The 72,089-nt window shown below is 35.2% G+C and overlaps 1 protein-coding gene and 1 long non-coding RNA gene across 2 annotated transcripts; both read right to left on the reverse strand.

Annotated features, from left to right (window-relative positions):
• Window positions 1-11,084: 11,084 nt before the first annotated feature.
• LOC143636616 (uncharacterized) lies at window positions 11,085-45,326 on the reverse strand. Its single transcript, XM_077104171.1, has 6 exons — window positions 45,207-45,326; window positions 44,373-44,505; window positions 44,204-44,275; window positions 12,516-12,659; window positions 12,298-12,369; window positions 11,085-12,197 (listed from the first exon to the last, which is right to left on the reverse strand). Exons 2-6 carry the CDS (start codon window positions 44,453-44,455, stop codon window positions 12,071-12,073), a joined length of 498 nt encoding a protein of 165 aa, XP_076960286.1. The 5' UTR covers window positions 44,456-44,505; window positions 45,207-45,326; the 3' UTR covers window positions 11,085-12,070.
• A 22,902-nt stretch (window positions 45,327-68,228) lies between these two features.
• Window positions 68,229-69,616, reverse strand: LOC143636626 (uncharacterized). The gene is made up of 3 exons (XR_013154273.1): window positions 69,241-69,616; window positions 68,407-68,539; window positions 68,229-68,309 (listed from the first exon to the last, which is right to left on the reverse strand). It is a non-coding gene; the product is annotated as an uncharacterized LOC143636626 (long non-coding RNA).
• Between the last annotated feature and the right edge of the window lie 2,473 nt (window positions 69,617-72,089).

The raw sequence follows: 72,089 nt of genomic DNA on the forward strand, positions 1-72,089 counted from the left end.
ATTATTATTAAAATTATTTATTTATTTTATTATTATTACTAATAAAAATATTAATAATAATAATAAAATGATTAATCATTCCATTATTACATGGTAACCAAACATGACAATGGAATGGTAATGATCTATTTCATTTTATATAACAATTATATTGTAAGATGATTAATAGTTTGAATTGCCACTCTCATGCCCTAGTTCATAAGTAGTTCTCACTTGTATATATTGATTATGAAAGTCGCATGATCAATATCACATTACACATTACAATTTACAACATACTGAATTCCAACTTGTAGAATGATGAGGGGGGACATACAAAGCAGTTTCTCGTTAATCATCTTGAATTAAATCCCAATGCATCTAACTCACAAAAGTTAGAACAATGATACTCTTTTGTTTATTTGATGATCCAATACCGGTCAAGACGGATATATGAGATAACAGTTATCGTGTAGTGGGATATTAGTAATAAATATATTAAACTTATCGTTTAAGTCATCAAATATCATTATTGTTTTTGTACGACCCGAACATGCTACTGATCATCTTTTTTTTCGGTTCTTTACCTAATGAAAGCACACAACACACATCTAATCATTAGCATAAGCTAAGTAAGTTAACCACCTACAACAATATTTAAAACTCTAAACCAATCAGAAAAACTGTCATCAACATATTAGTCACGCTTAAGGTAGTGTCAACCAACTAACTGGTCGACGTAGGGTATGCCATAACTGGCGTAGTGTATACCGGTCTCAGGTCTGCACCCCATTTATTTTATGTTAATTTATCTTTTTGACTTGCTCGTTCTATAGGGACTTTGATGCTTGATGCTAATCAACATACCCAATACATATAAGATTAAACCCATAATACACATCACAATTCAACTTATTAGTAGTTTAGGACTTTAAACTACTATAATTTGTGACTAATCATCAATGATCCAAATAAGCCATACAAGCAGGTCATTTATCAACCAACAATTACAACTAACCTATAATCTTATTACCTTAAGTAATACCAACAAACAACCACCATGTTTCTTTAATATTATATCATTTGGTTTATCATCACAAATCAGTAACATCGTCTAGGTACAATATCAATATTATACAACCTAACTATTTGTTCCATATCTACTAACCAACATGCATATTACTTTATGCATCATTATATACGGGTCAACAACTTCGTGCAACTACTACATTAAGTGAGACCTTTTGTAACACTGGCAACAAGCGCTAAAGATATGCTCCAACAATTCAAGTATAGTACTACCTTACTTGTCTAAATGGCATTTACAAGTAAAAGACCAAAATACAACTTGTATATGCATGAGGTGTAAGATTTACTTACCTTTGCCCGTAGGAACTTGATTACTTCGTCACCAACTTCTCTCGTTAAATTCCAGGCTTGAGCTTGCCTACCTTCTTTGAAAATCAACAAGTAATTAGGGGTGTGCAGGACACCAAAAAAACCGATTCGAAAACAAAAAAAAACGAAAAAATCAAACCAACAAAAACCGACGGGTTGGTTTTCATGTAATAAAAACCGAACCGAACCGAATTCCTAGAATTTTTTTTTTTATTTTATGTTAAGTAATTTACAAGAATCTAATAAATATGTAGCTCAAATATTTTTGGCAAAATGTATAATAGTCACATAGTTAATAGTCAACAAAATTATTCATGCATATATTCATTATTTCAAAGTTTTTTTCGACTTAAAATTTTCAAACTCAAATGGCAAAAACAGAATCTGAACTGAAGCCAAAACAATAACCAAAAAGCCGAAACCAAAAAAGACAAAACCAAATGGTTTCAAAACTCCAAAAGCCGAAGTTTTGGCCTTCGGTTTGGTTTTAGCACAAAACCGCACCGAACCGTAGCATGCGCACCCGTACAAGTAATCATTAGGATACATAATATGCAGCTTATGAAATCCAACCTTAGTATCCTATTAAAAACAAGTTCATAAGTTTGACCCATTTGTACAAACTTGTATAAGCTCATATTTCAATAATTTTAATACTCGAACAAACTTCACTAGGTACCATGGACCATTATAAACCATTAATCCAAACGTATACAAACATTTGACGTTAATAAATATTTTATAAAACTTTATTTTTGTGTAGCTATATTCTGCGCAGCTGCTGTAAACAACCATATTTGTCTTTGTTTAAAATTTCAGAGAGACTAGACTCATCAAGGTTTCCAACGCAAAAGGAATCAGCTTAATCGGATACTCGGTTGAGTTTAGCAAAACAGCCTAAAATCTGAGCAGAAGCTGCGAAAATTGAAGTTGATGTTCTTCCCCAATTCGACCCAACCCTTCCTTAATTTGCAGCCCCATTTGTTTGGTAAAAACCAAATTTAAAATGTTAAAAACATGAAACTTATTTATTAACTATGAACCAAAAGATATTAAAAATCCTTCAAAGAATCATCTAATCACATGCTGGAGCCCCAATTTATGATGAACCCTAATTCTCTAATTTACCAAGGTTTATGCGACATATTTACTAACATGCATAAGTGAATAGTCATCATTCAAAGTTTAATTCCTATGATTATCAATCTAAGCTCATACAACCAACCAACCAACCGTATATGAAGAGATGTTACTTACCAATGATGTCACAAATCAACTGCAGTGATAATATGGATGATCAAGAGTCCAATTTTCTCTTATTAAACAAGTCTCAACATCCACTACCCTTGCTTCTTCTTCTTCTTGTTTTCCGTTTTCCGTTTTCCTCTATTCTATTTTGGTGAAACCATGTGAGCACACCCAACATTTACATGACTCACTACAACGCTTTCTTTGATGTAGAAACTATTTAGTTCCTTCATAAATTTATACTTAACCTACTAAAATAAAGTTCCTTCTTTTTTTGTTTGTTATTATTGCTACAACTTTACAAAACGATTACGTAAATAACTTCATAAATTTGTTACATCCATTACGTAAAATAGATTACTATATTTTACTTTTATCATTCGTTTTATTTAAACAACATATATACAAGTTTATACCTTTATTCTCAAAATTTCTTTTAATAATTATTCAAATTTGGGATGTTACAAATTAAGAATATACTAACAATGTGAAAATATACAAATTCTCACAAATATATTCATCTCAACTACGTTTTTTGGTAACGTAAAAACATGAATAATCATTGGGGACTAGAAAAATAGAGGAAATATAAGCAGAGTGATTATTCATCTTTAAAAATGTGATTTTTAAATTTGGATGTATATGTTAATTAACGATGTGTGAGGTTGAGTTAGAGTTACAAAAACTCTGAATTCTTTTAACTTTATTAATGTATTAGAGCATTCTCAGCAGCTCCTTTAAAAGTTTTGTGAGAGAAATCTTTAAAATATTCTAGAGAATGGTAAGTGTTTATGAGTAGAGGAGCGAGAAAATTTAAAGAGATGGATAAATTTTAAGTAAATTTGGAGAAAATGATAATGAAAAATAATGATAAATATGTAATTGTATATGAGAGAAAATGTAAGTTTTTTAGTGTAATTATACATATGTTAATTAATAACTTCTATTTTTAGTCGATAACATAACAAATGTGAACAGCCAATTTCAAATTAACTTTCGTACTTCATTCTCCTTTTTTAAAGAAAATGTGATTTCTTAGTTATGATTTGAGTATTTGTGGGTCTTAATTTTTTTAAAATTAAAGCTTCTAATTTCAATTTTTTTAATATAATTTCATACAATCAGATTCACATTTACGGTTTGTATTTGACATTGAAATAGTTTTTTTTTCCCTTCCAAATAACACTATTTGAGTTGCAGAAATTAAAGGGTAAACTAGCAAATTGAGATGAATTACTCTAAAACACTAACAATAGCAAATAAAAAACTAGCAGATTAAAACTGTAGCAAGTTATTCAGATTTGGAGACGTCACTAATAGTAGCAAATTAATAACACTAACAGTAGCAAATTAGGTTGAAATAAAGTATAACAAAGGAAGCTGTAGGTCAACTAAAGAGTAAAAGATGAAGTTGAATCTATAAGAAAATCGTTAGATAATTTTAATAACACCAACCTGGTCCGGTTCTATTCAAACTAGTAATGACCCGCATGCTTCGATGCGCATTAAAAAAGCAAAAATCATTGAGGTATGTATGTTGTTTTTTTTCTATTTTCACAAAGCTAAATAAGTAAATAGGTTGAGTTAGCTACAAAGCAATCTATCTACCTATTTTAATAAAAGAAAATAATTGAGACCTGACATTACTTCTAAGGCTTAAAATCCCAGCTAAATTTTTCCTATTATCATTGATAAAAACTCATGATGCAGATCCGCATCCGAACCTGTTTAAAGTTAAAAACTCTGTGATTAGATCCTAGGGTTTACTATCGTCGTTCTCTGCTCCTATGTTTGATGTTCCTCTCTGTGATGATTAAAGGATTTTGAACAGCAAATGTATATTATTCAATTGGAACTTATGTTATACCCATCTTCTGTATAAATTTTATATGTGTTTTGCAAAGAGCACAAGATTCTAAATCCCTAACCCAATCTTGAAGATACCTTGTCTAATCACGACTTCGGTTATTCTTGACGTTCTTGCAAGTACTAAAACAATTTTGTTTCTGCAAATCATACACAATTATGGTGTTGCAAATCGTTCATCGCTTAGGGACAATTTTTTTTTTTTTTTTTTTTTTTGTAACAGATGAACATCAAATTTATCAGGGCTTCTAAAAATACAATTTTAGAATGATTACTCATTACTTTGTAAATGTGTTATGTATGCTGTTGTTGTTTCATATATAATCCACTATTGTTTATTTGTTCAAGTATAATAATGTTATATATGTTAATGGCATTGTTAATCAATAGGAGTAATATGTAGGCAAACAGAGGATTTGGACTTACAGCACCTGTCATTGACCATTCCAAGTTGATTATTGAGTTTACTGAAAGCACCTGGGTATATCTCTTATTTAATCTAATTATCTGTATATTTATTTATGAATTTCTCTCTATGATATATTCGGAAATTGACCACTGATCTGATGGGCACTTGCAGTTGAACCCACATTTTAATACTTATGAGCCATTGGAGTACAGATATGGTGTTTGTGAAGCAGTTCTTTTCTGTTTGTATGGCCTTTTTCTTTGTTTGATGCAGTACCGTAACATTTTTCTTCTCAATGATGGTTGTCTAAACGGTTTAGTATGTTATACCATTTTTCAAATTTGTCTTTTATAACTCGAACCATTTTGACCGGTTAGTAGAAGCTATCAGATGTTCTTGGTAAAAATCTTAACAACTTTGTTGTACGTCTTTTAGAGACCATGTAAGCACCATCTCTATTCCTATGGAGTAGAGGTAAGGTTGTCTATATCTTACCCTTCTTAGACCCTACCATAGCTCTGCTATTAATTGGATTTACTGAGTACGATGATGATGATGATCTGATTTGTTGCACAGTTTTTTATTTTGTTATGATGTGCTCTTGTCATTATATGCAACAAAGTTTATGTTCTTTCATTTGGTGCATCTTACTCATATTTTTTTATTGTTGTATTAGTGAGAGTTCCGTCGGATCCATTATCAAGTTCGTCGAATCCGACGGTTCTTTCACGAGTTCCGTCGGATCCATTAATACGTTGACATGTGGCGAGATTTTTATAGGTCAACGAGTTTCGTCGGTTGACAGTCTTAAACCGTGCGGCGGATGAAGAACGGTCGGATCCGACGGTTTAGGTGGCTATTTTGGGTATTTCTAGAAACAAGTGGCTATTATTGGAATTTGGGTGGTCAAAATGATTATTTTGGAGATTTTCCCTTTATTTTCTAACACATGGTTATATTCAACAAGAATCAAAATACTTCATTCTAAATGGAATTGATGTAAGTGATTCAAGATGAACTCTAATTCTTGTATTTTGTTGTAATTTTGTCATTTTAATTTTATGAATATTCAACTTGCTCTTCAGATTTCACAAAATTATTCAGCCATATCGAGTTGTGTTAATACCACTAGAAATTGAATAAAACTGAGAGCAAATTTGTTAGAATAGTTATGTTGATTAATTGATTATAAGCCCACAAAGTACAAGATTTGACTTTAAAAGGTCAAACTTAGTTCATTTTATTGTGTTAATGTCAAAAGTGCAGCTAGCATAGTCATGTTAATAATACATCAATGAAGCACTGGATTTAACTTTACAAATATGTCAACCTTTCAAATTATTGTAATCATTCTAATGCATGTTTTATTGTTTTTAGTCTGATACAATATACAGTTAGGAAATCCAGTTTTGGTGCATGCTACTGGTTTAAACTCAAGAGCCTATATATAATGCACCACCCGGGCAAATTAAGACACTTAATTTTAAGTAATTTACAATTTTTCAAACACATGATACAACTTAAAATAGGGTTATATTAGTCATTCTAACACTAAATATAACTTTTCTTTCATATTTCTTCAAATTATTTACAACATTGCCCCCTCAACTTTAATCAACATTTGTAAATTTAGAGAATAGTTACAACTTTGATCTTCCATCTTTTAACTATATATTATTTATAATTTCACTTTTAACCCAAATTCCTCCACAATTTTTAACCGGTCATAACTTTTTCATATGTTAATATTTTTTTTAAAAATTGCACCATAAAAACGAGCATTTAATTCTCTTTAATTTGAGTATGATATTGTCATAGTTTGTTTTCAGTTAAAAAAATATCTTACGAATTGGCGTTTATGGTTCGGTTTTGATGGTTTTAAACTAAGCCGTGAGCCAAGCCGTTTTTTTTCATCGAAAACTGAAACCAAACTGTTGAAAATTAAAACCCAACAAAAACAAACCATTAACAATGGTTAGATTTCGGTTTCATTTGTACTTCGCTACTAAATTGAGTTTAAAATAAGAATTCTTAATCCACGGTTTCAAATGGAACGACGAGCACCCAAAAATCTCTTACGTGATTATTAAGGCCTGTATATCCCGCTGCATCGCGCGGGCACTCGTCTAGTATATATATATATATATATATAGGTTTAAGTTCATGAGAGAAATGAGATGAGTAAATCAGAAACTAATATTTTGAAGTCAATTTGTTGTAGTTATTCTTGAATAGGTTTGGTTTCGGTTCAGGTTTTTGGTAATAAAAAAAAAACAAGCACGAATAAGTTGCAATTTGTATACGGGTCAATTTAGGTTTGCTTGCAACAAGTCACAAACGAGTCAAGTTTGCGTTATAAATTTGTTTCCAGGTCTAAATTCTACAGTTTGGCTACCAGTTACTCATACATGTGGATTAGTAAAAGTGGATACAAAAGTCAATTGCAAGAGGCAGTATCAAAATTTTATAATTTTGGTTACGTTTAATGTTTCGAGCTCATCTGAGATTTTTCAGGTTATTTGAGAGTTGGATACGGGTCATTAAGGGCATTTCTGGAATATTATCTTATCTGATTGTCAAATGATGTTTGAATTTTGATAATACATTTTTAGTAGCATGATGAATTTTGATGATATTTTCTTATAAATTTTTTTTTTGAATATTGTAGAGATTTTATTAACATTTTCTTTTCATTTTACATCTATACTCTAAAACTGAACAACCCGGCTCAAGCTAAAGCGAACCTGAATATCCCAAAGCTTTAAACGGGTCAGTTATTGGGTCACTTTTTCCCAATCCAAAATCCAAATAACCCAACCCGAAAAACCTAGGACCCAAATAAAACACCGAGAACATTCCTATTTTGTTTCTACTTTTGTCATCTAAAGGTCTGGTTTCGGCATTTAAAAGTGTTTTGAAAATGCATTTTATCTTTGTTCTAAAAGCACTCTTTGTTTGGTGGTGCAATTGCAAAAGTTTTAAATTACATTGGTACGAGTAAGCAAATATTATTTAATTTAGTTTAATTTTTTGATGTTTCTAATTTTCTATTACTTTTTTCATTATCATCTTGAAGATGTGAAAAGAAATTGATTTTGAGGAGTTATCAATTTATGATGATATTGTTTAAATTCAAGTGGTGCTTTGTGAGTAGAAAAGAAATGAAGTAGAGAAAAAGAAAAGGTGAGAATTTTACAATACTAATAAGCCCTTGACAAGGATGATGAAACTATCCAAAAGAAAATATTACATATGATTGGATTAGATTTTGATAAGGTATAAGACACAATTTTAAAATCAAATGTATCAGTTTGATTATTAGAAAACATAAAAACAAAGGCATGAGAACACTGATTGACTTTCTTGAGCTGCAATTGATTTGTAAAGAGCAACAAACTGTTAAAGTTATGACCAAACTCCCCCTTGAACCCACCCAATTAAACAAAACTGCAGTCAAGTGAAGTGAAACATGATCCGTAGGCAAGGGGTAAACACAAGACACTCGTTATCAAAACAACTCAGTCACATGAATACCTGAAATAACTTAATTCATTGTTAAGTGGATAGATAGTGAAATACGAACCAATTTTTTTTTTTTTAACGACCAACTAAGTAACACCGGGTACTCTGTACGCGGCCCCCATTGGCTAAAGGTAGCCCGAGCCGGCCACTAGTCCGGACGGACGAAGCCCCTAGCGGTCCACCTATTGAGGGATTCACCGGATATAACCCGACCCCCACGCCCGCCAAATGGCATGACAACGAGGAGCCGGTAAAACCGGGTGAGATTAGTACTCAAACCATGGTCATCCCTCATATCTCCCATATAAATTGGTGGGTAGTAAGGTTTGAAACCCCTACCTTTCACTAGTAAATTGAGTGCTCTACCATTGAGCCACAACCAATTTATTAAATACGAACCAATTCATTGGTTGCGTGAAATATAACTGGTTTTCTTGTTTAAATAGATTGGCCCCACTAACCCGAAGCTCACATTGCTGATAAAATTGTAACTAAACACAAATTTCATAACAATAATTGGAGACCAAAGGTAACGGGAGACCTAGAATACATCATGACACGTCAATACAATCTTAGTCATTCTAAAGGCTGTATTATGAAAGAGGAAATAATATTGGAGTTCAAAGAGGTAAAACACAACATATATGCTTATGCACACATACATGACGTGTTGAAATGATAACATATTTATTAAACGGATGAACAAACTAGTCTTAAAGGTATAAACACCTAAAATACTAAGCTAAACACATTCTAAGGCAAACATAGAATAGCAGAGGTAAGTATGTCGGATATCATTTACGCGTGCATGGTGTACATTGAAACTAAGTTATCTATCATTATGTAATCTAAGGAAATACAAAGAAAAGACTAAATTAAATAAGATTAAGAAAAGGAAGTAAACAGAGATTATTTTTAACTAGAAACAAATGACAAAGAATAACTATTCATAATTTGATCATCTAAAACAAGCTAACACGAATGAATGATAATGTATGTGGGGAACCGCCTAGATAATACTAGCGCATGAACTGCTAGATGATTCATAGCCCTACCAGGTTAATCCCACCAGATTAGGTTTAGAAGCTATAGACACACCTCTTTGATATATCCTAATAAAGCTAGTCTCTTGATACAATCATATGACACGAGGCCTCTTAAGTGGGTTCTTATAGAATCAATGTCTTGCAAATTACAACCTTTATAGATCAGTTCAAAGAAAACACTAACTAGTTTCTGAATCCTTTACTTCAGAATCTTCCCACAGGTAGAACACACTTTTTACCAGTTGATTAACAAGTTGTTTATTACCCGCTGATGATTTAATTAAGCTTTGAGTTAATGGGTATCAATATAATCCAGAAATAAAACAAAACAAATATATCTGCATAACTTCTATAAAAAGATGATTTGAACCACACAACTCAACAAAACAATCAACAAATCAGGGGCAGACCCATATTAAGTGGGTCGGGGCCAATGTTTTTTAAATTTTCTTAAAGACGGTATGTAATTTTTAACGGAACACATAAAATTTAATGAATGGAACTCAGAACTCTGATATTATAGGTTGAAGTTTCTATCTTGTCTAAATGTCATTTTCCCCCTTTTTATCCTTTTTTGAACACAATTCTACTTGATAACAACACGTCACATGTTCATTGTAGTCATTGTTTACGATCCCACATTTTGTTAGACGCATGTTGCCTTTTAGTTATTTCCTTTTAATTTTTTACTTAATTGTTAGTGGATGTCAGGTTGGCCCAATAGTACCTTTTTGTTTTTTATGCCTTTAAAAAGGCTTTGTTTTTATGAATTAAGCAAGCATAATATTTCAACACGGTGTGTTGGATATGCATATACAAACAACCGCTTTAATAAGGTAACCATCGAATTACTTACATGTATTGGTAGCTTGAGCCCGAACGATAATTTTAGTGCAAATGGCCAAATGATATTAATGTTGGTTGAGTTGTATTCGTGTGATTTTAGTTATGATAAAAGAGATCTTATTTTGTGTGTTTTCCAATGAGTAATGATCATGTTTTGTCTGTTTTTTTAGTGAGTAACGATCATATATATATATATATATATATATATATATATATATATATTTCTGTTATGCTCCTCGCCCCGCCCCGACCCGTACGACGAATGACCCGGAAAATTTGAACACCTAGAAAATGGGACTCAATTGGTAAAAAACCCGGGTCCTCCACTATCAACAATCACATGCAAGTATACATTATAAGATTCTTATAACTCATCATCATCATACTCAGTATATCCCACCAATAGCAAAGCTATGGTAGGGTCTGAGGAGGGTAAAATGTAGACAACCTTACCTCTACCCCATAGGGATAGAGAGGCTGCTTCCGGTGAGACTCCCGGCTCGATAGTAGTTTTGCATCAAGCCTTGGACATAAGACACATAACACTCAACCATCGGGACACCGACCGATTGGTGCATGCACCCTTGTCTTTCGGCTATCAACGCCACCACATGATGCCTGATTAACCTTCCGCCACTTTTAACGTTATTTTCACGAGATTAGTAAAATAACGTCAAAATTAGTGCAATTTCACTTTTGCCCACCCGAGGGTTCACACATATATACATTATATGCGTGCGCCGCAAGCAGGGCGTCAAGATTATTATAACTAAACTGCTAAAATCATACTCATAGACATATCAAGCATTCAATAATATCAACAAAGTCTATATTCATCGCATCCAAATGGTTTTAAAGGTTTAATGAACAAAACACAAAAAAACAAAGAAAGAATTATGTTTACATGAACTAGAAATATAAAAAGAGCAAGATAGAACCCGAATGATCTGTGTTGATGGAATCCTGGTCCGCATCTATATTAAAAACACATAGATTGATATGAAAATTTTGAATCAACTAGAAGTACCTTCTGGGTATTATGAGAGAGTTCAGTGGAGCTGGCGCAGGAGCTTGGGCAACAGGAACATCCCCAGGATATATCAGCTTTGGATTGTTCGCAAAACTGAAACGATAGAAAATTTCATCAGTAATGGAGATCACATTAGTAGGAGTATAGGCAGATATGTCTCCAATTTGTGTTTCAATGACGGGTAAGGCGGTCAAGCTATCTACGCCTGTCTGGTCCGATCGTTTAGCAGATTTTGCAATTAATAGCATGAAGGGGTGACATTATAATACTAAAGGTGTAAATTTACTTAAGAATGCATGAGATCGGGCTATTTATGTTTTTATCCATAACGTTTCAAATGGGTGAAAAGTGTTCAAAGTATGTATTAAAGGGGTACGTAAAGCTTGTTAAACATTACTCTTCACCAAATTATTTGTAGACTGATATGAAGGTTTGTAGCAAAGTTGTTCTAGTCATTGAGGCTTCTAGTGAGCAAGTTTAGAGGATGTTTGAGTCAGCACTCATAGAATATCACCCCTCAAAGAATGATTCTTCAAAGAATGATGTTTTAGAAATAATACATTTTTTGCACATAGTATCTCACAAAGTTTTTATTTAGAAAAAAAAAAGATAAATTGAATTTAAAACAAAGTTGTTTTGGGTTAACTCAACCACTCCTATTCAATCCGTGTAATAATACCCATTTGATCCTAACTCATTTTTACCCGGTACCCAATCTACTTATCTCTACCATCTTTTCACCTGATCTATAATTTCATAAATCATATAACAAACAACAAATCTGATAGGTGTGAACATGGAAAAGGAGCCGTTGCGAGGAACATAACCGCTCAATCGGTTAATTGAAAGATCACTACAATAAAGAACAACCACATATATATAAATTAATCCATCCTTTTTGCAATAGTTACGTGAAAGTGTTTTAAAGATAACTGGCCAAATTTGATACTCACATAACATGTAGTGTAGTTATGGTAGTTAAAGAGTATGGAATTGTTCCGGTCGAAGAGTTGCTGTTGAGACGACTATTCTTGCACAAAAGACATCGAAAAAGTAACTATTTACTAATATGTGATCATTAATAAATATATAGCAAACAGCCATAAAAATTAAGGCGAAAGATAATAAAATTTTCTTCAAGAAAAATAGAATGAATGATGTGAGATCATACAAGTTGTGAAGTTTCTGAAGGTTGCCCAATGCCGTTGGGATGTGACCATGTATTCGATTCAAGAAAAGATCCAGGCTAACCAAGTTGGTTAAGTTTCCAATCTCCTTAGGAATTGTTCCGGTGATGTTATTACTAAACATCTCCCTGCCACACATAGAGTTTGAAACATTTTCATGAACTCAAATCAAGAATTTATTGTGGTATACTATTTGAAATACATGATGTTAGTGATTTTAGTGTTATCACCATCTTCTTAGTATAACTGAATTAAGTTGATGTCTAAGGGAGATAAGAATCAAAGTACAAGAAAACTAAGCAACAATGACTAGCTAGGAAAACCGTTGCAAAATTAGCAACTAAAATCAAAATAGTTTCAAAAATAAGGGTCTAAGTTATTCTACAAAGGGGAACAAAAATGAGAAGGATGATAATGATTTATAACCACACAAAAAAACCCTCTAAAAAAGTTAATAAAAAAATCATAACTCAAAATTTAATTAAACAACGAGAAAAAGTAAAAACACAAAAATGTTTTCAGCGTCTTTCTCGTTCTAAAAAAACACAATGGTGAGTGAAAAAGCCGTTGTTTCTTTTTGTTTATCATTGTGTTTTGTGTTTATTTTCGTCATTGATTATGTCTTTTTTCTTTATTTTGTGTTATATTACTTAACATTGTGTTATATTTTGTTCGACATTGTGTTATATTTTGCCATCTTTTGTGTCTTTTTTTAGTTATAATTGTGTCTTTTGTTCATTTTCGTCATTGTTTCTTTTCGTCAATTTTTATATTTTTATATTCTGTATTCTTTTTTTGAATGGGAATGATGGCGGAAACATTTTAGTTTTTTAAAATTTTTCGCTTTTTATTTATATTTTGATTTACGATTTTTTTATTATTTTTTCTGAATTTATTTGTATGGGTTTTTTGTGTGGTCACAAATACTTCTCACACTTCTCATTTTTGTCTCCCTTTGTATTTTAACTTTACCCTGTCGGGCCAAAATAAAGTACTTTTTGGTATTGTAAGCTATACCGGTGTCGATACCATGACGACACAGTGATGAACTGAACCAACTCTGACTAAACAACATCAATGCCACTATCGGTATTTTTGGAACCGGTAATATTATTCATTTTTACAGCGTTGGGTCAATCTAAAACACATGCTGATTGCCATAGCACGATATTATGGGTATTTTTGTCGGTTACTATAGTGAGTGTCGGTACCTTAACAAAATAAAATGATACCGACCGAACTCATGCATATCACACATGTTACATTTTGCTAGTTTTTGAACAAAATGTGTTTTAAGGTTACTCCAAACTTAATTCAACCAATACAAAAGTTAACACTTACAAGTATTGTAGATTAGCAAGTTGACCAAGCTACGGAACTAGTTCACCGCTCAAGTTTGCGTTTCCAAGATCACTGCATTTAACAAATCCCATAACATAGTATTCTTTATGAGACTACGCTATAAAAAGAAGTGCTACTTCAAGATCTCAAAAATAGCGAAGAAGCTTACATTCGAGTAACACTGTTTTCACCGTTGCAAGTAACATGAAACCAAAGACATGGATTCACCATAGTTGGATCCCAACTTTGCATAACATTGTTAGGATCGCTTAGGTGCGTCTTTAATGCATACAATGAGTCAACTGTTCTACACCAAGGTTAGGGTTATAAGCTTATCATAAGTTGTTAAATTAATGAAGTTTTACTATAGGTGACAAATTCCGACACAGACACCTTGGGTTCTCACATCTAGACTGTTTAAAAATTTGGTCGTGTTTGGATTGACTTGCTTAGTTAAACAAGTCGAAGAACCAACCCAATTAAAACGTTTACAACTTGTTAGAAATCAGGCCTCAATAATCAAACACGAGAAGACAATTTTGATCAACTCGTTCAATTTTTTGCTTTATTGAAAAAAAATTGAAAAACTTAACCAAACATAAATTATCAACCATACTAATCTATTTATACTAAATTCAAACCTAAACCAACTATAACCCGAACTCTTATAAACTTATCCTCATAAAAAGATAATTATAATTACCTTAAACATTTCAATAAATTTAAATAAGTGACTCAAACTCTAATAATTTAAATAGTTATCAAGATTAATGCTTCGCAACTTAATAGTTATTCAACAACCCTTAAGTCATCTAGATAGATGAATTATATGGTCAAGTTCTGATTACACTATATTAAATGTGTGCTGGTTAAATTAAGTTGATGTTTTTTCAGACATATAAAAATATTGTTATTGGGTTCTACAAATTCAACCCACAAACCCGACACACACTCCTATGAACATAATACATTTCTAAAAAATCGGCATCAAGAAACCACGTACCTTCAGAATTTCCATAAACACTCGATATTTTATATAATACCAAAATAAACAAGAGCAGAGCAGAAGATGAAAACAAAACCGGAATCCGATCCATTTCACATAAATATATATTGTTAGGATCGGGCCTAACAATTACTAACCCAAATGATTGGAACTCGAAACACCAACTTGTAACTTTAAAAACAGCTTCAACGTTCAAACTGACACCTAACTTATTATATAGCATCCATAAATAACAATTGTATAATTATTTTAAGGAAGTGTACAAGCAAGAAAATTTCATATTAATTATTGTGGATTTTATTTGGTCAAAAGAGAAAAAAAAGAGGAAAAAAGAAAAAGAAAAGAGTTGACTCGACCTTCGGTTTGGCCAAGGCGTTGTAGAAAGCTTCTAGCATTATTTCAAGTAATTATTGTGGGATTCAAAGCTTCGAGTATCATTTCTTTTTGTTATTTATGTTTAAAAAAACAAAGTGGTTGTAGACTTGTAGGAAAAGTTAGGAGTGAGACCTGATAGGCACTAGTAAAGTAGGACAACAACTTGAATTTAACATTTTTTTATTATTAATGTTAAATATTTATAATTCACGCGTGAAAAGGTGGATAAAAGATATGAAATTAGGCTGATGTGGAATTGGATGTTCAACTAATCCAATTTCGAATATTCAATTATTAGAATTGAATTATTTGAATTTTGAACCTAGATTTGAATTTGAAATAGATTTGACAAATTTGATTTGCTTCGAATTCAAAATAGCTAATTTGAAATTCGATTCAAATTCAGTTCAGAAAATCTATTTTAATTTCAATTTCAAAACGGCTACAAATTTACGTTTTTATAACAAAAAAGTACAATTATATAATACAAATAAAACATTTAAATTTATAACATCTAAAATATTTAAAGTGGTAACATCCAGTTACATGGATTAATAATAAAAATGACAAAATTTCAATTTTTATTCTTCAGACTTTATAAAATTTCTATAATTTATCTTTTAACAAAGATGTATATCTATTATAATAATAATAATAATAATAACATCAACAACAACAATAATAAAATCTATAAATTGGATTCGAATTTATAATCATAAATTCCTCCCTGATTCAAAATTCAATTACTAAATATTCGAATTCGAGCCAAATCGAATTTGAATAATTGAAAATTGAATTCAAACCTTGAACTTTGAATGTGAGTCGAATCGAATTCCAAGTTCCTCGAGTTCGATTTGAATACTGAACACCCCTAGTTGTGAAGAATTGTTATTTAATAAAATATTTACGTTAAAAAAATTTGAAATTCATGCCGTAGTTTGTTGTGAAGGGTTGTAGTGTTGTTTGAGGTGGTGTAAAAGCATGATGCGAAAAACTGCGCTGCATGCACAAGACCATAGGCATGTAGGGTCTACGTGGAGAATTCATCAGTGTGATGGTTGGTTGGCAGCAATAATATTAGGGAAAATTCCTAAAATAGGCATTTATGAAAACGTTTTTCAGGTTTTAGGTATTATTTGCAAGAAATTCCCAAACTATGTATTATAAACTTGATGTGGTGTGAGATATATATATTTTTATTAAAGATTTATCACACTTTGTCGGGTTTTAAAAATGGTTTTCACCTAGACTTAACCACACACACAAAAGGCAAGTGTACCCATCGTGTGGTAATATAGTAACGGCGAGAACCAGGTATCAATCCATGGACATGTAAATTTTAATATCAAACCATTGCAAATATAATAACTGTGAGAAATGAGCTTAATTGATTTGTTTTAAGATTAATTTTTTAGAAAAACTCGTAACAATAAATTAAAGCAAGTAACACGATAATGGAGATAAACAAGAATTAAGAAGCTATCACCTTAACTTAGAATCCACTTGACTTATAATGATGGTAAACTTAAATATATGATAAATTCACTATTTTGTTTTAAAAAGAATAGTTTCTAGTTATAGATAACCATCCAAATAAATTTTTGGAAGACTTAGTACGAATTATATACAAACTAATCAACTCAAATCATACTATAATGTAAGTGAACCTTTATGTTGAAATTTAAAGATATAGATTATCATTAAATTACGAAACTCAATCTAACAACCGGTCGGAAAGATTACATGAACAACACATAATCCACCTATGGTTGATTAAATTAGACTAAGTTCAAGTATTCATTTGATTTATGAATTTTCAACCCAAGTGTAATATTAAAATAGTTGTGTTAACAAATTATTTATAATATTACTTAACAAGAATATCAATTCATAACAAATGTTCAATCTAGGATATGTGTTTAACCAATTTTCATGTAGCATACAATAATTATTTTAACTATTTATAGATTAAAAGTTATAAAGTTGTATGAACAACATTTATAAATAAATGATAAAATCAAGAGTCTTTCAACATAACAAGATGTACCATTTATAATTCTTGTATGTTACTTTCAATTGTTTAAACACAATATTTCATCAAAAGATAACCAAGAACTAGTCATTATTTTAACATAAAATTATCGTATATTAATTCCAACCATCAAAAGTTGTCAAGTTTCATCATGGGTTAAGGTGATCTAAAGAGTTTTAGCTCATAATAATTATAAAAGATACACCAAAATAGAAGAATATAGCATTCATGTTTAATATTAAGATAATCTAACCAAGCTAGATAATTATGATGATGCTAAGACTTCTTCTTGATGTTGTATGAAGGATTCAAGAGCTTCTCATTCTTTAATTCTATGGATTATGAGAGTGGAAATGAGAGTGTTTTTCTCGAAAATTGTTCACTCCAAATGAGCAACATGCATGGTCTTTATATAGGCTAAATGTGCACAAGGCATGACCCATGCTTAGTAGGGCATGACCCATGTTGGTCCCCATGTAGTACACCACGTGCTCCCTGGTTGTACTCTATGGAATATAGCTAGGCACGGGGCATGTTTGGTCTAGGCATGGGCTGTGCTGGTCCCCCAAGCATTAAATGCGCATGCTACTGATTGTACTTTCTTGGCAGACTTGATTGGCATGGGGCATGTCTGGCTGAGGCATGACCCTGTGTGTCTTCAAAAAGGGGGACAATGTACAGTGTACTTTATTTTGTCATCTTCGAAGGAGGCGTGGGGCGTGTCTGCCTGAGGCACAGCCTCATGCTTAGCTGATGTGTCTTCAGATGGAAATGGGGCATGCCTGGCTGAGGCTTGGCCCATGCTTAGCTGACAGATTATCATTTTTCTTGATTTTTTCTTTATTTTTCTTCATGTTTGGTTTTCTAAGCTCATTTTTCCTACAAAAACAAATAGAGGCTTATTAGAAGTGATTCTCAATAATATTATCATGATAATAACATGAATCGAGTATAAAATGATGCAATAAAGATGTATAAATAATTATACATCAAAACTAGTCGTGGCGAGTAGTTTATGATTACACACGAGTAGTTTGTAGATCCGGTTAAAACTTGCCACGTGCCCTTAAACTAACCGTAACTAGCAGATTCACTAATCATTTGCTCGTCACGACTAAATAAGTTTCATACCTCGTAATCAACGCACACGAGTAATTCATAAGTCATTTCTTCGCGACGACTAGTTTACATGGTTTACATTCCCCACACGAGTAGTTTATTAATAGTTAACTCGCCGCAACTAGTTTAACCTTACAATCTACTCGTCACGACTAAAGAACATATGAATTATTCGTGGGCGTTGATTACGAGGCATAAAACTTATTTAGTCGTGACGAGTTAATGGTTAGTAAATTTGCTCATTATGGTTGGTTTAAAGACACGTGTCCAGTTTTAATTGGTTATACAAACTACTCGTCACGACTAGATTATAATACATATTTTAAGAATTTCTTGCAAATGACACCTAAAACCTGAAAAACGTTTTCATAAACATTTATTTTGGGAATTTTCTCATAATATTATTAAGGATGATAAAATGTTATTGGTTACCGGTACCAAACATGTATTGTCGTCCCAGTACCGGTACCAAGTTTTAAAGAAAATCGGAATCGATGCCGGTAATTGAATTTTTGCCTACAGTAATGGTACCCAACCAAGTATTTTCAGTGAAGGTGCCATGTTTTTAGGAAATTTAAGATCAGAGAATTTGAGATCGATACCGAGCTCATCCCTAAATATTAAGAAATTTGTCCATGTATTATGCACAATGAGTTGTCTTCTTCTAAGAAATTTGTCGAGTAATATGCATAAGAAAGGTTGGAAATTTTCTAATTCTTTTTGTTGTTTATTTGTATTTAAAAATTAATTATCATATGGTTCTTCGATTGTGTGAACATGACGACACGGAATGTTAAGCTCCATTCGTTTCTTCTTGTCTTTTACGGATTACAAAACCCACTTTCAAAAACACACGTTTTCAACTTGGATAAGCCGGTCCAGTTATGCCTCTTTAAACTTTCTCCAAGAAAATAAGGAAATTACCGGCCGGGCTGATGAACCAGACCGAACTTCAATTATAGATTATTTTTTTCTTTAAAATCTTTAATGCCCTCAAACATTTATTAACCATTAACGATCCTTTCTTTTCTTCCATTACCAGAATTGAGCCCTAATTTCTTCCCCAATTTTGACACCATTCCGTCGATCAAAAAGGCCCGACTACCATGTCTCATTCATTGTAACATCCCGAAATTTCTAAGAATAAATAATTAATACATTATTTATTTAAGATGGAATAGTTTACTTAAGTTAGTAGAGAAATAAAATAATAAAGATGGAATGATAAGTAGGCTAATTAGATGGAATTAATTATGGACCAAAAAAGAAAGATGGGCCTAAGTTCTATGGGCTTAAGGGAGTATAAATACCCTTAAAACCCTAATCCTTTCCATTTTCATACATCTCCACACCATAGCCTACACCATCAAAACACACACTTAACCCAATTCCCGTTTTTGAGAAAACCACCCACAAAGACACAACGTTCTCGGAGATCTAGCCGTCGGATCGGTCTCAAATTTTAACCGAGTACTTCTGACATATAATTGAAGTTTTCCACCGAAAAGATCTTCGATCAGAGGTCGGGAGTCCGGTTTTTATCAGTAAAACCACAACGGCTCAAAAGTGAAGATTCCGACGACTGTTCAGCTATTCCGGCGACTGTAGCGACGGTTTCCGGAGAAGGTGACTGATGGTTTTGTAGATCGGGACCAGACGGTTCCGTGGCCGCTTGAATCACTCAAATGGGAGTTCGTTTGATATGGTTTTGAGCATCTCGAATGATTTCAAACAAAAATCTCAAAGGTACGTTTTTGTTAAAAAGGTTTACTTTTAATGAACGGATTTACATGAAAATTTGTAGGATGATAGATCGGGTCTAGACGAATCGTAAAGTTGCAAACTTGAAGATTAAAATGGACTTAACGAACTCATGGTTATGAACGGCTCGTTTAAATAAACCATAGATCTAGTTTTGAACGTTTTAGCCATAAAGGTTCAAGCTTTATGCTAGAAAAGGGTTGAGTCTTGATGATGGGTTGATAACAAATTTGAAACGGTGAAAACGGTGGAGAAACAAGCGAGATCTCGCTTTTCCGGTGAGATCCCGTTATTCCGGCAATGGCGGCGCCGGAGAATGTGGTACGAGGTTTAGATATTTTCAGGGAATTTTCTGACCTAACCCTAGTTCGTTAGCGGGAACGTAACGAACCAACCTTAGTTCGTGAACGGAGACATAACGAATTAGCAAGTAATTCGTTATGACCTTTCGTTTAGCTGAAATAACAAACTAGAGACAATTCGTTAAATTGATTCGTTAACAAAAGCTTAACGAACTAATCTCAATTCGTTATGTTAATTTTTTAAGGAAGAAATGATGAACTAAACCCAGTTCATTAAGGGTTCAGTTCGTTAAAGACCAGTTCGTTACAAGGTCCAATTCGTGCAAGGACCAGTTTGTTATAACAGTCAGTTCGTTATAATGAATGAGTTCATTCGTTAAGAACCCCATTCGTTAAGGGCTGGATAACGAACAAGAAGATTGACAGAATTACAGAAGTGGTCCCTTGACTTAGAAAAGAATGATATAAATACATAATAGCCCTTGAACTTTGATAAATGGTGAAAGATACCTTTAAAGGTTAGCAAGTAACGATTAACTAACCGGTGATGATTCAATGAAGTAAAACCGGCTTAGACGTATAAGATTAACTAAGTAGCAATGAGTATGGCTAGAGCAGCGTTTAACATCTCAACTATTAAACAGATAATCGCGCACAACTCAAGAGAGGAATAACCATTAGCAGAATAAGTAACCGAGTTCAGGTGAGTTTCTAGCCCCACTTCCTTGTTATGTTTTCGGGGCTGTGTGCATACTCGATGTGAATGTTAATACACTTATCCTAAGTGATAAGTGTATGCCCTAGGTGATATATGTGGACGGTATGAATGATTGCTTGTCGGTACGTGAACGATCTTCGGATATTGCACGTACTGTCAAGTTATAGTTATGAATATGAATGTTATGTATAATGTATGAATGATTGCTTGTCAGTACGTGAACGATCTTCGGATATTGCATGTACTGTCAAGTTATAGTTATGAATATGAATGCTATGTATAATGTATGAATTAATGCTTGATGATGCGTGAACGATCTTCTGATATTGCATGCATCGTCAAGGGATAGTTGAAAGTTATGATTGATATATATATATAATATATAAACGGTGTATGTATGTATGAAAGTTATAATTATGATTATATAGAAAAATATGGTATGGTTGTATGGAAGAGAGGGTGACCGGACCCTAATAATATCCGAGGATGGAAGGTGACCGGACCCTAATAATATCCGAGGATGGAGGGTGACCGGACCCTGATAATATCCGAGGATGGAGGGTGACCGGACCCTGATAATATCCGAGGATGGAGGGTGACCGGACCCTGATAATATCCGAGGATGGAGGGTGACCGGACCCTAATAATATCCGAGGATGGAGGGTGACCGGTCCCTAATAATATCCGAGGATGGAGGGTGACCGGACCCTAATAATATCCGAGGATGGAGGGTATCGGACCCTAACAATATCCGAGGTATGTAGGGCGAAATGCTCTTTATAATGTAAGGTTAGTTACGTGTGTATTGTGTATGTTAAAGAAAGAAGGCACGAAAGAATGAAAGAATGAAAGAATGTGTATGGCAGCACGATGAACATGTTAAGTATGTAATACGTGTCTTTGGATACATATATAAGTAAGCATGTGAATGTATTGAATGTTGTCTGATTAACTAGAACTCACTCAGCGTAGCTGATTTTTAGTATGCACGCAGGTATATACGTTTATTGAGCTGGCATGAGGATGGCACATGACATGAATTGAACGGCTGGCATCTGAAGATGGAAGAAATGATGTTTTGAACATGATGTTCTATGTTATGGTTTTAAGGAAATGATTAAATATTTTATAACGAATGATCGAAGTTAACGTTTCCGCGAATGTTTTAAATAACTCTGATAATTAGAACTATGTTTATGAGTAAATCCAACGTCCAAATGTGAGGCACCGGTAACGGGGCCTTACATTCATCGTCTTCTTTGTCAAAATTATTTAATGCTTTATGCCCTATATATTATTTAGTTAATTGTAGGTTCCACCCTTGCTGTCAGCATGGTTTGCAGGTTGCAATCCCTGTCTGTGATTTTTGGCATCCGATACCCTAACATTTGCAGGGTATGGCAAATTGAACCCTTCATCAAGTCAACTGTCCATTGACTGTTTAAAAAAGGACAATTACTATAATACCCTCATACATTTATTAACCATTAACGATCCTTTCTTTTCTTCCATTACCCGAATTGAGCCCTAATTTCTTCCCCAATTTCGACACCATTCCGTTGATCAAAAAGGCCCGACTACCATGTCTCATTCTTCGTCTTGTTTGTCAAAATTATTTAATGCTTTATGCCCTATATATTATTTAGTTAATTGCAGGTTGCACCCTTGTTGTCAGTACGGTTTTGCAGGTTGCAATCATTGTCTTCGATTTTTGGCATCCGACACCCTAACATTTGCAGGGTGTGGCAAATTGAACCCTCCACCAAGTTAATTGTTCGTTGACTGTTTAAAAAAGGGGGTAATTACTATAATACCCTCAAACATTTATTAACCATTAACGATCTTTTCTTTTCTACCATTACCAGAATTGATCCCTAATTTCTTCCCCAATTTCGACACCATTCCGTCGATCAAAAAGGCCCGACTACCATGTCTCATTCTTCGTCTTGTTTGTCAAAATAAAACATCAAATTTGATGTGGCAGATGTGATATGCTCGTGTGGTGCATGCAACAACTTGCTATCAAACTTCGAAGACCAAAGCAAACCCTAGTCGGCGTTTCTTATGTCGTGTAAGGGCCTGTTTGTTAGTATCTGAATGGAACCATTCAGATGGAAACATCTGAATAGTTATAATTAGGTCTGAATCAGTCAGACTCATGTTGTTGTTGAATAAAACATATCTGAATGAACCAAATAACCCCTAAGTCTTCAAAAACATGCAATTTTATTGGTTAATTAGGTTTATTTGGTTAAATGTGTAATTTATTTTAGTTTGTTGTGGGTGATTTCACAAAGTTTGTGAATGTTTCAATTTGGCTGATGTGTTTCATGTGTTATACATGTTTTAGGCATGAATATACATTGTCATTGCAGAAGGGCTGTTGTGGTTTCGTCATTGATTATGGATCCTCTTATGTATGTACTTTGACTTTCACATGAATCAAACAAGCATTTGATATGCATATTTAGCACATTACAACATCCCAAATATGAATTCAGTCTTGGCATAAACATAATAGTCAGGCATTGTCCTAAACATAACAAACAAGAGACAAACACATGTCTCTAGAATAAAACAAACATTATAACCACTCACAAATTCATGAAACAAACATTGTCTCGATTCCCACATCTTGACTTGGCATCGGCGCACCTTGTATTGCAGCTTGTGAAGATGCTTCCCCACCTTAACCCTAGCATGTTGACTAGTTGTATCCATTGTTTCCACATTTGCTACATATAATGGTGCCACCCTTCCTTCTCATTTTACCCTCTTATCAAATTGAGTCTCAACCTCTTGTAATGACCTCTGCCTTTTATCGAGTCTTCCAATCTATTCAGTTCATGTACAAATTTGCATTAAAAAGTGATGCCTTACTATCCTTGTACTAAATAATTCTTAGAGTTACAACGTTTGTGTTTTTCCTTATAGAATACAGATGTATGGTGCAAAGAGAGTTGTCATCCAGGGAGGTCGCACAGGACGTCATGGTAGGCCACATTGTAACCCGTTACCCTCTACTGAAATGGTGAGCAACACAAGAGGAGTATAAGAATGTGTTTGCACGAGACCAGAGTAACAACAAGGGTATCAACTTGATACTTGTATTCAAGCTGCCATTGCTCACGTTGTAGCTATTGCAATAATGAATATGCATCCAGAAAAGTTTGCCGGATGTCATGTTAGAACCACTGATAATGTAACGATTCTGACAAAACCCGGTATACCCTAACCGGTAGACAATAGTTACGTCATATTTAATGTCGGGTACATGAATTACCATAGTAATTATAAGAGAATACATGATTCACTGTATTGATTGTACGTGAATATATAATTCATAGTATTGAATATGCAATTAATCGATCGATAGTTATTGAAACCCGAACGAATCGAGGGTTCAATTATAGACGATATCTATAATATTTAGTGATTTTACGAAGCATTAATGCTTCGGGATAAGTAAAGTATGGCACAGAAAAAGAATTTCGATTTAATGGTACGTCGGTACATTAAACGAAACTTTCAATACCAAACCGAGCAAGAGATGATCGATCAAGCCGAAAAAGATGCGCCATAATTAATAATATAATGTTTTAAGTTAATAAATGTCATGGTTTAAGTTTTTAAAGTTTTTAAATCGGTTTTATATAAATTTCATTTTTAAGCCGAAAAACGACCGTTTTAGCCTCGTTTTAAGCCGAATTAAACATTTAACCAAAAAACGAACTGAACCAGATTATCCAAAACATTATCCGGATATCCGAAATCCAATCATGTGGCCTAGAATGGAGAGGTGGGTCCCACCCCACCCCCTAACTAAACCGATCGGAACTCAAGGGTTCCATACCCTTATCATTTTCTTTTTTTCTAAACTCACATTCAACAATCCATCAATTCTTTCAAGATCATGATCCAAAACCGAGAGTTTTTAGCAAGAAGACAAGGTAAAGAATCGAGTTAATCGCGTTTCCATCTTCGTTTCTTGAGTTTATTTGCAAGAAAATGAGGTTTCAAAGATGAAAACCGATTCTTGCATGATCAAGTGATGTATACGGGTTATACAAGGGATCTTGGTCCAAGAAAGGAGTTAAACGAACCAAGAACGAATTTTTACGGTTTAAATCTTTGTTTTTGAATCATAACCGAAACTATAGTGTAAGAGGCTTGATCGTGAGTGTAACTTGCTTGGTATTGTGGTATGTTGGTTTAGGTTATGTGTTTAGTGGTAGATAAGGCGGAAAGACGAGTTTGTAGCTTGTAGTGGCGGAAAACGAAAGGTATATTCGGTTATGTTCGGTGTATGTGTTTTGGGACAGATTGTTGACGGTTTAGAGTTGGGTCATGAAATTTTACAGGGATGTTCTACACATGAAAATATGAGTTCTGTGAATTTTTGGTAATTTTTGGACAAAGGATGAATATTTGGTGAATTTAATGCTCGGTTTTGGCCAAAAATGGTGAAAAATAGTTAAATATCATGAAAAATTCTGGAAAATTGCAGATAAGTTTTCTATATCATGTATAAGTCACACACAAAATTTGAGGTCCGTTGGAGAAGTTTAAGTAGACTTTTCGGTTAAACGAGTTCTAGGGTTTTCTAGCTCGGTTTTAGTGAAAATGGCATGTAAAGGAAGATTTTGGTTCTGGAAAAATTACAGGGGACTATGTGGATGGCAGGGGACATCCAGGAAAAATTTGGGATTTTTCTAAGATCGTTTGGTATTTAAGACATATTTAGTGTTTAAATTGTGTTTAAAAATAGATAAACAAATTTTAAATATAGAAATTAATTCTGAAAATATTTTTATAAAATTCCCCACTGTCAAAAAGTGATTTGTGCAAAATTTCAAGATCCGAGAGTAAACGGATAATTATTTGTGCTAAAAAGGAAATAAAAACAAACTTTTAAAGCTTAAAACGCGTAAACCAGTAAAGTTCGCCTAAGCGAGCTGACTGGTGTATAAAAACCCTAAAAATGAACTATTTTCATATAATTGAGTTAAACAAGTAAAAATAAATCATCCGAAAATAATTCGGATGATTTGAGTAATTTTTGTCCGATTTAACAATTTCCGGTACGCTAAAGACGGAAACGGGTCCCGCGGCCAATCGGGGCGTCTAAACCGAACTTTAATTTCACAACATTAATTAAATTATCAGTCAACCACCCTTTTCGGGTCGTGTGTGACCAAACTCATTTTTGAAACGTAAAAACGGATAACCGTGCTAGGCACGCAAAACGAGAAAAACGACTAATAGTAATTGTGACCCTGGAACTCTAAACGACATCACAATCTGAGTCCGGAGAAGTGTTCTGGGTTAACATTGCCCCCGGAATGGGTACAGTACTGGGTTAACAGTGTCCCCAGATGTACCGGTTGATACGGTTAAAGTTATATTAATAATGAGTGTATAGTAACGATCGTAGGAATCATATTACAGATTGGACGTGTTAACTGATAATGATTGTTGTTACCTGCTTGCATGTGCTAAGGTGAGTTTCACGAGCCCCTTTTTCTGAATTGTTTTTAAATAGTTTCTCGGGGCGGAAGCATGTTATTACTGAAATGTTTAAATACATACTGAACGCATGGATTTGCGTGGATTTACATATATTTTATTGTACGGGAATCGTACGGAAATGTACTAAGATGGTAATTGTCTGAGTTGCTAACATTCTAAGGCCCCGGAACACGAGTGATTAACTGAAAGCCGGTAGAGTGTGGATAGTACTATTGGTCTGACAAACCCAACTGGTCCGGCATGGATTTGCTGATGTTTCCCAGCCAGTTGCACATGTCTATTTTGTTGTTGATATATATTTTGCTATGTAATGTTAGACATAGCGGTTTGGGGCAGTTCCGTGGGCGGGGGATATGCCACGGGTCCGTGGGCGGGGGATATGCCACGGGGGTTGTGTGTGATAGTCATAGGTTTCACTTGTGGGCTCATCATAATTACAACGTGTTTCTGGGTTAACATTGTCCCCGGAATGAGTACGGTACTGGGTTAACAGTGTCCCCAGATAATATTATATTTTGATATGGATTTATCATGGTTTACTCAAATTGTGAAACTCACCAACTATTCGTAGTTGACCCGTTTTCTCACATGCTTTTCAGGTACAACTAAGATGAAGTAATTGCTTACTTGCTAAGTGCTTGATGTGTGTAAGATTTGCGTGCGGGATGTTAGGATACATTATAATAAATAGAATTTTGTATCGTATTGTATGATGTGTGTATCACCTAGACGGTAATGAAATACGAGATAATGTAATTTTGAAGTATATTAATGCATTCAATTTTCTTTGTAAACAATGTGGTTGATATCAGAGGCGTCTGTTGCATCCCGTTTACGTTTCCGCTGCGGTTACGGGGTGTTACAGAACTTGGTATCAGAGCCATTGGTTATAAGGAATTAGGATGTCTTTAAAAGATACCTAAAATATAACCAGTAGCTCAAGTATTATAGGATCTGAATATCAACTAATAATTTATAGTGACGAGAGCTGGATGAACTTGGATGGACAAGTGAGTTATTATGGTCCGGAACATAATAACAGACTTGTCCGCACGAGGGAATTCAGGGGAAGTCATGGGGTACATTAATAGGTAAAAATGGCAACATATGTATAAAGTATATAATATTATTTATACGTGCTAATGTGTATATATATATGTATGTACATATCTTGTGGGTACATGTATTGAGAAATAAGACCCGGTTAAGGAACCGGGGAAGGAAATAATAAAAAGTACCGAGGATGCTGAAATTTCTAGAGCATCGGTTGATGATAAGTCTGACTTATCGGGTCATAGTTATGATAGTACCAAATTAGATCTCCCGTTTGACATTAACCAGAAATATCTAGTAACCGTCACTCCCAACCAAAATTGATAAATCCCTTACCCTACCAATACCGGTACCGTATATTCTAATAACCCCAGATGTTCACCCGAACCGTCGACCCTCACGTACGGACGGACCCGTACCTGAACCCATTCTTATTCCATTAAGGTAAAGGAGTAAATAAATAAATAAATAAATAAAATAATAATAATAATAATAGTAAATTTGATAATAAATGAGCAGATAAAAATAATATATAGAAATATATATATGTATTTCTCACTCTCAAACATATGAGTCATACCACCTTCAGATCGAGAATCACAGATATCAGCGAACCTAGAACGCCGAGGACATTGACTGAGCAAGTGATAAAGTTTCCCATGATAGTAATTAATAATATTTGAAGGCAACCCATGTTGCACGATTACCTTGAACCTTGCAGCTCCCTATGCTATCCTTACATCCGTTAGATTCCTATACCCATGTATACTCGAATAGAATGATTACCCATACACAAAGAGGTGTTGGAATCATTATAGCATAGTTGGTCGTTTGTTCGTAGGTGGTATACCGTGTATGCCGGGTATACAAACAGACACGGATATTATAACTCCGTGGTACGTAATCGTTTGGTGCTCACGGTGAGCATGTATCGGTTATGCTGACGTGCAGAAGGATATTGAAATCAAGCATATTAAACATTAATCTTTGTTGAGAAAGATCTATATGTCAGTTGGTGACAAGGGTTATGAAACATATTTAAATGTTAACCGACGTCAGGATAAATCCGTATGTTATTATATTATGGGACATATATATATACACTAGATACGGGTATGTGTAATTTGTATGATAATATTTGGTGTGTATGTGTACCTGCTGTTATGATTGAGCTGGTAACGAGTTATACGGTGAGATTAGTATTGATTACTGCGTACGGGATGGGTACGGCAGAATGACATAAAAAGAGTAACTCCAATGATGGAGATTGATATGATTCAATGAATTGCTCAAAGATAGCAGATGATGATACCGAATGTCGTATCACAGATCACTGCTAGTGTTGATGCAAATGTGATCGCAGAATTATAGATCGAGCAATCACATGAATATGAATATTTCAATTCTTAGTGGTATTACTAAGAGTGATAATGTCCCACCGAATACAATTACGACTACAAGTATTAGTTATAAACTAAACATGAATAGTAGTCGTAATTAATTAGATCCGGTATGAAGGATATATTTGTTGGTTTTGTTAAGGAAATTATTAATAGTTTGCTGATGGTAAAGGGAGGAATAGATTAGCGAGTGGATAGAAAAGATCGAAATGGTTAAGGATATTGGTAAGAGTCTAGAACATTGTGTAGTAAAATGTGCTACAGATATGTTGGTAGATTATGTCGTATCGTGATGGAACACGATGGTACAAAATTATAGTTAGAAAATTATTACTCAGATGATATGGTCAGGATTTAAAATTCTTGTGCTAGAGCACTTTTATTCGAGTAATTAAACTCAGAAATTGGAAACTGAGCTATGAAAGATAGAAATGTTGTGTGCTGGTCACTTAGAACACGCTAATCGTTTGAAGGAATTGTCATGTCTGGTAACATGGCTAATTACTCCTGAAACTAAGCGGAGTGAGCGCTATATTGGGGACTAACTCCATCGATAAGGAGTATAGTCAACCCTGTAAAATATACAACCTTTGGAAGTGTTGTGTCACAAGCCAGCATTGATATATTTGACTTTATGGGAAGCGAAATGGAAGGACGTTAGGTGAGACGTCGAGTGTTAAAGAAAAGAAATGATAAAGGTATAGGGCAAGATGGGCTTTTGAATAAGTAGGTATGTCCTACAACCCAGAATTATACTAAGACTAGTTCTGGTGTGAAAACATGAACCGCATGAAGGGTCCTTCCCTGAATGTGGAAAATATGGTTATCGATAGGAAGAAGAATGGCGAGTGATAGTAGGCCACAGGTGTGGTAAAGATGGACGTAATGCCCCAATTGTAGAACCAATTGAAGCCATGTGAACCGGCAACCCCAACCCATTCGTGTACAACCACTCCGAACCCAACAACTTCAATAACAATCCATCCAAAGAAACCAAATTATACCAAACAGTTGTACTTGCTATGAATGTGGCAGTACAGAACGTTTCGAGAGAAATTGCCCAAAGTTGAACCAAGGTGTCGTTAGAAGACGAACCTCATGGCAAGCATCAACCTCTGATCAAGCAAGGAGCCGTGCTTTTGTGAGTAATTCGAATAAAGCACGTCATGATCCAAAGGTGGTGTTAAGTATGTTGTAGTTTTAAATCAATAGGCTTCAGTGATATTTTTTTTACGGTCGTCGATAGAAGTTAATTCCTGTTGACCTCCTATCATTTGGATAGATACCCTATACTGTAGAATCGCTAACGGTAAACCCCTAATGGTTAACTAAATTGTTCGGAGTTGTCCTATTATTCTGAACGATTAACCTTTCCTTATTGACTTACGACCAGTAAAGTTAAGAAGTTTTGACGTAATAGTTAACATGGATTGGCAAACTCAACATGAAGCTGAAATCAAATATGAAAAGAAGATGATTAGAAGCTCTCCTTCGGACGATGAAGCGATTAAATACAGAGAAAAGTGTACGGTATTATGTTACCACTCTAATCTCATCTTGAGATGTTATAATATTTACGACAAGAAGACGTGGTGTATTTAACAAACGTGATTGCCAAAGTATTTAAAAGAAAACATATAGAAGATATTCCGATGGTACGCGAATTTCCACAAGTTCTCCCAGAAGAACTTCCTGGATTACCGCCAACCCGACAGGTCGAATTCAGGATCGATTTAATACCTCAAGCTGGCCCTGTTGCTAAAGCATCTTACCGACTTGCACCAACTGAAATGCAAGAATTATTGGATAAAGGTTTTATACGATCTAGTTAGTCACCATGGGGTGCACCAGTGTTAATTGGGAAATGAAGGATGGAAGTGTTAGGATATGTGTTGATTAGAGAGAATTGCATAAAGTGACGATCAAGGATAGGTATTCACTTCTTCGAAGTGAATGATCTGTTTAACCAACTGCAAGGGGCGATTTATTTTTAGAAAACTGGTCTTAGATATAGTTATCACCAAATGAAAAATCCAAGAGGAGGACGTTGCAACAACAGCGTTTCGGGCTCGCTACGGCCATTATGAATTCTTATTTATGCTGTTCGGGCTAGCAAATGCGCCGGCAGTGTTCATGGAACTCATGAACCGAGTCTGTAAACTTTATTTTGACAAATTGTCATAGCATTCATTGATGATATTTTGATATATTTGCAACGTAAAGAAGAGCACGAACGACGTTTAAGGAAAATGGTGGAAGTGTTAAAGCAAGAGGAGTTATACGCGAAGTTTTCGAAATGTGACTTTGAATGCAGAAAGCATAATCCCTTGGTCATGTTGTAAAGCAACAAAGATTTCACACAGATCCAAGTGAGATAGAAACCATTAAAATTGGCAGTTCCCCAAGGCGCCAAAGGAAATGCGCCAATTTTTAGGACTAGCTGGAGACTATCAGCAGTTTATTGAAAAATTTTTAGCATTACCCAACTCATAATCCTTTGTACGACGCAAATGTACAAATTTTATAGATGATAAGAGACCGCAGACTCATATTCAACGAAGATGGGTTGAGTTGTTAAACAATTATGACTGTGACATCCGTTACCACACCGGCAAGGCTAACGTCGTAACCGATGCCTTGAGTAGGAAAGATCGGGTTAAGCCATTGCGAATGAGAGCGTTGGGGATGATAGTCCAGTCGAACTTTTCGGACCTGATTCGAGTCGCTCAACATGAGGCGTTGAAAGAGGAACAATTGGAAAAAGAAGGACTTTACGGCAACGAGAAGAATTTCGAACAGCGCGTGGACGAAATTCTCTACTTCAAAAATCGGGTTTTGATCCCGACCCTCCATGACCTTCGTGAATTAATCACGGACGAAGCGCATAGATCGAAATATTCCATACATCCGGGATCGGATTAGACTATTGATGATACGAATATCTGAAAGGATTTTATTAATGGCCGAGTTTGGAGAAAGATATGGTTACGTATGTTGGTGAATGTTTAAGTTATGCAAAAGATAAGACTGCACACCGAGAACCCGAGGGAACGCCACAACGACAGAAAATTCGCCAATGATAGTGGGAATAAATTACAATGGATTTCGGGACGCAAATTCCCAAGATATATCAAAGGCATGAGGTAAATTTGGTAATCGCGGATCGATTAACCAATCCTCGCATTTCATCCCAATCCATGACGATTACCACAATGAATTCTCGCCCAAATTCCTGATGGTGAAATGGTATCTCGTCGTGGAGTACCATTTTCAATGATCTCAGATCGAAATAGTCATCCTACTTCCATTATTGGAAGGCGGGGAAGGAAGCATCGAGAGCTTGAAGCTTTCTATGGGTGAAGTAATTATCACCAATTTGTTAAATGGAAAATGGGCGTCAATTGAGCCACAAGATTTGAATTGATTTGAGAAACAACCAATCGGATTTATAATATTTAAGATAAGTCGAAAGCAGCGAGATTGGCAAAGGATTTATGCCAACATTCAAAGGAAACCATTGTCACTGGAGAGAGGCGAAAAGGCATTTTTAAGGCATCACCTTAGAGAGGTGATATGAGGTTTGGCAAAACCGAAAATAACTCCATAATATATTGGACCTCATGAGACTATCTCCATGATCGGTCATCTAGTTTATCGATTAAAGTACTCCAGGGGCTAAGTACTATACATGATGTTTTGCCATGTATACGGATTGAAAAGTACCTAAGCGACGAGGCAACGAAAGTACTAGTAAGGGAGGTACTCATAGAAAACATGCTTGATATCTGGTAACGCGAGGGTAGACGGGAAAACTAAACAGTTTGGACACACCAAGCTTTATTGATTAAGATTAAATGGAATTCACAGCGAGGACCAGATTATACCTGGTAACGCGAGGGTGAATTCTGAGGGAAGAACCCCACCTTTCTCTCGGAAGGGGATAGTGGACGTGTAAAATTTCGAGGACGAAATTTCTTAACGGGGGGAGAATGTAACGATTCCGACAAAACCCGATATACCCTAACCGGTAGACAATAGTTACGTCATATTTAATGTCGGGTACATGAATTACCATAGTAATTATACGAGAATACATGATTCACTGTATTGATTGTACGTGAATATATAATTCATCGTATTGAATATGCGATTAATCGATCGATAGTTATTGAAACCCGAACGAATCGAGGGTTCAATTATAGACGATATCTATAATATTTAGTGATTTTACGAAGCATTAATGCTTCGGGATAAGTAAAGTATGGCACAGAAAAAGAATTTCGATTTAATGGTACGTCGGTACATTAAACGAAACCTTTAATACCAAACCGAGCAAGAGATGATCGATCAAGCCGAAAAAGATGCGCCATAATTAATAATATGATGTTTTAAGTTAATAAATGTCATGGTTTAAGTTTTTAAAGTTTTTAAATCGGTTTTATATAAATTTCATTTTGAAGCCGAAAAACGACCGTTTTAGCCTCGTTTTAAGCCGAATTAAACATTTAACCGAAAAACGAACTGAACCAGATTATCCAAAACATTATCCGGATATCCAAAATCCAATCATGTGGCCTAGAATGGAGAGGTGGGTCCCACCCCACCCCCTAACTAAACCGATCGGAACTCAAGGGTTCCATACCCTTATCATTTTCTTTTTTTCTAAACTCACATTCAACAATCCATCAATTCTTTCAAGATCATGATCCAAAACCGAGAGTTTTTAGCAAGAAAACAAGGTAAAGAATCGAGTTAATCGCGTTTCCATCTTCGTTTCTTGAGTTTAATTGCAAGAAAATGAGGTTTCAAAGATGAAAACCTATTCTTGCATGATTAAGTGATGTATACGGGTTATACAAGGGATCTTGGTCCAAGAAAGGAGTTAAACGAACCAAGAACAAATTTTTACGGTTTAAATCTTTGTTTTTGAATCATAACCGAAACTATAGTGTAAGAGGCTTGATCGTGAGTGTAACTTGCTTGGTATTGTGGTATGTTGGTTTAGGTTCTGTGTTTAGTGGTAGATAAGGCGGAAAGACGAGTTTGTAGCTTGTAGTGGCGGAAAACGAAAGGTATATTCGGTTATGTTCGGTGTATGTGTTTTGGGACAGATTGTTGATGGTTTAGAGTTGGGTCATGAAATTTTACAGGGATGTTCTACACATGAAAATATGAGTTCTGTGAAATTTTGGTAATTTTTGGACAAAGGATGAATATTTGGTGAATTTAATGCTCGGTTTTGGCCAATAATGGTGAAAAATAGTTACATATCATGAAAAATTCTGGAAAATTGCATATAAGCTTTTTATATCATGTATAAGTCACACACAAAATTTGAGGTCCGTTGGAGAAGTCTAAGTAGACTTTTCGGTTAAACGAGTTCTAGGGTTTTCTAGCTCGGTTTTAGTGAAAATGGCATGTAAAGGAAGATTTTGGTTCTGAAAAACTTACAGGGGATTATGTGAATGGCAGGGGACATCCAGGAAAAATTTGGGATTTTTCTAAGATCGTTTGGTATTTAAGACATATTTAGTGTTTAAATGGTGTTTAAAAATAGATATACAAATTTTAAATATAGAAATTAATTCTGAAAATATTTTTATAAAATTCCCCACTGTCAAAAAGTCATTTGTGCAAAATTTCAAGATCCGAGAGTAAACGGATAATTATTTGTGCTAAAAAGGAAATAAAAACAAACTTTTAAAGCATAAAAAGCGTAAACCAGTAAAGTTTGCCTAAGCGAGCTGACTGGTGTATAAAAACCCTAAAAATGAACTATTTTCATATAATTGAGTTAAACAAGTAAAAATAAATCATCCGAAAATAATTCGGATGATTTGAGTAATTTTTGTCCGATTTAACAATTTCCGGTACGCTAAAGACGGAAACGGGTCCCGCGGCCAATTGGGGCGTCTAAACCGAGCTTTAATTTCACAACTTTATTTAATTTATCAGTCAACCACCACTTTCGGGTCGTGTGTGACCAAACTCATTTTTGAAACGTAAAAACGGATAACCGTGCTAGGCACCCAAAACGAGAAAAACGACTAATAGTAATTGTGACCCTGGAACTCTAAACGACATCACAATCTGAGTCCGGAGAAGTGTTTTGGGTTAACATTGCCCCCGGAATGGGTACAGTACTGGGTTAACAGTGTCCCCAGATGTACCGGTTGATACGGTTAAAGTTATATTAATAATGAGTGTATAGTAACGATCATAGGAATCATATTACAGATTGGACGTGTTAACTGATAATGATTGTTGTTACCTGCTTGCATGTGCTAAGGTGAGTTTCACGAGCCCCTTTTTCTGAATTGTTTTTAAATAGTTTCTCGGGGCGGAAGCATGTTATTACTGAAATGTTTAAATACATACTGAACGCATGGATTTGCGTGGATTTACATATATTTTATTGTACGGGAATCGTACGGAAATGTACTAAGATGGTAATTGTCTGAGTTGCTAACATTCTAAGGCCCCGGAACACGAGTGATTAACTGAAAGCCGGTAGAGTGTGGATAGTACTATTGGTCTGACAAACCCAACTGGTCCGGCATGGATTTGCTGATGTTTCCCAGCCAGTTGCACATGTCTATTTTGTTGTTGATATATATTTTGCTATGTAATGTTAGACATAGCGGTTTGGGGCAGTTCCGTGGGCGGGGGATATGCTACGGGGGTTGTGTGTGATAGTCATAGGTTTCACTTGTGGGCTCAGCATAATTACATCGTGTTTCTGGGTTAACATTGTCCCTGGAATGAGTACGGTACTGGGTTAACAGTGTCCCCAGATAATATTATATTTTGATATGGATTTATCATGGTTTACTCAAATTGTGAAACTCACCAACTATTCGTAGTTGACCCGTTTTCTCACATGCTTTTCAGGTACAACTAAGATGAAGTAATTGCTTACGTGCTAAGTGCTTGATGTGTGTAAGATTTGCGTGCGGGATGTTAGGATACATTATAATAAATAGAATTTTGTATCGTATTGTATGATGTGTGTATCACCTAGACGGTAATGAAATACGAGATAATGTAATTTTGAAGTATATTAATGCATTCAATTTTCTTTGTAAACAATGTGGTTGATATCAGAGGCGTCTGTTGCATCCCGTTTACGTTTCCGCTGCGGTTACGGGGTGTTACAAATAAGACAAGGGAGAGTATTAAAAAAGATGATGAAACTGAGAAAGGTAGTTCGAGCGAGGTCAGGTTTGTGAGGGTTGGTTAGAAAGAGAAGGATCGTGACTGGTGCACTTACAGACTGTTTAAGGGCTGTGATCCACCAAAGTAGACCGGTATGGATGACGCAATAGTTACTCTCCAATGAATAACCGCTATGGACAAGGTTATCTAAATCAGCGAATGTCGTCCTGATCAAACTGTGGGGTTTGCTACTCAGTCTTTTAATGGTGAAGCCTATTCTGGTGGGAGACTGTGAACAAAGAAAGACCCCATATGAGAGTAAGGCTATGAGGTGGGATGATTTGAAGGAAATGGTAATGAAGCGTTTCCGTGCTGATGCTGAGGTAAATAGGGATGAGTTAAAGTTTTTGAATTTGAAGGCGGGTAAGATGACACACGGCAAGTACACCACGGAAGTCAACCGCATGTCCGGACTAATGCCTGATATGGTGAATACTGAGGTGAAGCGAATAAGGTGCTACATTAGAGGACTTACACAAAACATCTGTACCTTAGTCAGGGCTAGTAAACCTACCACATTTGACTCTGCTGTTGAACTAGCAGAGATGGTTTATGATGACCTAAATGTGGATGATGTGGAAGTAGAAGAGAAGAAAGAGAATAAATGAGTCGCCCATGCTAAACGACCTGACACTCAATTGCGGAACCTTAAGGGTAAAAGGTAGAATGTGTGGGTGTAGAAGTCGTGTAAGGCATGTGGTAGATGCATGGTGGTGAGTGCAAATGGGGTAAGGGTGCGGATATTTTTCACAAGTTTGGTAAAGTTCATGGTGGAGAGTGCAGGCTTGGTCAAATGTCTGTTATAAGTAAGGGAAGGTGGGGCGGCAAAGCCAACATGTTACAAGTGTGGTAAGACGGGGCATATGGCGAGGCAATGCATTGATGGTGAAGTTGGAGGAAGTGGGAACAAGGATGCTGACATGTCTACACCAAAGACCAGAGTCTATACGCTGACACATGAAAAAGCTAAGAAGATCCCAAATGTTATAACAGGTACGTTTCTAGTAAACAATATTTATTCTTCTGTGTTTGTTTGATTCAGGTGTGTGAATAGAAGTTTTGTAGCTAAGACAGTTTGTAAGTTAGCAAAAATGAAATGTTGTCGTGTGCCTAAAACTTTTAAAGTAGAAACCGGTAGTGAAACCTATGTTAGGATAATGACAATGGTTAAGGAATGTAAGATAGAATTATATGGGCGTGAGTTCCATGTTACCCTGTATGTAATGGCCTTAGGAGGGTTCGATGTGGTTTTGCGAATGGATTGGCTGTCTGAGTTTGAGGCTCAGATAGTATGCAAGAGTAAGTTGATAAGGCTGAAATCTGTGGATGGTGGTATAGTGATGGTTTATGGTGATAAAGAAAGTTCTGGGCTTACGTCATATTGATGATAAAAGCTGAGGGTTTGATGTGGCGAGGATGTAGTGCTTACCTGTCGTATGTTGTCAAAGCCATGACCGAGATGAAAGAAGTGAAAGATGTTCCTGTAGTGTTTGACTATCCAGAAGTGTTCTCAGAGGACCATTTGGGGTTACCACCGGAGTGAGAGGTGGAATTTCATGTAGAGTTAATACCAGGAGCACAACCCATAACGAAAGCACCTTATCGCCTGGCGCCGTCCGAGATTAAATAATTCATGTCCCAACTGCAAGAAATCCCCTATAAGGGTCTTATACGATTGATTGTTTCTCTGTGGGGCGTAGAGGTGCTATTTGTTAAGAAGAAGGACAGAAGTACAAGAATGTGTATAGACTACTGAGAGTTGAAAGAGCTTACGGTAAAGAATAATACCTTTTGCCACGGATTGGTGATTTTTTTGATCAATTACAAGGTGCTAATTGGTTCTCGCGAACAGACCTTAGATCAGGCTACATCAGTTAAAAGTGAAAGATGTGTTAGTACACAGTTTTGTGTCTCGAGTCTTTGTATCTATCGTTAATGTATTTGTCGTTTTATTTATGTAATAAGTATTAAGTTATTTTTGTAGTTCATTATGCTTATCATCTAGTTCTTTAAGGATGTTTAACGAACTAGACTTAAGTTAAGTTCCCTCCTGTTTCGTTAAGGATGTTTAACGAATCAGGGGGTGATTAGTTAAGTTTATTTCTGTTATTGTAATGTAACGAAGTGGAAGCTAGTTCGTTACGGAATGTGTAACGAACTAGATCCATCTTCTATTTATAGAGGTGTTCACCTTTGTTAATTTAACTTTTGAGATATCTATTATCGAACCTCTGTTGAATCATCCTCTCAAGCTTCATTAACGTATTCAATCATAATACTATACATACACCTATATACAATTAATACTATACATAACATTAATACGTAATTAAATCAGAACATCATGAACTAGATCCGGTTTACTATTATTAGATCTTAGATCTATAAGATTAGGCTCAAACAAGTGGTATCAGAGATTTCGGTGTTCGATTGCTCTTGATTTGAGTGTCAATTAGTTATTAATAGACTGTTAATTGTTATTTTTTTGGTTTAAGTTTTTGACCGAGTTACATTTGGATCGAATTAAGTGTAAATTGGGATTGGAAATGGATTGTGTGGATTGGATTTGAGATTGGTAAGATATCATGAAGGTTTGGTATATTGGAATTGGTAATTAGTTGGTTTTGTGTTGGAATTGGTTTGGTTGCATTTATCCAAAAACAGAGTGTAGTTTTGGTTAATTTGGGTTCGAGTTAAGGTAATTTGACGTACGAGATGGTGCGAGTTGGATTCGCAGTGTGTTTCTGAGTGTTTTGGTAGGTTAATTGAGCGATTTGGTTGTGTATCGAGTTAGTATTACAGATTTGGTATTTGTTTGAGTGTTCATATGTTTCCAGAAATCTGGAAATATGCGTTTGAAGATTTGAAGATTTGGAGATTCAAGCTAATTCGTTAACATTTTTAGCCAATTCGTTAACATTTATGGTTAATTCGTTCACATTTTAAGCTAATTCGTTATAGTGATTAGCTGATTCGTGAATCAATTCGTTACACTTTCTGATTCGTGTCAACTAATTCGTGTGACACGTGTCTCACCTCGTTAACTGTTATTATAACAACTTTTTCCACGTGGCAATTGTTGTCAGTGGTTTGTTACAATCGTTGTAACAACCTGATTCACTATCAGTTGATTGGTTATCAACTGTAGCTAATTCTTTACTTAAGTCCCTAAGATTACACTTAGTGATTCGTTAGAGGAAACCATCTGTTTCGTGGGAGTTTACTTCTGATTCGTCAAAGTTACTATTTTAGATTCGTTAAAATCATTCCTAATTCATTACCTGAACAATCTTAACTTCATTAAATTGTGATTCGTTAACCACTGTTCACAGTTCGTTACTTTTACTGTTCACGGTCCCTTAATATAATTTTCAGTTTTAACTCTTGGAGTTTGAGAAAATTGTCATTTAGCAAACATGGCTGGTATGTATGCATTAGCTTCCCAAAATATATTAATGCAACAAATGTTGCAACTGGACACCGAGATCGGTTCACATTCAAAGTGTCCACGTTTGATGAAATTTAGCGATTTTGCAAAATGGGAACCCCGTTTCCGTGCTCATCTAGGGTCAGTTCACCCTGATTGTTCGTATTGCTTAGATGAGGTTTACACCGTTCCAATTATTGGGGATGTGATCATTGGTTTTACACCTAAAGCTATCTCGCAATATTCGGTTGAAGAGAAGAAAGAGTTAGAAATTGAGACGAAAGCTTATTCTACTCTCACTATGGCTTTACCTGAAAACATCTTTCACCAAGTAGGAAGCATAAACATTTGTGCCTCATTATTCCAACACATTCGTATGAGAAGTATGGGCAACACTGCTGAAAGTAAAAAGGTTATGCTCAAGTTTCAATTTAGAAACTTTAACCTACTTAAGGGTGAGACTGTTGAAGAGATGATAACAAGATTTAATCATTTGATAGCTGAGATGGATAAGATGAGGTTGGAAACTTCTGAGATCGACAAGATTGACACTATTAAAAGTGCATTACCGAGTTCTTACTCGACTTTCTTGATGGTTCTAAAAGAGAATAATTATTTCAACAATGAAGATTTGACAACATCGGAATTTATGCAAAAAATTGAAGCACGAGAATACGATCTTAAATGTAAAAATTCTTCAAAAGATAGATAAGATCCTGCATTTTATGGTGGAAGTATGCCATTAAGTTCAACAATTTCTCCTATCACTTCTTTTCTAACATAAAATGCAAGTGATAATTCAACAACTATCTATAGTGATCCACGTGCTTGTTTCTACACAGCTGAAAATACTGGATTATCTGGTATTTCGGGTTCATCAGGAGGATCTGGAAATTCATCACCTTCAAATCAATTCTCATCACAAACCGAATGTAAACATGAGGGAGGCCGAACAAAATTTTGCCTTTTTATCTGCCTTCATGACTTCTTATGAGAATCTGGTTAGTAGTAAAATTGCAACGAGCGATTTGACTGATGAAGACTATGACCAAATTGATCCTGATGATTTGGAACTGATGGACTTGAAGTGGAATATGGCTATGATAGTCAGAAAAGTTAAAAAGTATATGCAGAGAACAGGTAAAGATCTTCCATCTCTAAACAAGAAATTGGGGTTTGATAAATTAAAAAGTCAAGTGTTACAACTGTCAAGAGTTTGGACATTTTGCTAAAGAATGTGATAAGCCAAAGAAGGAGTACACTGGTCCCAAAAAGCAAGATCAGAATTCATCTGGTAAAAGTGGAAATGATGCGGGAAAGTCTTCTAGAGCTAAACCTTCGTCTTCTGGATCACAAGCAATGTTGTCCAATTTAGATGGCGATGACTGGTCACAACGATTGTTTTGTCATGACAATCAAGCTAATTTGGTGATGTTTGGATCAAATGTAAGTGGGAGTGAGCTATCTTCTGATGCTGATACTGAGTCTGATTCAGATGATTCAAGTGAAAAGCTTCCAACCACTTTCGCGTGTATGGCTAAGATCAGTGATTCAACCATGACAACTTACATGGCTAAGCAAAATGATGTTAGTACTTCAACTTCTAAATTTTCTGTTAATGTTTCATGTGCCGATTGTGAAATCAACAAGCCTAAGATAGACTCCTTAAAACTTCAAAATTATAATTTGCTAAAAGAGATTGTTTCTTTAAAGGACACTTATAGACAATCCTTAACCTCTGAAATGAATTCAAGAGAGAAAATTGAGGCTTTAACTATAAGTAATCATGATCTTAAGGCTGAGTTATCGGTTAAAATGACTATCAATGATCAAAAGTTTCAAGAAATTTTGAAATATAGATCAAAGATAACCGAGCTTGAAAATGAGGTTCTTGAGTTAAAGAACAAATTGGGAAAATTCAGAAACTCTTCCTTTTTGCTAAATGAAATAATTGAAGTATCTAGTAAGCAAAAAAATCAAAGAAAGGAATAGGTTTGTTGAAATTCCACCACCTTTTCAAAATGATTACAAACCAAATCCTTGTGCTAGAAAAGAAGAGGATGTGATTGTTAAAGAATATGTGATTCCTGAAAAAGCAAAACCAGTTAAACCTGAAACTGTTAAAGTCCAAACTACAACTCAGAAACCTCATGTTCAAAGCAACAAAGTCATTGTTGAAAATGTTGACAAAGTCATCATCGAGGATGTGTTTGAACCTGAAATCATACACAAGAACAAGAACATTCCAAGTTCTAATCACATACTTTGTGAACCTCATGAATTTGAGGAGGCTATGTATGGTTCGCACACAACTCAGGTGAAACAAGATAATCATGTTAAGATCAAACCAGTGAGAGCTAAGAAACCAGAAAAACCCAAAATTTCTGATGAGGATTTGTTGCGTTTCATCAATCCAAATGTTTCCAAGCCATCTACTGGTCGTGTATTTAAATTAAAGGGGATAGACACGATGTTCACTGAGAAAGACATTCCAATAATTATCATTAAACCGGAACTAATTGAGAGTGTTTTTCACAATGAAACCTCCAAAATTCAAGATCTTGAACGTCAGTATGCTCAAGCTAAAACATCAGTTTCATCTGATCCTTTGACTAAAGCTAAGCAAGTTTTAAAACATGCTAAGAAAGTTAAATTTGTAAAGTCAAATGGAACCGATACTTTGAAAAGTTTTTTAATTTGTTCTAACTTAGATTTTTAGTTGAAAAAGAAATCTGAATCATCTGATGATTTACCAAGAACATGAGTCATCATCATCCTTCTGTGTCATATGTTACTGCTAAATCTCAACACAATCATGTGGACATGCGAAGTTGTTTTCTTTGCGGTCAACAAGGTCATGTGGTGAGAAACTGTGGTCAGAAGAGTTCTCAGAATCTTCACCCCTTTGTCAAAGATCAATCAAAACCAGTTCCTTTAATAACAGAGATTCTGAAACGACCTGTGTCGTATGATGATGATACTCACATCATGTTCTCAAATGTGAATCCTGGAAAGGTTGTTCATGTGGATGAAACTCATTGTCATGCTAAACCAAAGTTTGTTCCAACTGAACCATTGTGCAAAAAATGTGAACTCAAATTAGTTCAAGCTGCTTATCTAAGACGAAAGTCAAAGAAGCCTGTAACTTATTCTCAAGTTGCTGAACAACAGTTGAATTCGACTAAGTTTAACATATCTCAAGAAAACCAAAAGGTACCCAAGACTGAGGCCTGGGCTGCCTTTTTGAACTAATCATTTTCTTCTGTGTGTAGGGTACATCAAAGACCATTTCTGGTGAAAACTGGATTATGGATAGCGGATGTTCTCGTCATATTACTGGAAATCTTCTATTTATAGAGGTGTTCACCTTTGTTAATTTAACTTTTGAGATATCTATTATCGAACCTCTGTTGAATCATCCTCTCAAGCTTCCTTAACGTATTCAATCATAATACTATACATACACCTATATACAATTAATACTATAACCACACAAAAAAACCCTCTAAAAAAGTTAATAAAAAAATCATAACTCAAAATTTAATTAAACAACGAGAAAAAGTAAAAACACAAAAATGTTTCTAGCGTCTTTCTCGTTCTAAAAAAACACAATGGTGAGTGAAAAAGCCGTTGTTTCTTTTTGTTTATCATTGTGTTTTGTGTTTAGTTTCGTCATTGATTATGTCTTTTTTTCTTTATTTTGTGTTATATTACTTAACATTGTGCTATATTTTGTTCGACATTGTGTTATATTTTGCGATCTTTTGTGTCTTTTTTAGTTATAATTGTGTCTTTTGTTCATTTTCGTCATTGTTTCTTTTCGTCAATTTTTTTATTTTTATATTTTGTATTCTTTTTTTGAATGGGAATGGTGGCGGAAACATTTTAGTTTTTTAAAAATTTTCGCTTTTTATTTATATTTTGATTTACGATTTTTTTATTATTTTTTCTGAATTTATTTTTATGGGTTTTTTGTGTACTTCTCACACTTCTCATTTTTGTCTCCCTTTGTATTTTAACTTTACCCTGTCGGGCCAAAATAAAGTACTTTTTGGTATTGTAAGCTATACCGGTGTCGATACCGTGACGACACAGTGACGAACTGAACCAACTCTGACTAAACAACATCAATGCCACTATCGGTATTTTTGGAACCGGTAATATTATTCATTTTTACAGCGTTGGTTCAATCTAAAACACATGCTGATTGCCATAGCACGATATTATGGGTATTTTTGTCGGTTACTATAGTGAGTGTCGGTACCTTAACAAAATAAAATGATACCGACCGAACTCATGCATATCACACATGTTACATTTTGCTAGTTTTTGAACAAAATGTGTTTTAAGGTTACTCCAAACTTAATTCAACCAATACAAAAGTTAACACTTACAAGTATTGCAGATTAGCAAGTTGACCAAGCTGCGGAACTAGTTCACCGCTCAAGTTTGCGTTTCCAAGATCACTGCGTTTAACAAATCCCACAACATAGTATTCTTTATGAGACTACGCTATAAAAAGAAGTGCTACTTCAAGATCTCAAAAATAGTGAAGAAGCTTACATTCGAGTAACACTGTTTTCACCGTTGCAAGTAACATGAAACCAAAGACATGGATTCACCATAGTTGGATCCCAACTTTGCATAACATTGTTAGGATCGCTTAGGTGCGTCTTTAATGCATACAATGCGTTAACTTTTCTACACCAAAGTTAGGGTTATCAGCTTATCATAAGTTGTTAAATTAATGAAGTTTTACTATAGGTGACAAATTCCGACACAGACACCTTGGGTTCTCACATCTAGACTGACTAAAAATTTGGTCGTGTTTGGGTTGACTTGCTTAGTTAAACAAGTCGACCAACCAACCCAATTAAAACGTTTACAACTTGTTAGAAATCAGGCCTCAATAATCAAACACGAGAAGACAATTTTGATCAACTCGTTCAACTCTTTGCTTTATTGAAAAAAAATTGAAAAACTTAACCAAACATAAATTATCAACCATACTAATCTATTTATACTAAATTCAAACCTAAACCAACTATAACCCGAACTCTTATAAACTTATCCTCATAAAAAGATAATTATAATTACTTTAAACATTTCAATAAATTTAAATAAGTGACTCAAACTCTAATAATTTAAATAGTTATCAAGATTAATGCTTCACAACTTAATAGTTATCCAGCAACCCTTGAGTCATCTAGATAGATGAATTATATGGTCAAGTTCTGATTACACTATATTAAATGTGTGCTGGTTAAATTAAGTTGATGTTTTTTCAGACATATAAAAATACTGTTATTGGGTTCTACAAATTCAACCCACAAACACGACACACACTCCTATGAACATAATGCATTTCTAAAAAATCGGCATCAAGAAACCACATACCTTCAGAATTTCCATAAACACTCGATATTTTATATAATACCAAAATAAACAAGAGCAGAGCAGAAGATGAAAACAAAACTGGAATTCCGATCCATTTCACATAAATAGATATTGTTAGGATCGGGCCTGACAATTACTAACCCAAATGATTGGAACTCGAAACACCAACTTGTAACTTTAAAAACAGCTTCAACGTTCAAACTGACACCTAACTTATTATATAGCATCCATAAATAACAATTGTATAACTATTTTAAGGAAGTGTACAAGCAAGAAAATTTCATATTAATTATTGTGGATTTTATTTGGTCAAAAGATAAAAAAAAAAGGAAAAAAAAAGAAAAGAGTTGACTCGACCTTCGGTTTGGCCAAGTCGTTGTAGAAAGCTTCTAGCATTATTTCAAGTAATTATTGTGTGATTCAAAGCTTCGAGTATCATTTCTTTTTGTTATTTATGTTTAAAAAACAAAGTGGTTGTAGACTTGTAGGAAAAGTTAGGAGTGAGACCTGATAGGCACTAGTAAAGTAGGACAACAACTTGAATTAACATTTTTTTATTATTAATGTTAAATATTTATAATTCACGCGTGAAAAGGTGGATAAAAGATATGAAATTAGGCTGATGTGGAATTGGATGTTCAACTAATCCAATTTCGAATATTCAATTATTAGAATTGAATTATTTGAATTTTGAACCTAGATTTGAATTTGAAATAGATTTGACAAATTTGATTTGCTTCGAATTCAAAATAGCTAATTTGAAATTCGATTCAAATTCAGTTCAGAAAATCTATTTTAATTTCAATTTCAAAACGGCTACAAATTTACGTTTTTATAACAACAAAGTACAATTATATAATAAAAATAAATCATTTAAATTTATAACATCTAAAATATTTAAAGTGGTAACATCCAGTTACATGAATTAATAATAAAAATGACAAAATTTCAATTTTTATTCTTCAGACTTTATAAAATTTCTATAATTTATCTTTTAACTTCGCCTGGCCCTTTTTACTTAACATTTATCAGACGAAGTTCAAGTTGAGGCGAAGTTGTCTCCAACTTCGCCCCACCTCTAACTTCGCCTATACATAATAAATCATAACTTCGCTCATGGTAATAGGCGAACTTGTGATTTGCCTTGACGTATCTCTAACTTAGACTGTTTGTGTTGTAGAAATGGCAGCTGTAGCTGGAGCAGGTGGTGCAGGCGGTGACGAAGGAGGAGATAACCATCGACAGTTTTTCCCGGGGCATAACATGTACATTACATTGGACCCGGATGCGAGCGGTGTTGATGATTTCCGCGAGATCATCACGTTTCTACTACGCTCGCGTATCTTTCACGCCATTACCACAACACTGCCGATATCTTTGCCAAACATAGAAGATTTCTGGCAGACAGTGGAATATGACTGTCGAGCCGAGCCCCCGGTTATGCGTGCAACGATCAACAATCAGATAGTACAGTTCTCATCTGAACAGATCAGGGTGGCTTTGCGGTTTGGAGATGAAACGAGAGACGATCCTACAGACTTTGTGGCTCCATTCCGAGATGGTGCGTTTCTGAGTATGGGATATTCTGGTCCTTTGGGGGATACTCAGAGACGCAAGGGGTTCTTGCTAGACCAGTGGCGCTTTCTCATGCATGTGATGATAGTCTGCATGTCAGGGAGAAAGGCTGGTACAGATGGAATGGGTGTGACCATGCAGTCGGCGATGACTGCACTGACTTACAATAAGCGTTACAGCTTTAGTTAGATGGTATTCTATAAGATAGATCGTCAGAGAAGAGCGGTGGCGCGTGAGAGATTTCTTATGTATCCAAGATTCCTACAAATGATCTTGAATCATGTTGCTCCCACGTTACCTCAGCGCCGCCCGATTAGATATGTAGAAAGTGTCAGTAAAAGGATCTTCGCTCAGTGTAGATCATCGAGTGCAAGAAGAAAGCCTGAGCTCCGTCCTCGACATACTCCACTATTTGGGTACTTGATTAACCCAGAGTATGTTCCAGCTCGTGGGGACGAGTTTCAGGATCCGGCACCACAATAGGCTGGAGCACCTCAAGCTATACCTGCTGATCCTGTTGTGTCACCAGAGGAAAATGTAGACCTTGATGCAGCGTTTGGTGGTCAAGGATTCTTTGATATGGAACGTGTTGATCCAGAGGAAAATGTGCAAGTCTCGGTTGCACAGGTTTCTAGTGTGAATTTTACTAGGGCAGCTACGACGGTGGCTGATTCAGACTCGTCAGATGATGATGTGGCTAAAGCGAGACGAGTTTTGGTAACACAAGAACGGATTCATGGGAAGAGGAAGAGAGCCGATGATGACAGTGATTCAGATTTAGAAGAAGAAGTATATCAGTTGGTTCGTAGATCGAGAAGGGAGAGGACAGGTGCAGGTTCGGGAGCTGGTGAGAGCTCAAGAGTGGTTCGTTTCACTCCACCCGCACTGTCCGGTATGACTATAGTTCCGTCATCATTGCCAGTTACAAGGCCAATCGCCACGGATGTTCCCGTGGTGGCTACCTCATCCTCATTCGGCCTCCCACTCACTACATTCCAGCTATCGACTCCGGAGATTGTATCTTTGCCACCTCCAACTATTACTCCAACGGAGGTCGTCGCAAGATTTATTGAGTCGACAGTTGCTGCTACTGCAGGGTTGTCAGTTACGATACCACCTGCGGTTACGTTTACGCCTACTTCTGAGGTCCCGGTTACATTGGAAATCCCTCCTCAGTACACTCAAGATATATCACATCTGAGGTTTGATTTCGATGCAACCTTATCTGACACTGAACCAATAGCAGCGCTTGAAAGGGTCGTGGCAGAACAATCAAGGGTAAATCTTATCCAGACCCATGCTATTCAGCGCCTCGTTGCAGAGAATCAGATTCAGTCGTCCCTGCTGATCGAACATGGCAAAATAATTGATGCCTTGAAGCAGTTCTTGGCATCTCAGGGGGAGACGAGCTGTAGGGGTGATGAGCTGAGAACGAAGAAGTGTAATGATCGAGACGATGAACCCAATGCATCGAAAGGTGCAGGTGGAGAGTTGCGAAGAACTGAACAAGCTCTTGGGACTTCCACATCTCAGGGGGAGTCAACAAGTGCAGCTGGCGGTTCGGGTGATGATGTGGTGGTCGTGGATGCTGAGATGATGGATGATGACATTATAGGTGATGACGATGTATTACCGGTTGATGAGATAGAGAAGATTGGGGCAGAGATTGTTATTGATAGTGAGATTGAAGAGGGATAGATTGTAGAGGAGAATGTTGAGCACGAGATTCCGGAAGTTCATAAGTCAGATATAGGTCAAGATATGGGAAACGATGAGACAGAATGGGAAGAGCAGCCAAGATGGAAAGAAGGCTACGCTCAGTGGTTCGTAAAAACTAAGAAACCGGAGGTCCCTACTATGTTCAAGAAAACTTACAACATCAGGGGTTATGCTGAATCGAAGAAAGGGATTATATGCTGGTTATATGATGAGCAGTTGAGGCTGTTTGTGATTAAAAGGTATGATGGGGTTCAGTACTTCAAAAGGCTGTTGAGATCGTTGAATACATTGCCAGAATGTGAAGTGAAGGACTTAGCCAGATTGGGGTTGATAAACAGAAGTGATGATAACATGGCTAGAGTCATTGGGAAGATAGTATGGAAGGAAAGTATAAAGGAGAAGAAGTTCGAGCTGTTGAAACCACAGAAAGGAAAGCTCGTTGAAGACAAAGATAGAGGAATTAGAGCAGATGGCAAGCCTTGGATGATCATGAAGTATAAGCCGATCCGGTGTCTAAAAGAAGTGCCGATGAAACAAATGCCCAAGGATGTGCTCAAAGATCTGAAGTGGTGGTACGTTGATTGTGAAACAGCTGAAGCAGTAATGGAGGATGAAGATGAACAAGAGCTGCTGAGAGTGTATGATCCAATGCACTTGGTGAATTTGTCTCAAGCTGATCTGCAGGTGCTGAACGAGAAGAAGATATTTTATATTCCTGCTTGGAAAGAAGAAGCGAAGAAATATCAAAGAATAGTATCAGTTTGTGTACGAGAAGGAGTTCATGCTTGAAGTTGAAAGATACAAGATTGTTGAAGATTACAAGACACGTGCTTGAAGATAGAGATATGAAGCTACTGCCAAGGGGGAGTCTGTTGGTACATGATGTCAGTAGTTCAGTGTCTAGTGTCTGTAATCGAGTTAGTTGGATTTTTGTTTTGTATGTAAGCGAAGTTCTCACAAGTTCACTGATATAGGCGAACTTGTGGAACAAGCGAAGTTAGGAACAACTTCGCCTAAACATGTTAGGCGAAGTTGTCGACTGTTAAATAGTCTAGGTTACGGCTGTGTTTCATAGAAGGAGAGGTAACGAGTTATTCAGTTTGTGTAATCGGTGATCAGTGAATCACGTGTTTCCAGTTGCAATAGAACGTGTCTTTGTTTATTGTAACGTGTGTTTGATCGTGTTAACGTGTATCGTCTTCTACGCTCGTAACGTCTTACGTAGGGATTCCGCACCTACGTAGAACGAGATATTCCGTGTAGATCCGGCTGGGAACCTACAGAATTTAACATTTTTTTATTATTAATGTTAAATATTTATAATTCACGTGTGAAAAGGTGGATAAAAGATATGAAATTAGGCTGATGTGGAATTGGATGTTCAACTAATCCAATTTCGAATATTCAATTATTAGAATTGAAGTATTTGAATTTTGAACCTAGATTTGAATTTGAAATAGATTTGACAAATTTGATTTGCTTCGAATTCAAAATAGCTAATTTGAAATTCGATTCAAATTCAGTTCAGAATATCTATTTTAATTTCAATTTCAAAACGGCTACAAATTTACGTTTTTATAACAACAAAGTACAATTATATAATAAAAATAAATCATTTAAATTTATAACATCTAAAATATTTAAAGTGGTAACATCCAGTTACATGAATTAATAATAAAAATGACAAAATTTCAATTTTTATTCTTCAGACTTTATAAAATTTCTATAATTTATCTTTTAACAAATATGTATATCTATTATAATAATAATAATAATAATAATAATAATAATAATAATAATAATAATAATAATAATAATAACATCAACAACAACAATAATAAAATCTATAAATTGAATTCGAATTTATAATCATAAATTCCTCTCCGATTCAAAATTCAATTACTAAATATTCGAATTCGAGCCAAATCGAATTTGAATAATTGAAAATTGAATTCAAACCTTGAACTTTGAATGTGAGTCGAATCGAATTCCAAGTTCCTCGAGTTCGATTTGAATACTGAACACCCCTAGTTGTGAAGAATTGTTATTTAATAAAATATTTACGTTAAAAAAATTTGAAATTCATGCCGTAGTTTGTTGTGAAGGGTTGTAGTGTTGTTTGAGGTGGTGTAAAAGCATGAAGCGAAAAACTGCGCTGCATGCACAAGACCATTGGCATGTAGGGTCTACGTGGAGAATTCATCAGTGTGATGGTTGGTTGGCAGCAATAATATTAGGGAAAATTCCGAAAATAGGCATTTATGAAAACGTTTTTCAGGTTTTAAGTATTATTTGCAAGAAATTCCCAAACTATGTATTATAAACTTGATGTGGTGTGAGATATATATATTTTTATTAAAGATTTATCACACTTTGTTGGGTTTTAAAAATGGTTTTCACCTAGACTTAACCACACACACAAAAGGCAAGTGTACCCATCGTGTGGTAATATAGTAACGGCGAGAACCAGGTATCAATCCATGGACATGTAAATTTTAATATCAAACCTTTGCAAATATAATAACTGTGAGAAATGAGCTTAATTGATTTGTTTTAAGATTAATTTTTTAGAAAAACTCGTAACAATAAATTAAAGCAAGTAACACGATAATGGAGATAAACAAGAATTAAGAAGCTATCACCTTAACTTAGAATCCACTTGACTTCTAATGATGGTAAACTTAAATATATGATAAATTCACTATTTTGTTTTAAAAAGAATAGTTTCTAGTTATAGATAACCATCCAAATAAATTTTTGGAAGACTTAGTACGAATTATATACAAACTAATCAACTCAAATCATACTATAATGTAAGTGAACCTTTATGTTGAAATTTAAAGATATAGATTATCATTAAATTACGAAACTCAATCTAACAACCGGTCGGAAAGATTACATGAACAACACATAATCCACCTATGGTTGATTAAATTAGACTAAGTTCAAGTATTCATTTGATTTATGAATTTTCAACCCAAGTGTAATATTAAAATAGTTGTGTTAACAAATTATTTATAATATTACTTAACAAGAATATCAATTCATAACAAATGTTCAATCTTTTTAAATCTAAACATGAGGATATGTGTTTAACCAATTTTCATGTAGTATACAATAATTATTTTAACTATTTCTAGATTAAAAGTTATAAAGTTGTATGAACAACATTTATAAATAAATGATAAAATCAAGAGTCTTTCAACATAACAAGATGTACCATTTGTAATTCTTGTATGTTACTTTCAATTGTTTAAACACAATATTTTATCAAAAGATAACCAAGAACTAGTCATTATTTTAACATAAAATTATCATATATTAATTCCAACCATCAAAAGTTGTCAAGTTTCATCATGGGTTAAGGTGATCTAAAGAGTTTTAGCTCATAATAATTATAAAAGATACACCAAAATAGAAGAATATAGCATTCATGTTTAATATTAAGATAATCTAACCAAGCTAGATAATTATGATGATGCTAAGACTTCTTCTTGATGTTGTATGAAGGATTCAAGAGCTTGTCTTTCTTTAATTCTATGGATTATGAGAGTGGAAATGAGAGTGTTTTTCTCCAAAATTGTTCACTCCAAATGAGCAACATGCATGGTCTTTATATAGGCTAAATGTGCACAAGGCATGACCCATGCTTAGTAGGGCATGACCCATGTTGGTCCCCATGTAGTACACCACGTGCTCCCTGGTTGTACTCTATGGAATATAGCTAGGCACGGGGCATGTTTGGTCTAGGCATGGGCTGTGCTGGTCCCCCAAGCATTAAATGCGCATGCTACTGATTGTACTTTCTTGGCAGACTTGATTGGCATGGGGCATGTCTGGCTGAGGCATGACCCTGTGTGTCTTCAAAAAGGGGGACAATGTACAGTGTACTTTATTTTGTCATCTTCGAAGGAGGCGTGGGGCGTGTCTGCCTGAGGCACAGCCTCATGCTTAGCTGATGTGTCTTCAGATGGAAATGGGGCATGCCTTGCTGAGGCTTGGTCATGCTTAGCTGACAGATTCTCATTTTTCTTGATTTTTTCTTTATTTTTCTTCATGTTTGGTTTTCTAAGCTCATTTTTCCTACAAAAACAAATAGATGCTTATTAGAATCGATTCTCAATAATATTATCATGATAATAACATGAATCGAGTATAAAATGATGCAGTAAAGATGTATAAATAATTATACATCAAAACTAGTAGTGGCGAGTAGTTTATGATTACACACGAGTAGTTTGTAGATCCGGTTAAAACTTGCCACGTGCCCTTAAACTAACCGTAACTAGCAGATTCACTAATCATTTGCTCGTCACGACTAAATAAGTTTCGTACCTCGTAATCAACGCACACGAGTAATTCATAAGTCATTTCTTCGCGACGACTAGTTTACATGGTTTACATTCCCCACACGAGTAGTTTATTAATAGTTAACTCGCCGCAACTAGTTTAACCTTACAATCTACTCGTCACGACTAAAGAACATATGAATTACTCGTGGGAGTTGATTACGAGGCATAAAACTTATTTAGTCGTGACGAGTTAATGGTTAGTAAATTTGCTCATTATGGTTGGTTTAAAGACACGTGTCCAGTTTTAATTGGTTATACAAACTACTCGTCACGACTAGATTATAATACATATTTTAAGAATTTCTTGCAAATGACACCTAAAACCTGAAAAACGTTTTCATAAACATTTATTTTGGGAATTTTCTCATAATATTATTAAGGATGAGAAAATGTTATCGGTTACCGGTACCAAACATGTATTGTCGTCCCAGTACCGGTACCAAGTTTTAAAGAAAATCGGAATCGATACCGGTAATTGAATTTTTGCCTACAGTAATGGTACCGAACCAAGTATTTTCAGTGAAGGTGCCATGTTTTTAGGAAATTTAAGATAAGAGAATTTGAGATCGATACCGAGCTCATCCCTAAATATTAAGAAATTTGTCCATGTATTATGCACAATGAGTTGTCTTCTTCTAAGAAATTTGTCGAGTAATATGCATAAGAAAGGTTGGAAATTTTCTAATTCTTTTTGTTGTTTATTTGTATTTAAAAATTAATTATCATATGGTTCTTCGATTGTGTGAACATGACGACACGGAATGTTAAGCTCCATTCATTTCTTCTTGTCTTATACGGATTACAAAACCCACCTTCAAAAACACACGTTTTCAACTTGGATAAGCCGGTCCAGTTATGCCTCTTTAAATTTTCTCCAATAAAATAAGGAAATTACCGGCCGGGCTGATGAACCGGACCGAACTTCAATTATAGATTATTTTTTTCTTTAAAATCTTTAATGCCCTCAAACATTTATTAACCATTAACGATCCTTTCTTTTCTTCCATTACCAGAATTGAGCCCTAATTTCTTCCCCAATTTCGACACCATTCCGTCGATCAAAAAGGCCCGACTACCATGTCTCATTCATTGTAACATCCCGAAATTTCTAAGAATAAATAATTAATACATTATTTATTTAAGATGGAATAGTTTACTTAAGTTAGTAGAGAAATAAAATAATAAAGATGGAATGATAAGTAGGCTAATTAGATGGAATTAATTATGGACTAAAAAGGAAAGATGGGCCTAAGTTCTATGGGCTTATGGGAGTATAAATACCCTTAAAACCCTAATCCTTTCCATTTTCATACATCTCTACACCATAGCCTACACCATCAAACACACACTTAACCCAATTCCCGTTTTTGAGAAAACCACCCACAAAGACACAACGTTCCCGGAGATCTAGCCGTCGGATCGGTCTCAAATTTTAACCGAGTACTTCTGACATATAATTGAAGTTTTCCACCGAAAAGATCTTCGATCAGAGGTCGGGAGTCCGGTTTTTATCATTAAAACCACAACGGCTCAAAAGTGAAGATTCCGACGACTGTTCAGCTATTCCGGAGACTGTAGCGGCGGTTTCCGTAGAAGGTGAACTGATGGTTTTGTAGATCGAGACGAGACGGTTCCGTGGCCGCTTGAATCACTCAAATGGGAGTTCGTTTGATATGGTTTTGAGCATCTCGAGTGATTTCAAACAAAAACCTCAAATGTACGTTTTTGTTAAAAAGGTTTACTTTTCATGAACGGATTTACATGAAAATTTGTAGGATGATAGATCGGGTCTAGACGAATCGTAAAGTTGCAAACTGGAAGATTAAAATGGACTTAACGAACTCATGGTTATGAACGGCTCGTTTAAATAAACCATAGATCTAGTTTTGAACGTTTTAGCCATAAAGGTGTAAGCTTTATGCTAGAAAAGGGTTGAGTCTTGATGATGGGTTGATAACAAATGTGAAACGGTGAAAACGGTGGAGAAACAAGCGAGATCTCGCTTTTCCGGTGAGATCCCGTTATTCCGGCAATGGCGGCGCCGGAGAATGTGGTACGAGGTTTAGATCTTTTCAGGGAATTTTCTGACCTAACCCTAGTTCGTTAGCGGGAACGTAACGAACCAACCTTAGTTCGTGAACGGAGAAATAACGAATTAGCAAGTAATTCGTTATGACCTTTCGTTAAGCTGAAATAACAAACTAGAGACAATTCGTTAAATTGATTCGTTAACAAAAGCTTAACGAACTAATCTCAATTCGTTATGTTAATTTTTTAAGGAAGAAATGATGAACTAAACCCAATTCATTAAGGGTTCAGTTCGTTAAAGACCAGTTAGTTACAAGGTCCAATTCGTGCAAGGACCAGTTTGTTATAACAGTCAGTTCGTTATAATGAATGAGTTCATTCGTTAAGAACCCCATTCGTTAAGGGCTGGATAACGAACTAGAAGATTGATAGAATTACAGAAGTGGTCCCTTGACTTAGAAAAGAATGATATAAATACATAATAGCCCTTGAACTTTGATAAATGGTGAAAGATACCTTTAAAGGTTAGCAAGTAACGATTAACTACCCGGTGATGATTCAATGAAGTAAAACCGGCTTAGACGTATAAGATTAACTAAGTAGCAATGAGTATGGCTAGAGCAGCGTTTAACATCTCAACTATTAAACAGATAATCGCGCACAACTCAAGAGAGGAATAACCATTAGCAGAAGAAGTAACCGAGTTCAGGTGAGTTTCTAGCCCCACTTCCTTGTTATGTTTTCGGGGCTGTGTGCATACTCGATGTGAATGTTAATACACTTATCCTAAGTGATAAGTGTATGCCCTAGGTGATATATGTGGACTGTATGAATGATTGCTTGTCGGTACGTGAACGATCTTCGGATATTGCACGTACTGTCAAGTTATAGTTATGAATATGAATGTTATGTATAATGTATGAATGATTGCTTGTCGGTACGTGAACGATCTTCGGATATTGCATGTACTGTCAAGTTATAGTTATGAATATGAATGCTATGTATAATGTATGAATTAATGCTTGATGATGCGTGAACGATCTTCTGATATTGCATGCATCGTCAATGGATAGTTGAAAGTTATGATTGATATATATATAATATATAAACGGTGTATGTATGTATGAAAGTTATAATTATGATTATATAGAAAAGTATGGTATGGTTGTATGGAAGAGAGGGTGACCGGACCCTAATAATATCCGAGGATGGAAGGTGACCGGACCCTGATAATATCCGAGGATGGAGGGTGACCGGACCCTAATAATATCCGAGGATGAAGGGTGACCGGTCCCTAATAATATCCGAGGATGGAGGGTGACCGGACCCTAATAATATCCGACGATGGAGGGTATCGGACCCTAACAATATCCGAGGTATGTAGGGCGAAATGCTCTTTATAATGTAAGGTTAGTTACGTGTGTATTGTGTATGTTAAAGAAAGAAGGCACGAAAGAATGAAAGAATGTGTATGGCAGCATGATGAACATGTTAAGTATGTAATACGTGTCTTTGGATATATATATAAGTAAGCATGTGAATGTATTGAATGTTGTCTGATTAACTAGAACTCACTCAGCGTAGCTGATTTTTAGTATGCACGCAGGTATATACGTTTATTGAGCTGGCATGAGGATGGCACATGACATGAATTGAACGGCTGGCATCTGAAGATGGAAGAAATGATGTTTTGAACATGATGTTCTATGTTATGGTTTTAAGGAAATGATTAAATGTTTTGTAACGAATGATCGATGTTAACGTTTCCGCGAATGTTTTAAATAACTCTGATAATTAGAACTATGTTTATGAGTAAATTCAACGTCCAAATGTGAGGCACCGGTAACGGGGCCTTACATTCATCGTCTTCTTTGTCAAAATTATTAATGCTTTATGCCCTATATATTATTTAGTTAATTGTAGGTTCCACCCTTGCTGTCAGCATGGTTTGCAGGTTGCAATCCTTATCTGTGATTTTTGGCATCCGATACCCTAACATTTGCAGGGTATGGCAAATTGAACCCTTCATCAAGTCAACTGTCCGTTGACTGTTTAAAAAAGGACAATTACTATAATACCCTCATACATTTATTAACCATTAACGATCATTTCTTTTCTTCCATTACCCAAATTGAGCCCTAATTTCTTCCCCAATTTCGACACCATTCCGTTGATCAAAAAGGCCCGACTACCATGTCTCATTCTTCGTCTTGTTTGTCAAAATTATTTAATGCTTTATGCCCTATATATTATTTAGTTAATTGCAGGTTGCACCCTTGTTGTCAGTACGGTTTTGCAGGTTGCATTCATTGTCTTCGATTTTTGGCATCCGACACCCTAACATTTGCAGGGTGTGGCAAATTGAACCCTCCACCAAGTTAGCTGTTCGTTGACTGTTTAAAAACGGGGGTAATTACTATAATACCCTCAAACATTTATTAACCATTAACGATCTTTTCTTTTCTACCATAACCAGAATTGATCCCTAATTTCTTCCCCAATTTCGACACCATTCCGTCGATCAAAAAGGCCGACTACCATGTCTCATTCTTCGTCTTGTTTGTCAAAATAAAACATCAAATTTGATGTGGCAGATGTGATATGCTCGTGTGGTGCATGCAACAACTTGCTATCAAACTTCGAAGACCAAAGCAAACCCTAGTCGACGTTTCTTATGTCGTGTAAGGGCCTGTTTGTTAGTATCTGAATGGAACCATTCAGATGGAAACATCTGAATAGTTATAATTAGGTCTGAATCAGTCAGACTCATGTTGTTGTTGAATAAAACATATCTGAATGAACCAAATAACCCCTAAGTCTTCAAAAACATGCAATTTTCTTGGTTAATTAGGTTTATTTGGTTAAATGTGTAATGTATTTTAGTTTGTTGTGGGTGATTTCACAAAGTTTGTGAATGTTTCAATTTGGCTGTTGTGTTTCATGTGTTATACATGTTTTAGGCATGAATATACATTGTCATTGCAGAAGGGCTGTTGTGGTTGGATTTGGTGAGTTGATATGTCAAATTGTCCAATTTGTAAAAAGGTAATTCCTACTTTGATGAAGACTATCAATAAGAAAGATGAATTGGAAAACACAAAAGCTATGAAAGCAACTAAATGGAAGAGTTATTTAGTATTAAGTTGGTTGTTATTTGTTGTTTATGTATTCAAGTTTTAAGTAGTTGGATGTTCTATGAACCTAATGTTATTAATTGTTGTTTATGTATTCAAGTTTAAGTTGCTAATTTAACTATTAAGTTGTTTATGAATATTTTCATTCATGTTTTTCTAGTCATATAATTTGTTATTTTGATAGCCATGTTGTAAGCATGATTAATCTAAGGACATTAAAAATATAGTTAATGCTCATGAAGTAATTATGGTTGCGGAAGAATTTAAGGCTGAAAAAGAAGTTGTGGATGAAGAAATTGTGGGAGAAAACAACATAATGTGGAAAATTTAAGGTTGTCGATGAAGAAGTAGTTGGAGAGTTACAACATAATGTTGAAGAATTCCATGAGAGTGCAAATGTGGATCCAAAAACTTTTTATGGGAATCCATACGAAGATTACGATCCTGATGTGTTAAAGAGGCTTGGGATTATGATTCCCCTGAATTATACCAGTTTGACTAGCACCATGATCCTTATCCATGCGAGCACTCTCCTTAGTCGTAATGGTCAAACGACGATTTCCATTGGAAATAAACTTGTATTGTGTGGATTAAGAATTATGCCATTTGTAATGTTTGGACTATGGTTTTGGCATGGATTATAACATTCAACTTCTACATATTTGTAATGTTTGGATTATGATTGCCATATGTACTCAGAGTCGGATTTAAGGCTTTGTTAAATAGGCCGGTGCCAATCGTCCGTCTGTCGGAGTGTCGTGTTTGTAAGTACACGTTAGTATATAATGAGTCAAAAATTAGTCAGCACCCACCGTCAATATTATGCTTCTTTAAGCATCTAAATAAAATAAGAGCAACTACATAATTGTTTGGGTTTTCCGGCCATCGGCCCCATGCTCTGAACTTCCAAGAACATAATAAAGGAAGAAAATGATAGAAATAGGTGTATAGCGTAATAGGGATATGTGTTATTTCTATAATATATATTTTGTTTTCCAACTTCATTTCGAGATACACATGCTTACTCCATATTAGTTAAAGGGGGATACGGATTTATTTATAGATGTTATCGGATCACTCATTAAGTGAAACTTACTATCACTAAATTTACTTATAAAATTTATTGTTTTTAATCAATAATTTTTCATATTTATTATTATAATTTAATTTCTCGAATTAATATACTAATGGAATTAGTAATAGAAAATATGAGGAAGCAATTCAATTCTGAAAAATGAAACAATGACATTCTGAACTTACTTAAATGAATTAATTCTTTTTTAAGTAATACTTTAGAACGTATAAGGAGACTATATTAACGAACATATCCATGTACTTGTGTCATATAATTGATGTATAATAATGAATGTATAACAATTTTTTTTATCAATATTTCATTTAACTTTTAAATGGTGGTGACTAAAAAGACCAATTTACTATCCAATATGTCTCGAAGAATCATTCGGCCCTGGGTCTCTAGAATGAATGGTCGACCATGTCCTCTTTAACCCAAGCCATTTTTTACCATATCCATTTTGTGCCCTTGGTAGCAAAAATTTATGGATCCTCTTATGTATGTACTTTGACTTTCACATGAATCAAACAAGCATTTGATATGCATATTTAGCACATTACAACATCCCAAATATGAATTCAGTCTTGGCATAAACATAATAGTCAGGCATTGTCCTAAACATAACAAACAAGAGACAAACACATGTCTCTAGAATAAAACAAACATTATAACCACTCACAAATTCATGAAACAAACATTGTCTCGATTCCCACATCTTGACTTGGCATCGGCGCACCTTGTATTGCAGCTTGTGAAGATGCTTCCCCACCTTAACCCTAGCATGTTGACTAGTTGTATCCATTGTTTCCACATTTGCTACATATAATGGTGCCACCCTTCCTTGTCATTTTACCCTCTTATCAAATTGAGTCTCAACCTCTTGTAATGACCTCTGCCTTTTATCGAGTCATCCAATCTATTCAGTTCATGTACAAATTTGCATTAAAAAGTGATGCCTTACTATCCTTGTACTAAATAATTCTTAGAGTTACAACGTTTGTGTTTTTCCTTATAGAATAAAGATGTATGGTGCAAAGAGAGTTGTCATCCAGGGAGGTCGCACAAGACGTCGTGGTAGGCCACATTGTAACCCGTTACCCTCTACTGAAATGGTGAGCAACACAAGAGGAGTATGAGAATGTGTTTGCACGAGACCAGAGTAACAACATGGGTATCAACTTGATACTTGTATTCAAGCTGCCATTGCTCACGTTGTAGCTATTGCAATAATGAATCTGCATCCAGAAAAGTTTGCCGGATGTCATGTTAGAACCACTGATAAGACAAGGGAGAGTATTAAGAAAGATGATGAAACTGAGAAAGGTAGTTCGAGCGAGGTCAGGTTTGTGAGGGTTGGTTAGAAAGAGAAGGATCGTGACTGGTGCACTTACAGACTGTTTAAGGGCTGTGATCCACCGAAGTAGACCGGTATGGATGACGCAATAGTTACTCTCCAATGAATAACCGCTATGGACAAGGTTATCTAAATCAGCGAATGTCGTCCTGATCAAGCTGTGGGGTTTGCTACTCAGTCTTTTAATGATGAAGCCTATTCTGGTGGGAGACTATGAACAAAGAAAGACCCCATATGAGAGTAAGGCTATGAGGTGGGATGATTTGAAGGAAATGGTAATGAAGCGTTTCCGTGCTGATGCTGAGGTAAATAGGGATTAGTTAAAGTTTTTGAATTTGAAGGCGGGTAAGATGACACACGGCAAGTACACCACGGAAGTCAACCGCATGTCCGGACTAGTGCCTGATATGGTGAATACTGAGGTGAAGCGAATAAGGTGCTACATTAGAGGACTTACACAAAACATCTGTACCTTAGTCAGGGCTAGTAAACCTACCACATTTGACTCTGCTGTTGAACTAGCAGAGATGGTTTATGATGACCTAAATGTGGATGATGTGGAAGTAGAAGAGAAGAAAGATAATAAATGGGTCGCCCATGCTAAACGACCTGACACTCAATTGCGGAACCTTAAGGGTAAAAGGTAGAATGTGTGGGTGTAGAAGTCGTGTAACGCATGTGGTAGATGCATGGTGGTGAGTGCAAATGGGGTAAGGGTGCAGATATTTTTCACAAGTTTGGTAAAGTATGGTGGAGAGTGCAGGCTTGGGTCAAATGTCTGTTATATGTAAGGGAAGGTGGGGCGGCAAAGCCAACATGTTACAAGTGCGGTAAGACGGGGCATATGGCGAGGCAATGCATTGATGGTGAAGTTGGAGGAAGTGGGAACAAGGATGCTGACATGTCTACACCAAAGACCCGAGTCTATACGCTGACACATGAACAAGCTAAGAAGATCCCAAATGTTATAACATGTACGTTTCTAGTAAACAATATTTATTCTTCTCTGTTTGTTTGATTCAGGTTTGTGAATAGAAGTTTTGTAGCTAAGACAGTTTGTAAGTTAGCAAAAATGAAATGTTGTCGTGTGCCTAAAACTTTTAAAGTAGAAACCGGTAGTGAAACCTATGTTAGGATAATGAGAATGGTTAAGGAATGTAAGATAGAATTATATGGGCGTGAGTTCCATGTTACCCTGTATGTAATGGCCTTAGGAGGGTTCGATGTGGTTTTGCGAATGGATTGGCTGTCTGAGTTTGAGGCTCAGATAGTATGCAAGAGTAAGTTGATAAGGCTGAAATCTGTGGATGGTGGTATAGTGATGGTTTATGGTGATAAAGAAAGTTCTGGGCTTACGTCATATTGATGATAAAAGCTGAGGGTTTGATGTGGCGAGGATGCAGTGCTTACCTGTCGTATGTTGTCAAAGCCATGACCGAGATGAAAGAAGTGAAAGATGTTCCTGTAGTGTTTGACTAGCCAGAAGTGTTCTCAGAGGACCATTTGGGGTTACCACCGGAGTGAGAGGTGGAATTTCATGTAGAGTTAATACCAGGAGCACAACCCATAACGAAAGCACCTTATCGCCTGGCGCCGTCCGAGATTAAATAATTCATGTCCCAACTGAAAGAAATCCCCTATAAGGGTCTTATACGATTGATTGTTTCTCTGTGGGGCGCAGAGGTGCTATTTGTTAAGAAGAAAGACAGAAGTACAAGAATGTGTATAGACTACTGAGAGTTGAAAGAGCTTACGGTAAAGAATAATATCTGTTGCCACGGATTGGTGATTTTTTTGATCAATTACAAGGTGCTAATTGGTTCTCGCGAACAGACCTTAGATCAGGCTACATCAGTTAAAAGTGAAAGATGTGTTAGTACACAGTTTTGCGTCTCGAGTCTTTGTATCTATCGTTAATGTATTTGTCGTTTTATTTATGTTATAAGTATTAAGTTATTTCTGTAGTTCATTATGCTTATCATCTAGTTCGTTAAGGATGTTTAACGAACTAGACTTTAGTTAAGTTCCCTCCTGTTTCGTTAAGGATGTTTAACGAATCAGGGGGTGATTAGTTAAGTTTATTTCTGTTATTGTAATGTAACGAAGTGGAAGCTAGTTCGTTACGGAATGTGTAACGAACTAGATCCATCTTCTATTTATAGAGGTGTTCACCTTTGTTAATTTAACTTTTGAGATATCTATTATCGAACCTCTGTTGAATCATCCTCTCAAACGTATTCAATCATAATACTATACATACACCTATATACAATTAATACTATACATAACATTAATATGTAATTAAATCAGAACATCATGAACTAGATCCAGTTTATTATTATTAGATCTTAGATCTATAAGATTAGGCTCAAACAAGTGGTATCAGAGATTTCGGTGTTCGATTGCTTTTGATTTGAGTGTCAATTGGTTATTAATAGACTGTTAATTGTTATTTTTTTGGTTTAAGTTTTTGACCGAGTTACATTTGGATCGAATTAAGTGTAAATTGGGATTGGAAATGGATTGTGTGGATTGGATTTGAGATTGGTAAGATATCATGAAGGTTTGGTATATTGGAATTGGTAATTAGTTGGTTTTGTGTTGGAATTGGTTTGGTTGCATTTAACCAAAAACAGAGTGTAGTTTTGGTTAATTTGGGTTCGAGTTAAGGTAATTTGACGTACGAGATGGTGCGAGTTGGATTCGCAGTGTGTTTCTGAGTGTTTTGGTAGGTTAATTGAGCGATTTGGTTGTGTATCGAGTTAGTATTACAGATTTGGTATTTGTTTGAGTGTTCATATGTTTCCAGAAATCTGGAAATATGCGTTTGAAGATTTGAAGATTCAAGCTAATTCGTTAACATTTTTAGCCAATTCGTTAACATTTATGGTTAATTCGTTCACATTTTAAGCTAATTCGTTATAGTGATTAGCTGATTCGTGAATCAATTCGTTACACTTTCTGATTCGTGTCAACTAATTCGTGTGACACGTGTCTCACCTCGTTAACTGTTATTATAACAACTTTTTCCACGTGGCAATTGTTGTCAGAGGTTTGTTACAATCGTTGTAACAACCTGATTCGCTATCAGTTGATTGGTTATCAACTGTAGGTAATTCTTTACTTAAGTCCCTAAGATTACACTTAGTGATTCGTTAGAGGAAACCATCTGTTTCGTGGGAGTTTACTTCTGATTCCTCAAAGTTACTATTTTAGATTCGTTAAAATCATTCCTAATTCATTACCTGAACAATCTTAACTTCATTAAATTGTGATTCGTTAACCACTGTTCACAGTTCGTTACTTTTACTGTTCACGGTCCCTTAATATAATTTTCAGTTTTAACTCTTGGAGTTTGAGAAAATTGTCATTTAGCAAACATGGCTGGTATGTATGCATTAGCTTCCCAAAATATATTAATGCAACAAATGTTGCAACTGGACACCGAGATCGGTTCACATTCAAAGTGTCCACGTTTGATGAAATTTAGCTATTTTGCAAAATGGGAACCCCGTTTCCGTGCTCATCTAGGGTCAGTTCACCCTGATTGTTCGTATTGCTTAGATGAGGTTTACACCGTTCCAATTATTGGGGATGAGATCATTGGTTTTACACCTTAAGCTATCTCGCAATATTCGGTTGAAGAGAAGAAAGAGTTAGAAATTGAGACGAAAGCTTATTCTACTCTCACTATGGCTTTACCTGAAAACGTCTTTCACCAAGTAGGAAGCATAAACATTTGTGCCTCATTATTCCAACACATTCGTATGAGAAGTATGGGCAACACTGCTGAAAGTAAAAAGGTTATGCTCAAGTTTCAGTTTAGAAACTTTAACCTACTTAAGGGTGAGACTGTTGAAGAGATGATAGCAAGATTTAATCATTTGATAGCTGAGATGGATAAGATGAGGTTGGAAACTTCTGAGATCGACAAGATTGACACTATTAAAAGTGCATTACCGAGTTCTTGCTCGACTTTCTTGATGGTTCTAAAAGAGAATAATTATTTCAACAATGAAGATTTGACAACATCGGAATTTATGCAAAAACTTGAAGCACGAGAATACGATCTTAAATGTCAAAATTCTTCAAAAGATAGTCAAGATCCTGCATTATATGGTGGAAGTATGCCATTAAGTTCAACAATTTCTCCTACCACTTCTTTTCTAACACAAAATGCAAGTGATAATTCAACAACTATCTATAGTGATCCACGTGCTTGTTTCTACACAGCTGGAAATACTGGATTATCTGGTATTTCGGGTTCATCAGGAGGATCTGGAAATTCATCACCTTCAAATCAATTCTCATCACAAACCGAATGTAAACATGAGGGAGGCCGAACAAATTTTTTCCTTTTTATCTGCCTTCATGACTTCTTATGAGAATCTGGTTAGTAGTAAAATTGCAACGAGCGATTTGATGAAGACTATGACCAAATTGATCCTGATGATTTGGAACTGATGGACTTGAAGTGGAATATGGCTATGATAGTCAGAAAAGTTAAAAAGTATATGCAGAGAACAGGTAAAGATCTTCCATCTCTAAACAAGAAATTGGGGTTTGATAAATTAAAAAGTCAAGTGTTACAACTGTCAAGAGTTTGGACATTTTGCTAAAGAATGTGATAAGCCAAAGAAGGAGTACACTGCTCCCAAAAAGCAAGATCAGAATTCATCTGGTAAAAGTGGAAATGATGCGGGAAAGTCTTCTGGAGCTAAACCTTCGTCTTCTGGATCACAAGCAATGTTGTCCAATTTAGATGGCGGTGACTGGTCACAACGATTGTTGTGTCATGACAATCAAGCTAATTTGGTGATGTTTGGATCAAATGTAAGTCGGAGTGAGCTATCTTCTGATGCTGATACTGAGTCTGACTCAGATGATTCAAGTGAAAAGCTTCCAATCACTTTCGCGTGTATGGCTAAGATCAGTGATTCAACCATGACAGCTTACATGGCTAAGCAAAATGATGTTAGTACTTCAACTTCTAAATTTTCTGTTAATGTTTCATGTGCCGATTGTGAAATCAACAAGCCTAAGATAGACTCCTTAAAACTTCAAAATTATAATTTGCTAAAAGAGATTGTTTCTTTAAAGGACACTTATAGACAATCCTTAACCTCTGAAATGAATTCAAGAGAGAAAATTGAGGCTTTAACTATAAGTAATCATGATCTTAAGGCTGAGTTATCGGTTAAAATGACTATCAATGATCAAAAGTTTCAAGAAATTTTGAAACATAGATCAAAGATAACCGAGCTTGAAAATGAGGTTCTTGAGTTAAAGAACAAGTTGGGAAAATTCAGAAACTCTTCCTTTTTGCTAAATGAAATAATTGAAGTATCTAGTAAGCAAAAAAATCAAAGAAAGGAATAGGTTTTGTTGAAATTCCACCACCTTTTCAAAATGATTACAAACCAAATCCTTGTGCTAGAAAAGAAGAGGATGTGATTGTTAAAGAATATGTGATTCCTGAAAAAGCAAAACCAGTTAAACCTGAAACTGTTAAAGTCCAAACTACAACTCAGAAACCTCATGTTCAAAGCAACAAAGTCTTTGTTGAAAATGTTGACAAAGTCATCATCGAGGATGTGTTTGAACCTGAAATCATACACAAGAACAAGAACATTCCAAGTTCTAATCACATACTTTGTGAACCTCATGAATTTGAGGAGGCTATGTATGGTTCGCACACAACTCAGGTGAAACAAGATAATCATGTTAAGATCAAACCAGTGAGAGCTAAGAAACCAGAAAAACTCAAAATTTCTGATTAGGATTTTTTGCGTCTCATCAATCCAAATGTTTCCTAGCCATCTACTGGTCGTGTATTTAAATTAAAGGGGATAGACACGATGTTCACTGAGAAAGACATTCCAATAATTTTTATTAAACCGGAACTAATTGGGAGTGTTTTTCACAATGAAACCTCCAAAATTCAAGATCTTGAACGTCAGTATGCTCAAGCTAAAACATCAGTTTCATCTGATCCTTTGACTAAAGCTACGCAAGTTTTAAAACATGCTAAGAAAGTTAAATTTGTAAAGTCAAATGGAACCGATACTTTGAAAAGTTTTTTAATTTGTTCTAACTTAGATTTTTAGTTGAAAAAGAAATCTGAGTCATCTGATGATTTACCAAGAACATGAGTCATCATCATCCTTCTGTGTCATATGTTACTGCTAAATCTCAACACAATCATGTGGACATGCGAAGTTGTTTTCTTTGCGGTCAACAAGGTCATGTGGTGAGAAACTGTGGTCAGAAGAGTTCTCAGAATCTTCACCCCTTTGTCAAAGATCAATCAAAACCAGTTCCTTTAATAACAGAGATTCTGAAACGACCTGTGTCGTATGATGATGATACTCACATCATGTTCTCAAATGTGAATCCTGGAAAGGTTGTTCATGTGGATGAAACTCATGGTCATGGTAAACCAAAGTTTGTTCCAACTGAACCATTGTGCAAAAATGTGAACTCAAATTAGTTCAAGCTGCTTATCTAAGACGAAAGTCTAAGAAGCCTGTAACTTATTCTCAAGTTGCTGAACAACAGTTGAATTCGACTAAGTTTAACATATCTCAAGAAAACCAAAAGGTACCCAAGACTGAGGCCTGGGCTGCCTTTTTGAACTAATCATTTTCTTCTGTGTGTAAGGTACATCAAAGACCATTTCTGGTGAAAACTGGATTATGGATAGCGGATGTTCTCGTCATATTACTGGAAATCTTCTATTTATAGAGGTCTCCACCTTTGTTAATATAACTTTTGAGATATCTATTATCGAACCTCTGTTGAATCATCCTCTCAAGCTTCCTTAACGTATTCAATCATAATACTATACATACACCTATATACAATTAATACTATAACAACACAAAAAAACCCTCTAAAAAAGTTAATAAACAAAAATCATAACTCAAAATTTAATTAAACAACAAGAAAAAGTAAAAACACAAAAATGTTTCCAGCGTCTTTCCTGTTCTAAAAAAAACACAATGGTGAGTGCAAAAGCCGTTGTTTCTTTTTGTTTATCATTGTGTTTTGTGTTTATTTTCGTCATTGATTATGTCTTTTTTTCTTTATTTTGTGTTATATTACTTAACATTGTGCTATATTTTGTTCGACATTGTGTTATATTTTGTGATCTTTTGTGTCTTTTTTAGTTATAATTGTGTCTTTTGTTCATTTTCGTCATTGTTTCTTATCGTCAATTTTTTTATTTTTATATTTTGTATTCTTTTTTTGAATGGGAATGGTGGCGGAAACATTTTAGTTTTTTAAAAATTTTCGCTTTTTATTTATATTTTGATTTACGATTTTTTTATTATTTTTTCTGAATTTATTTTTATGGGTTTTTTGTGTGGTCACAAATACTTCTCACACTTCTCATTTTTGTCTTCCTTTGTATTTTAACTTTACCCTGTCGGGCCAAAATAAAGTACTTTTTGGTATTGTAAGCTATACCGGTGTCGATACCGTGACGACACAGTGACGAACTGAACCAACTCTGACTAAACAACATCAATGCCACTATCGGTATTTTTGGAACCGGTAATATTATTCATTTTTACAGCATTGGGTCAATCTAAAACACACGCTGATTGCCATAGCACGATATTATGGGTATTTTTGTCGGTTACTATAGTGAGTGTCGGTACCTTTACAAAATAAATTGATACCGACCGAACTCATGCATATCACACATGTTACATTTTGCTAGTTTTTGAACAAAATGTGTTTTAAGGTTACTCCAAACTTAATTCAACCAATACAAAAGTTAACACTTACAAGTATTGCAGATTAGCAAGTTGACCAAGCTGCGGAACTAGTTCATCGCTCAAGTTTGCGTTTCCAAGATCACTGCGTTTAACAAATCCCACAACATAGTATTCTTTATGAGACTACGCTATAAAAAGAAGTGCTACTTCAAGATCTCAAAAATAGTGAAGAAGCTTACATTCGAGTAACACTGTTTTCACCGTTGCAAGTAACATGAAACCAAAGACATGGATTCACCATAGTTGGATCCCAACTTTGCATAACATTGTTAGGATCGCTTAGGTGCGTCTTTAATGCATACAATGCGTCAACTTTTCTACACCAAGGTTAGGGTTATCAGCTTATCATAAGTTGTTAAATTAATGAAGTTTTACTATAGGTGACAAATTCCGACACAGACACCTTGGGTTCTCACATCTAGACTGTTTAAAAATTTGGTCGTGTTTGGGTTGACTTGCTTAGTTATACAAGTCGACCAACCAACCCAATTAAAACGTTTACAGCTTGTTAGAAATCAGGCCTCAATAATCAAACACGAGAAGACAATTTTGATCAACTCGTTCAACTCTTTGCTTTATTGAAAAAAAATTGAAAAACTTAACCAAACATAAATTATCAACCATACTAATCTATTTATACTAAATTCAAACCTAAACCAACTATAACCCGAACTCTTATAAACTTATCCTCATAAAAAGATAATTATAATTACTTTAAACATTTCAATAAATTTAAATAAGTGACTCAAACTCTAATAATTTAAATAGTTATCAAGATTAATGCTTCACAACTTAATAGTTATCCAGCAACCCTTGAGTCATCTAGATAGATGAATTATATGGTCAAGTTCTGATTACACTATATTAAATGTGTGCTGGTTAAATTAAGTTGATGTTTTTTCAGACATATAAAAATACTGTTATTGGGTTCTACAAATTCAACCCACAAACCCGACACACACTCCTATGAACATAATGCATTTCTAAAAAATCGGCATCAAGAAAACACGTACCTTCAGAATTTCCATAAACACTCGATATTTTATATAATACCAAAATAAACAAGAGCAGAGCAGAAGATGAAAACAAAACTGGAATCCGATCCATTTCACATAAATAGATATTGTTAGGATCGGGCCTGACAATTACTAACCCAAATGATTGGAACTCGAAACACCAACTTGTAACTTTAAAAACAGCTTCAACGTTCAAACTGACACCTAACTTATTATATAGCATCCATAAATAACAATTGTATAACTATTTTAAGGAAGTGTACAAGCAAGAAAATTTCATATTAATTATTGTGGATTTTATTTGGTCAAAAGATAAAAAAAAAGGAAAAAAAAGGAAAGAGTTGACTCGACCTTCGGTTTGGCCAAGTCGTTGTAGAAAGCTTCTAGCATTATTTCAAGTAATTATTGTGGGATTCAAAGCTTCGAGTATCATTTCTTTTTGTTATTTATGTTTAAAAAACAAAGTGGTTGTAGACTTGTAGGAAAAGTTAGGAGTGAGACCTGATAGGCACTAGTAAAGTAGGACAACAACTTGAATTTAGCATTTTTTTATTATTAATGTTAAATATTTATAATTCATGCGTGAAAAGGTGGATAAAAGATATGAAATTAGGCTGATGTGGAATTGGATGTTCAACTAATCCAATTTCGAATATTCAATTATTAGAATTGAATTATTTGAATTTTGAACCTAGATTTGAATTTGAAATAGATTTGACAAATTTGATTTGCTTCGAATTCAAAATAGCTAATTTGAAATTCGATTCAAATTCAGTTCCGAAAATCTATTTTAATTTCAATTTCAAAACGGCTACAATTTTACGTTTTTATAACAACAAAGTACAATTATATAATAAAAATAAATCATTTAAATTTATAACATCTAAAATATTTAAAGTGGTAACATCTAGTTACATGAATTAATAATAAAAATGACAAAATTTCAATTTTTATTCTTCAGACTTTATAAAATTTCTATAATTTATCTTTTAACTTCGCCTGGCCCTTTTTACTTAACATTTATCAGGCGAAGTTCAAGTTGAGGCGAAGTTGTCCCCAACTCGCCCCACCTCTAACTTCGCCTATACATAATAAATCATAACTTCGCTCATGGTAACAGGCGAACTTGTGATTTGCCTTGACATATCTCTAACTTAGACTGTTTGTGTTGCAGAAATGGCAGCTGTAGCTGGAGCAGGTGGTGCAGGCGGTGACGAAGGAGGAGATAACCATCGAAACCGGCGGTCCAAGATGGAAAGAAGGCTACGCTCAGTGGGAAACGATGAGACAGAATGGGAAGAGCAGCCAAGATGGAAAGAAGGCTATGCTCAGTGGTTCGTAAAAACTAAGAAACCGGCGGTCCCTACTATGTTCAAGAAAACTTACAACATCAGGGGTTATGCTGAATCGAAGAAGGGGATTATATGCTGGTTATATGATGAGCAGTTGAGGCTGTTTGTGATTAAAAGGTATGATGGGGTTCAGTACTTCAAAAGGCTGTTGAGATCGTTGAATACATTGCCAGAATGTGAAGTGAAGGACTTAGCCAGATTGGGGTTGATAAACAGAAGTGATGATAACATGGCTAGAGTCATTGGGAAGATAGTATGGAAGGAAAGTATAAAGGAGAAGAAGTTCGAGCTGTTGAAACCACAGAAAGGAAAGCTCGTTGAAGACAAAGATAGAGGAATGAGAGCGGATGGCAAGCCTTGGATGATCATGAAGTATAAGCCGATCCGGTGTCTAAAAGAAGTGCCGATGAAACAAATGCCCAAGGATGTGCTCAAAGATCTGAAGTGGTGGTACGTTGATTGTGAAACAGCTGAAGCAGTAATGGAGGATGAAGATGAACAAGAGCTGCTGAGAGTGTATGATCCAATGCACTTGGTGAATTTGTCTCAAGCTGATCTGCAGGTGCTGAACGAGAAGAAGATATTTTATATTCCCGCTTGGAAAGAAGAAGCGAAGAAATATCAAAGAATAGTATCAGTTTGTGTACGAGAAGGAGTTCATGCTTGAAGTTGAAAGATACAAGATTGTTGAAGATTACAAGACACGTGCTTGAAGATAGAGATATGAAGCTACTACCAAGGGGGAGTCTGTTGGTACATGATGTCAGTAGTTCAGTGTCTAGTGTCTGTAATCGAGTTAGTTGGATTTTTGTTTTGTATGTAAGCGAAGTTCTCACAAGTTCGCTGATATAGGCGAACTTGTGGAACAAGCGAAGTTAGGAACAACTTCGCCTAAACATGTTAGGCGAAGTTGTCGACTGTTAAATAGTCTAGGTTACGGCTGTGTTTCATAGAAGGAGAGGTAACGAGTTATTCAGTTTGTGTAATCGGTGATCAGTGAATCACGTGTTTCCAGTTGCAATAGAACGTGTCTTTGTTTATTGTAACGTGTGTTTGATCGTGTTAACGTGTATCGTCTTCTACGCTCGTAACGTCTTACATAGGGATTCCGCACCTACGTAGAACGAGATATTCCGTGTAGATCCGGCTGGGAACCTACAGAATTTAACATTTTTTTATTATTAATGTTAAATATTTATAATTCACGTGTGAAAAGGTGGATAAAAGATATGAAATTAGGCTGATGTGGAATTGGATGTTCAACTAATCCAATTTCGAATATTCAATTATTAGAATTGAATTATTTGAATTTTGAACTTAGATTTGAATTTGAAATAGATTTGACAAAGTTGATTTGCTTCGAATTCAAAATAGCTAATTTGAAATTCGATTCAAATTCAGTTCAGAAAATCTATTTTAATTTCAATTTCAAAACGGCTACAAATTTACGTTTTTATAACAACAAAGTACAATTATATAATAAAAATAAATCAT

This window comes from Bidens hawaiensis, unplaced genomic scaffold, assembly GCF_021521415.1.
Source record: "Bidens hawaiensis isolate Kalapana, Puna unplaced genomic scaffold, B.hawaiensis_p1.1 tig00000599_1, whole genome shotgun sequence".
Taxonomy (NCBI): domain Eukaryota; kingdom Viridiplantae; phylum Streptophyta; class Magnoliopsida; order Asterales; family Asteraceae; genus Bidens; species Bidens hawaiensis.

Excerpts from the sequence above, each read along its gene's own strand:
- LOC143636616 (XM_077104171.1), bottom strand. The coding sequence starts at position 44,455 with ATGCAAAGTTGGGATCCAACTATGGTGAATCCATGTCTTTGGTTTCAT. Across the intron at positions 12,370-12,515 it reads CTTCAGAAACTTCACAACTT|TCGTCTCAACAGCAACTCTT; the intron begins GTATGATCTCAC and ends GTGCAAGAATAG. Across the intron at positions 12,198-12,297 it reads ATAACTACACTACATGTTAT|TGATCTTTCAATTAACCGAT; the intron begins GTGAGTATCAAA and ends TCTTTATTGTAG.